A 60,948-nucleotide genomic window follows, 5' to 3' on the forward strand; every position below is an offset into this window, starting at 1 on the left:
CCTCGCACATGTGAGGCACTGGGTTCAATCCTCAGCACCACATAAAAATAAAGATATTGTGTCCATGTATAACTAAAAAATATTTAAAAAGAAATGAGTAAAAGATTTCATTAAGGATGTTCATGACCATCCTGCTGTTAACGATAAAAATTGAATCAAATTAAGCTAAAACTGTCATTTTCCATTAGACAATCTAAAGATCAATTAGATCCAGATTAAACTGGATATGATATGGCACTGGTAGTGATCAGTTTGGTAGCTAGTATGGTAACTGCAGTTACTCTAGAACACACTGTCCAGTGGAAGTGTTGTGAGATGCGTATGTTCTATACCTATGTTCTCCAATGCTGTAGCTATTAGTCACACCTTGCTACTGAACACTTGAAATATGACTCATGCAAATGGTTTAATTTCAACCCATTTAAATGTAATAGCACATGTGCTACTGGACAAAGTCGCACTCCTCTAGAGGCAACTTTCATTTTTCAGGTTAAATTCCTGCCATATCACAATCCATATTGATTTCCTCAGGGGCCCAACAATTATGGACTAGAAGAGTCAAGTGTAATCTTTGCAGTCCTCATGAACTAATAATCTTATTTTCCCCTAAAGTAAGAAATAGCTTTGTAGTGCCCCCAAGTGGATATATAGTTTTATACTTTTATTGACCTTTTCTAATCTTTTCTTAGTCTTTCTATTGGTGTTTCAGCAAAAGCTGCTGAAATTGCTATTAAATCTTCCTAATTGCATTTGGTTTTACAAATATCTGTTTATTGAATTCCAAAGATTTTTTACATGTGCTTTTGAGTGTCAAATTATCAAATTCTGTTTTTAGAAAAATAAGATTTTTTTCTTTTATATCAAATTTGAATTTGATTTCTTCCTTTGAATAAGTCTATGAATTAAAGGCTGAACTATTCTTAGAGCCAAATATGTCCCATATCCCTGTCTGTCCTCCTCTGGCTTATTTCCTATAAGACCAGGAATCCACAGGACCAAAGCATGTACCCATTGGGAAGCAGTGCTCTGGTTGCCCCCTTTCCACATTGCATTCCAGATGCCTGAGACCCCAGAATTCCCTGCCAGCTCATTTTCAAGACCTACATAGGATTTTCCCCCAGATAGTCCTTCCCAAGTCAAAATACACCCTGAAGATGCTCACCCATTATCCAAGGGATGGCCAAGAGAGGGGGCTGTTTTCTTTTTAATTGACTTGAACCTGAACTGGCATAAGTAGTTTTAAAAAGCTCCCAGGTGTCTCTACTATGAAGTCAAATGTCCAGTTAGCTTTTTCAAGGCGGGGAAGGGGTTGCAGGGTGGGGAAGGTGGAAGTTCTAAGCTGGCAAACCTAGCACTTAGAATGTCCTGGATCTAACACTTAAGACAAGCCAGTGCAAAGGTGAAGATGCTTAGTGGTTGATTAAACATCAACATGAATTCTGGGCCTCTGAGAAATCTTAATTTCTGGTTGATCTTATCCACACTTCCCTTTATTCAAAGCTTATAAATCTGTAGACATCCAGTGATCACCATTTCATCACAGAAATTATTTCCTCTGGGCTCAGGAGCAGCCACCTGCAATTCCAGTGACTTGGAGGCTGAGGCAGAAGGATCTCAAGTTTGAGGCCAGCCTCAGCAAATTAATGAGAATCTGTCTCAAGGAAAAAAATAAAAAGGGCTGAGGATGTAGCTCAGTAGTAAAGTGCCCCCTGGATTTAATTCCCACTACCATAAAAAAAAGAAGAAATGCTTTTTCTACTTTATGTATGCTCTCACTCAGAAAATTTCTCCCATACATAAGTCATTGAAGGCTGTTTAAGAAATGCCAAGGCCTGTAGAAGACTCATAACTATAGAAGACCTTACGCCTGGCTATCAACTGGGAATGAACACATTTCCTAGGTGTGGAATATACATTACCTTAAGTGAAAACCTATGTTATGTAAAATGGGAATATGGTTGATTATTTTGGCAATAAAAATTACTTCAGATTTTAAAAACAAATTTGGCAATAATGAAGTGAGACTCATGAAATAGCAAGACAAATCATTACTTTATTCTAGATTATTGTATAGATTTATCTAAGAAATGAAGATCTCTTGTCAATAAAAAATAAATAAGTGATAATGCATGGAACCAATGTGAGGTTGAAAAATTAGTTGCTTGCAGTATTTATTAGATTTGGAGAGTTTCATATTAGTTTACTAGGTGTATGCATATATCCAATAGTATTTGATCATTAGAAAAGGCAGTAAAAGGTTAAAAACAGCTCTTATATAAATAAAGAAATTTTCCTCCCCTAACTTCCAATTATAGCACAGTGCACTGACTTGCCACTAGGATGGTCCTGGTGGGAAAATTTAGTTCTGACTATAGTCGTTAACAGTCAGCTGAAGAAGCAAAAGTGGATCTTTGGTGGTTCTCATTCATGTACCATGCAGACTCTTACCCTGGACCCATCAGACTAACACTGCATTGCCAGAGGACCTATGCTGCCCACAGGTGATAAGGTCAGATCTGAGGGTGTTAATTTGTAGTCAGTAAAATTGAAAGCCATTGTAGGGTTTTGGAATAAGGAACGACATGATCTGACTGCATGTTTTAAAATGATTACTCTGGCGATTAAAATAAACTATAAGCGCTAAAAAGTTGATTCAGGGAGACCAATTGAGGAGGCTGTTACAGAAACAGTGAGAACAAGGCAGCAAGAAGCGGTAGGATGTAGCTATATTTACAAAATAAAGCAAATGTCTCCTGATGGACTGGATGAGGGCTGAAGACAATGAGGCATTAGGGATGAGTCCAAAGTTTTAGACCATTGTAACTGAAAGGATGGAACTGCCATCAGTTTAAATGGGAATTTAAAGGGAACAGGTTTCGACAGGTCAATTTTATTTTGTATATGTGGAGTTAGGGATGTGTATGACATCCAACTTAACATTGAACAATCAACTGAATGTATGTATGGAGGAGAGTCTGGGTTGAAGATACAAATAGGGTCATTATATCCATAAGCATATTGTCTTTAAAATCATGAGTTAGGGAGAGCCCTAGGGAATGCATATCATGGAATCTATTAGTCAGAAAGATCCTAGAAAACACACACTGAGTTTATTGTTCAGTGTTCTAAGTACTTGGCCCAAGTTTTAGTAGGCACTCAGTGTCAGGATATCTCACCCACAATCTCATCCTACTAAATAGGGATGGAAAATAGAAAACCAAAAATTTAAGACAAAATTAAATAGTCAACCTAGCCCAGAGCAGCACGTTCTCACTAAGTCCTGCATTACCCTTTCTCCCTTTCTGGCCACAGTCCCATTCAATCAGCAGACAGAATGGAAGAGGAAGAGGCCAGAGCTCCTGAGTTTTCCTGTAGCCTTTCTTCTAAGAGGTAGAGAACAACAGTCCATACAGGAGTGGTGGGGACTGAGCTGGGCACAAGGAAGATTTCAAAAGCTAAGAGGAAAAAGGCCTCTTTCTGTGCACTCAGGATTTCCCAAACAAGGGCACTTAAGAATCCCTAATCTAGCTTCTAGTTTTGGATTCCTGTAGGAAAATTGTGATTTCATAGATAGGATTTTTTTTTACCTCTTTCTACATTTTGTAACTACTCCTCATCCCAATTTATTTTTATGTAAGATTTCATACTTAGTCTGACTGAGAGGAGAACCTAGGAGACATATTGTTCATTCTTCTAATTTTACTAATAAGAACACCAAGTTTCAAGGATATTCAGTGACTTGCCCAGACCCACAAAGCTTGTCAGAGAATGCTCAAAGCAGAGTCCTTTCCAGGACTCCTTCCACCTGGCCACACTGTAGGACCACTAAATAAAAAAGTACATTTATTAAACACCAACCAGATTCAGAGGAAAAAGATTAACATTCAGAAAACCCTATCAAAGAACATTCCTTTATTTAGTCCAGGCAAATAAAAGGGGACATAAAATTAATTTTTCTAACCAAATACCAGCATATCCCAACTCCTGAAATTTAGTGTGTGAAAGATTATTTACTAGGAAAGATTATCAAACTAGTAAAGTACTAATTGCACATTTAACTTTGATAACTAAGTTGGCTTTTAGGACTAATACAATGCTAAGATAGAGATAATTCAGTCCAGTTAAGATGTAAAGCATGTTTGAGAAATGTGTGAAACCAAGTAAGAATTATCTGTTGCTTAATTTCAAAGGGAACAGTTGCCTTTCAATAGTAAGGTTCACAGATTGAGTTTGTTTATTTATCTATTTATTTATTGAGATGTTTATTCTAGATCTTCAGGTACTATTAAGAAGTGACAAATAATACCTTTTCCCAAATGGGACTTTTTGTTATAACTCTTAACATCACAAGTGTTAATTTAAAACATTGGTTACATATACAGTAATTTCAAGATAATTTTAAAAAGAAAATATTGGCATATTTTCTAGGGGCAGATGTAGAATACATTCCTGCTTCCGTGTGAATTATTACCATTCCAGGGTGATTTGTAGAACTCAGGTTTAAGCTTACAAATTATCTATTACGTTATCTTAGAAACTAGTAACCCTGAAAACTAATAACCATGATTAAAAATGTGAGAATCAAGAGAATGAGAAGATAGGCCACATAATGGGAGAAAATATTTGCAAAAGACACATATAATAAAGAATCGCTGGAGATGGGAAAGACAGTAGGATGAATTGGATATAACTTTCCTATATGAATATACAACCAGTATAACTGCACATCACGTACAGCCATAAAAGCAGGAAGTTACACTCCATGTATGTATGTCAAAATACATTCTACTGTCATATATAAATAAAAAGAACAAATAAAAAATTTAAAAAATTGTTATTCAAAATATACAGAACTCTTAAGCCTCAATCATAAGAAAATGAGCAACCCCAATTTAAAAATGGGCAAAAGACCCCTGAACAGACACTACCCAAAAAGATACACAAATAGCAAATAAGGCATACAAAAAATGAAGATGCTCAGCATCACATGTCATTAATGCAATACAAATTTAGACAAGATACCAGTTCACATTTCTTAAAAAGGCCAAAATCCAAAATATAGACAACCTCAAATCCTTGTGAGGCTGTGGAGTAATACAAATTCTCATTGCCGGTGTAAGGTAAAATAGAACTGTCACTTAACTTACCAACAATCCATCAATCAAGCTCCTTAGTATTTACCAGAGTTGAAACTTTATGTCCATACAAAACCTACACACAGATCTTTAGAGAGTCTTATTTGCAATTGCCCAAAGTTGGAAACAAGCCAAGATGCCTTTCAGTAGGTGAATGGGTAGGTAAACTGTGGCCACCCATACAATGGAGTACTACTCCTTGCTAAAAAAATAAAAAAGGGAGGGGGCTACCAAGCCATAAAAGACATTAAGAAAACTTAAATGCATACATATTGTATGATTTACATAGATAAATTTCTGGAAAAGGAAAAAAAAAATATGGAGAAGTAAAAAGACCAGTGATTACCAGGGGATGGTGGGTAAAGAAGGGAAACAGACAAAGCACAGAAGATTTTCAGGACAGTGAGATTATTCTATGTGATATAATGATAAAAACATGTCATTAAACACGTAAAAGTCAGGCATGGTGGTGCATGCCTATAATTAGAGCAACTTGGGAAGCTGAGGCAAGAGGATCACAAGTTCAAGGTCAGCCTCAGAAACTTAGCAAGACCTAATCTCAAAATAAAAAAGGCTGAAGCTGAGTGCAGTGGCACACACCTGTAATCCCAGCAGCTTCGGAAACTAAGGCAGGAGGATTTTGAGTTCAAAGCCAGCCAGTTTCAGCAAAAGCGAAGCTGGTAAAGCAACTCAGTAAGACCCTGTTTCTTTACTTTTGATACAAAATAGAGCTGGGGATGTGGCTCAGTGGTTGAGTGCCCCCGAGTTCAATCCCTGGTACAAAAAAAAAACCAAAAAACCATAAATTGAAAAAATAAAAAAGCCTGCTCTACAAAACAAAATCCATTAAAATGTTTCTTAAAAATTAATTTAAAAAAGACTATGTGATAATACAGGTTGAGTATCCCTTATGAGAAATGCTTGAAACTAAAAGTGTTTCAAATTTTTTCTGATTTTGAAATATTTACACGTACACAATGATATTCTTGGGGATGAAACTCTAGGCTAAAAACAAACTTCATTTGTGTTTTATATACCTTATACACTTACTTAGCTTAAAGATAATTTTATACAATAATTTTTATAGCATGCCTGCATTTTGACTGTACCTGTCATATGGGCCATTTGTAAAAATTTTATTTCTTGATACTCAATACGAACCTTTAACTATTAGCTATTAGATTCAGTTGAGAGAGTGCTTGAATAGCATGCATAAGGTACTGAGTCCAATCAACAACAATACAAAAAAAGCATGTAAGAGACTCTGGGGCTACTTGGCCATCACTAAGCATTGGGGACATTCATACAATTTACAATACAAAATCTAGCAAGACACTCTAAACACCAGAAGCAATATATGCTAGGAAGAATCTAAGGGAGAAATGAAAGAGCCATGTGCAGCCCTTAACTATGAACTAATCAGTGGCATAAATAATTTGGAAATTTATTTAGGAATTCAAATCCTTTTGGAATTTCTCTTTGAAATTTCATTTACTATGATCTACTCCTACCCAAGTGTTCCATTAACTCAATTTTTATTAAGAGTTTCACAACCATGAAGATGATATATTTGCTTTAAGAAAATAATTTTACTGTTGGGCACAGTGGCACATGCCTATAATCCCAGTGACTCGGGAGGCTGAGGCAGGATGATCAAAAGTTCAAGGTCAGACCCAGCAATTTAGTAAGACTCTCAGCAACTTAGCAAGACTCTGTTTCAAAATAAAAATTTAAAAAAAAAAAAAAAAAAAACCCTGCAGCTATAGCTCAGTGGTAAAATACCCCCAGGTTCAATCCCCAGTACAAAAAAAAAAAAATGAAAAAAAATAGAAGAAAATAATTTTACAATTTTGAAATCTTATGTTACTTAATGCTATAAAGCTTTATTTACAAAGTTCTTCAAAATATATTTCAGTTGTCTACCCAGTATTCCAAGTATGAAATGCTATCAAATAGATTTGATTTATAGAAAAACATAAAACAGAGAAAACAATTTTACAATTTAATATATACAGTGCCATTAGTTGTTATTTTTACAGTTTCTTTTTAAAAATAATTTACTGAATGTTTTTGCTGATAGCATTTCAGAGTGAAGTGGTTTTCAAGAGTAGATTTCCAACAGTCCAATGTACTTTATAGTGTTGACAGTTTATATCATTTTTTTTCCCATTTTTTTTCAGAAGTCTTGGATGATGAAAAATCATGACTTTCTCCACTACTATAGCGCTCATATAAAGTCTGAAATTAAAACACAAATCTGTTCTGTAATTTTTAAAATTCAATGTATTATCAAATTATTAAAGATAACATATTCTAAGTGTAATAAATTGACATATCCTAAATGTAATAAATTATTTCTCTTATTCTTATAATTGGGAAGTTATCTTATAAAACTTTGGAAATAAAAAATTTATTTATTTTTATTTTTTTTTAGAAATTAAGGGGTTTTTTTTGTTTTGTTTTTTAAAAAGAGAGAGAGAGATAGAGAATTTTTTTTAATTTTTTTTTTTTTTTTTAGTTTTTGGCGGACACAACATCTTTGTATGTGGTGCTGAGGATCGAACCCGGGCCGCATGCATGCCAGGCGAGCATGCTACCGCTTGAGCCACATCCCAGCCTAAGAAATAAAAATTTTAAACAGCTAATTTGACCTTAAAAATTAGCTATCATGAAATGCATTTCCATCTTCCCATAAGAGAAATATAACATAGCTATTAAGCATATATGTAATATATATGACACTAAGCAACTCAGATCAAGACTTTCTTGATCTCCCTTATTTTTTCATAAAGTCACTTAAATAAATGTGAAACTTAATAGGAAGTATTTTCAGATCTATTTAAATTAATCAGAGGACATTAAAAATTATTATGTAAGAAATTATAATTAGATAAATTGTTCCCTGGCATTCGTAGGGACTGAGTCCAGGATCCTACACCAGAGACCGAAAACTACAGATGTTCCAGTCCCTTATATTAAGTGCCATAGTATTTGCATATACACACATAGCTTCCTATCTATTTAAAACCATCTCCAGATCACTTACAATACTGAAAACATTGTAAATGTGATGTGAATTGCTGTTATACTTTATTTTGTAGGGAATAATAAGAAAAATTTCACTGCAGAGACAATGTTCAGTATAGATGTATTTTTTTTTTTCTTCTTTTTGTGGTGCTGGGAATTGAACCCAGGGCTTTGTGCATGCAAGGCAAGCACTCTACCAACTGAGCTCTATCCCCAGCCCTAGATGCATTTCTTTTCTGGTTGTTGTTTTGTTGATTCAGGGTTTCTCTAAATTGCTCACACTGGATCTTGTGATCCTCTAATCTCAGCTTCCTGAGTATCAAGCTTGGATTACAAGTATGTACTACAAAATTTTAAATCTGAGATAGTTTTAATCTGCAGTTGACCAAATCCACAGATGTGGAACCCACAGATAGAGTGCTGACAGTATATTAGATAGATATTGAAAAAAAAAAAAAAAAAAAACTGATTGAAAAAGCTTAGTGAACATCTAATTTATGAAGATTGCAGATACCTTTGCCTTCAAGGAATATAACATCAGTGTTAAAGGTGACTAATACACCTTATTTATAAAATTTTGAGCAATACATTGGTAAAAACTAAAAGCATGGAGAGATGAAATAAAGAGGAATTACAAAACAGATTGTCTGATTTTGACTCCTAAAGCCACTGATTTAGCCATCAGCATTTGAGAAAATTAACCTTATTTGAATGCTAATATAATAGTGAACATATAATAAATTTCTTAAGAAATAAGACTAAGATCTTAACAACTTAGATTGATTTACCCCTATACAGAGAGCTAGAGTGCTATTTAGTTCACCCTTTCATCTGATAATGCTATAATGAAATAGACAATTAGTAATTGTTAAATAGCTAAACCAATTAGTCTGTAAACATTCACAGGCACTAAACATGACTGATGACACTGAAATCCAAAAATCATGAAATAGATATAAACAGGTATCAGGAGGCTAAAAAGTCTGATATAGGCTTCAGTAAATATATTGATTGCTATGTATATTTTATAGGAGCCATTTCATCTGACAAAAAGTGTAATTTCTCTAAGGCTTAGTAAGATTTGGCCAGAAGGAATTAATTCAAAAGCTGTGTTAAAAACAGTGTTGAGCTGGATGAGCTGGAACATGCCTATAATCCCAGCTACTCAGGAGGCTGAGGCAGGAGGATCACGAGTTCAAAGACAGCTTCAGTAAAAGTGAGACACTAAGCAATTCAGCAAGACCCTGTCTCTAAATCAAAATGCAAAATAGAGATGGGGATGAGGCTCAATGATCGAGTGCCCCTGAGTTCAATCCCCGGTACCATACACATACACACACACACACACACACACACAAAGGTGTTGAAATAGAATGATTTAAAAGAATTTCTCTATTAAATTTATTCTAGTTAAGACTTGACAGAGAACTCTTTTAAATGTACTTTATATACATAATAAGACTATAAATTATATAAATCTGTATTTATCAAAAATCACGTTAAGAGTCTAACTATAGATGTATACTTCATAAATGACATGATGATTAGACCAACTTTTATTTGTGTTACCTGTTTTTTGAGTGCCTAACTCACTAAACTATATACAAAACAGTTCAAACCAATGTAGAAAATACACATACTTACTTTAGCAGCTTTCAAAATGGAGTTAGGAGAATTCAGACCAACAAGTTGGCCCAGAACATATTTCATTTCATCAGTGGCTCCTTTAGCCATTTGGTTACCTATAAAATAAATATAATTAACACACTGGTAACCAATAAGAAAAACTTAAGTCCATTAAAAATACACATTCTATTTCACACAACAATAACTGACATTCTTTTTCATCACTACCACTCTTCCCTCAGTATGGGGATTAAACCTAGGGCCTCATGCATGCTAGGCAAGCCCTTACCACTGAGTTATATCCCCAGTCCTTTTTATGTTGAAACAGGGTCTCACTAAGTTGCTGAGGCTGGCTTTGAATTTGTGAGCCTCCTGCCTCAGCCTCCTAAGTAGCAGAGATTACAGGCATGCACCACTTGTAGCTGGAATTGTCATAATTTACCTCTGATCACAGTCCCTTATTTAGGATAGGTAAAAAACTAAATGCCATCAAGTAAAGAAAGGCAATTTTATTTACTTTATTATTTGGCAAAATAGCAATTTCCTTAGGGAAGGAGGTAGGCTGCAAAAGAGTAGCCAATGTAGATTCTCGTTTTTATCATAGTTAATTGGTTGCCTGTATTAAAAATCTGGTGATAAACAATAAAGAAATAGTACCTGGATGAGTTTGAATTTGAACATATGGATGTGCCAGGAGCTCAGGAATGGATATCCTCTGTTTAGGGTCCCTTATTAAACAACACTACATAAATAAAGATGGGGGAGGGGGACAGTTTTTAAAAAGTGAATTGATAAAATATTTCCAGACTGCATCACATTACACATTACAGAAGCTGCTTTCCAAATATCCCACTCAAATAATATTCTTTACCCCAAGTCACTTTTGCAAAATTCTCAAGTATTCATTAAGCTTTCAAACACCTTTGAAGAAAACTAATCATGCTTTAAGAGCTACTTCAGTTAGTCATTTTTTTAGTAGACCAGTTATTTAAGCCATAATTCTGATCATTTCAGCTATTCTTTCAAACAAATCATATGAAATATCTGTCTATATCCATATACTAGTAATATTACCTTTAACACATCTTGAAGATCTTTCTCTGGAATATCAGGAAATTCAATGTCATGATTAGGGTCAATTATGGCATGTAACTTAGAAATCTGATTAATTATATGCTGAAATGGTGTTTTCCCATAAGTCATATTGTACAAAATGCATCCTAAGGACCAAACATCACTTTTGGGGCTTATCTAAGGAGGACAGAGGGGGGGAAAAAAGGGAAAAGCAAGTTGCTTTATTTTAATACAAAGTTATATGTTTAAAATCATAATTATCATAAAATCATAATAAAATATTAATAAATGTGAAAGTACCAGATTATATTTACATGACAGAGTATCTTTTTCTGATTTTCATGACTTTTGATTATTTCATCAAGAGATGAGCTTTTCACTTTAAACCTTTCAACAAACTCATAATCACTTCAATTGAGACACAATATTAAATAATTGTCAGCTTATGAAAATAAGAAAATAAAAAATATAACTATCAATTTTATTTGTTTTCCCCAGAATTACTGGATTACAATACATTTTTGTAAAAATGCAAAGTATGTATACATTAAATGGTTGCTTATATTGAGCAACCCTAAATTTAAGAATATAAATTGCACAAATTAGGCTGGGCAGGGCCTGTGTACTGGTCTTATCATTAGCTGATAATTCTATGTCTCTGTCTCCTTACCTCTAAAACACAAATAAAATTACACTGTTGTAGGACTGGGGTATGGCTCAGTGCTAGAGAGCTTGCCTAGCATGTGTAAGGCTCAACATGCAGCATTGCCAGGTGCGGAGGAACACAATGTAATGGAAATTAAATAACATAACCATGAATATGGTTGACCAGAGAATACTTTCTGGTTATAGTAAGTACTCAATAACTTCTCCTAATCCCCATATAAGACACATAGAGCAGTATGACAGCAAAGCCAACACTTGGAAAATATTTAGAACAAAGCGAGGTGAAAAGGTACACCCATGAACTCTGGATAGCAAGTGGGTAGGTGCAAACCATCAAAAGTCATGAGCCCTACACAATAGAAACATTTTTAAACAGAAAGCAGAGGAAGCAATGAAGGCACCTAAGGACCAGAGAAGAAACTCAAAGGAGCCAAGAGGTATTCACTGGTAAGTGTGGCAGACCAAGCTGACAACGCAGCTGAACGGGGAGGGTTTTTGTGCCCTTCACCAGTTGAGATTCATGTTGAAATAAAACTTCTGTCTTCTAGAATCCCTGAGGCCACTGTAAAAAGGAGGTTATTCAATCCATCTGAGATTTACCATTACATATTAAATCACAGAGTTGACAATTGAAAAACATCTGAACTCTAGGTGGAATTTAAAATATCTTAAAGTAAAAATGAAACAATTTTAAAACTGAAATTACAAACCTTAGAAATTAATGAAAATAAGAAATACCACAGTAAAACAGTAAATGTAGCAGCCAAAGTAAAACTCAGAGTAAAATGCATAGTTTTAATTATGAGGATGAGCTCTATAATCAAACGTTATTATTTATATCCAGAAGTTAGGGGGGAAAATAAAACTAAAGAGAAAACAAAAAAAGCAACTGAAACAAAGGCACAAACTGGAAAGCAAATGAAAATAGAATCCACAAATGAAGTTAAAGCCCAGTTAAGAGCAATAAAACCATGGTAAATCCAATCAAGAGACAAAAATCTAAGTTTTAGAAGAAGAGTAGAAGTTAAACAGACATAAAAACAAATTTATAAAATAGCATATTTGTTAGCTGGGAGTGGTGATACACTATTGTAATCCCAGCAACTTGGGACACTGAAGCAGGGGGATTACCATGTTAGAGGCCAATGTGGGCAACTCAGCCAATTAAAAAATAAAAAGAGTTGGGAATCTAGCTAAGAGGTAGAGTGCCCCTGGGTTCAATCCCCAGCACTGCAGAAAGGGAGGAAAGAAGGGAGAAAGGAAAGAAGGAAGGAAAAAGCCAGTGGCAGTTCAGGAAAAATTACATACTGCAGGTATACTTTGAAATGTAAAATTCAGAAAAGATTAAATGGTGAAAACAAAATGTAAGAATCAGAGAAGAAACAAAGAGACTGTGAATGATATCAACTCAGTGCTATTTTCGGTGTCCAAATTAGGGCTAATTTTTTTTTTCATTTAATTTTAAAACTTAAGAAAAATATATACCCATGGTGCATTTCTTATAGGAACACATAGGAAGGGTCACTATATTAAAAAGATCAGGTCAAGTCATTAGAAGGGTAAAATTAAATCTATGACAATCTGCTTAAGAAGGTTAAGGTCTCTATAATACCCATTAAGTTTTAGAACTTAGAGTTTTCTGACAAGTTGACAGATGTCAGGTGAATGGGATATATTACAGTACCTTTGACTTGGATTTCCCTTTCTCTCTTGAGGATGACATATCTTTGATTGCTTCTGGTGGCATGTAATTAATGGTGCCAACCTATTTGCCAAGTCACAGAAGATATAAATCAATGAACATAGTTCATTCTGCTTTACATTTTTAAAAAACACAAATATCAATTTTTATTCCAACATTCCTCCCTTTTCCCATATCTCTTCCCTTGCTCTCAATCTCCTGCCTCTCCTCCACTGACCTCCCTACTATGTTCATGGGATCCTGCTGCTCTTACTCCGCACCCCACCTTATTTTATTCTAGCTTTTGCATATGAGAGAAAGCATTTGACTTTTGACTTTGAGTATGACTTATTTCACTTAGCATAAAGTTCTCCAGTTCTATCCATTAACTAGTAAATGTCATAATTTCATTTTTAAGGCTGAATAAAATTCCATTGTGTACATATATGACTATACCACAGTGAATTTCATATATATATATATGCACAAATTAAAAGAATTGCAGTAGAGCAGAGGAAGGAGACAGGGAGAGGGAGGAGGAAAGGGAAAGGGGAAGTACTAGGGAAAGGGAAGGGAAAGTAAATTGTATTCCAATATTTTTGGAAACTTGGATAATTATTGATTTCATGATATGCTTGAAAAATTCAAATAACCACCAACAAAATATCAAGTTATTTCTCAAAAGATTAGGGTCAGAATCAGAAACTGATTCATTTTCAGAATGTTGTGGGTTTTTTATGTAATTACAGTGGCTAACTAGTAATATCTGCCTTTAAAAAATTGTTCAGGTTTGAAATTTTACTCGTCGCCATAAACTTTGAGGGACTTGATCATCAGTCATTTCTGTGCTAGAACAGACTAAACATTTTTCCTCCTTTATTAAACCAACCAACAAACCAACAAACAAAAGAAGCCTTCCAGCTTTGTCTCCTAGGACTCCTTGGCCCCTTGTGCTGAGATGGGATTGGCATCCAATCTAAGTCACATAAGAGTTTCTACAGTAGGATAATGCCAAACTCACAATGTGTTCCTCTTATTCTAAAATAAATGGTTCTGCTTGTAACACAGAATCCTGTATTTTACGGCCTTGGTACAGAAGACATCTTCAAACTCATCTTATAATTCAGTGTTTGGTCATACTTTTGATATAAAGAATGTTACAAATAAATTGTTTTAAGGCCATCTATTCTTCTACAAAGTCTGACTTTGCTGATTAGGAACCATTTGAAATCTACATACATGGAATTTCATTTTAGCTCCAAGCCAAATTATCATTTAATTATAAACTTTGTTGGTTTTGCTTTAGTCATTATGGGACAACTCCATTACATTTGCTATGCATATCCTATTACAAAAGTGTTGTTAAATACAATACTGATTTTAACATTTTCAATATGAAGTCCCTCTTAAATATTTTTTCCAATATAAGTCATAGAAAAAGTTTGCTTCTCTGAAAGTACAGAAATAATCTTGTCCCATGGACAATAAAAACCATATAACTGCCATTCCCTCTTTGGTTGCTGTGAGGAAACTATGAACCAGACTTTCAAATCAATTTTGAATCAGGATCAAGATGATTTCTGGCTATAGAAAAATCCTTCAAAATTGTAGGTGTATTTCTATATGATCTTGACTTTCTATTCTAAATTATTTTGACCATTACTTCAAATCTCTCAATAGTTATATTCTTATAAAATAGTTATATTCTTGTAAAAAAAAGATGCAAATCCTTTGAAGAATGAGGTAGATAAAAATATTTCACAGGAGCAAGGGAACTACACTCAAATGCATGGTAACCAACCATTAAAAGTCCTACCTGAGAATCTTTAACAATACTTGTTGTATCTGGTTGCATTTGGTTTGCAATTCCAAAATCAATTAGCTTTAGCATTCCATCAACTATCAGGAAGTTGGCAGGCTTCAGATCACTATGAACAATGCCTTCAAAAGAAAAATCCATCTTATTAGACAAAATAAAACATTCTGCAGATTTTTAAGGCAGATATCACTGTTACTTATTGTTACTGTAAGTCACAACCTACAATAAACTTGGTTCATTCGACAGTCAGCCCAATTGATTTTTCACATTTTTAAAATATTCTGTATTTTCAAAATACGTGTTATGTGCCAGACACTCTTCCAAGTTTTTTGCTTATAATGAATCACTTAATCCTTATAATGATGCTGAGGTAAGTATCATTATCCTCATTTTAAGATGAGGAAATTAAAGCAATGAGCGTTTGAGCAACTTGCTCAAGGTCACAAGGACTAAGTGACAATGCCATGGGTTTAAGCCAGCCAGTTTGGCTTCAAAGTCTCTCTTGACCACTATGGTTAGCTGCCCAGCTGAATGTATCATATCTGGTACTGCCAGAAGGTAAGAACCGAATCCTACTGACATCTCCATGCCCACAGCCATGTTCTTCATCACTGGTTAGTTACCCTTTAACTTACAGGAATAGGAGAAGACAAATCAGTTATTTAACTGTTTGTTTTTAAAGATAGGGCAAAGGAAGAGAAAAAGAAACATGAACAAGTTTAAGTAGAAACCATGGGGTAACAGTAAAAAAACAAAAGCTAGCTCTCATAGACAGTACACAATACAAAATCATTAGGAGAATGAGAGCGCAATCATATCATATTTTTAGGAGGTCTGAATACTAAAGTATAAGATGCACAATTTAAATTTTTAGCGATAAGGATCACAGATTACATCAGTACTCAGAAACACACAATTTGCATCATGGATGTAGAAATTTGAATCTATGCCCAAATCCTTTGAGAAGACAGTGTTTTAAGAAATAAGTTTGTTCCTGGTTCATCTAGTTAAAGGTACCAGTAAAATTATAGGTGTATTTCTCTAAGATAACACCACTAAGAAATAAACTTTACATGTATGAAGAGATTTTAAATACCATGTTGATGGATAGTGTGTACTGCTTCCAACATATTTTTCCAGTAACTCTTGCGTTCCCATGGATTGATAGATTTTTTCTTTTTAAGCCAACTATTAAGATCAATATTTCCACATTCCATTACCATGTAGATATACTGGTCTGTGATTTCACTGCAATTAAAAACAAATGAATAAAAGCAACAACACAATAAATAAATGGCTAGGTTATATTAATGAAGATTTAATAAGTATCTACCTTAAGTATTATAGCAAAATAAGTTTTTAAATTAAAAAAGAATTCTTACTAATCATAAAGTCGGATGATCTTATCACTGTGTTGTTGTAGTTTATTCAAATAAGCTATTTCATTCCGATAACTATCAATAGTTTGATTATCTGCTTCTTCTACATTCACATATTTAATAGCATATATCTGCTTCTTTTCATTCAACACCTGATATACCTATGTAATACAATAAAATAATAAAAGTTTAGAATATGCCATTTATATACTATCACAAAGCTTTTAAATTTATTTAGACAGAATTTTGAGAAAATTCTGAAGGAAATACTGACATAAACAATTAAAAGTTTCTCAGTTTTTTCTTTTAATATAGAAGGAAAAAATTAATCATGAGAGTAAGAAACCATTTCCAACCACCTCTGACAATGGACATTCAATAGTTCAAAGTCATAAGCTTAAAAGTTTCTATATCTAATCACATATATGATTAAAACAACTTCTTGTGGATACTTTAATCAGGGAAATATCATTTCTTAGATGTGTTTTTGTCTACTGTGTGTGGCATAGCTAATTCCTTATGTGCTGGAGGAAAAATATACTGTGCATGTGTGAGTGTGTGCATGCACACGATAATGGGGATCAAATCCAGGAGAACTTTACCCCACAGCTTGATGAGAAAAGTTGATGAGGCTGGTCTCAAACTTGTGATCTTCCAGTCTCAGCCTCCTTAGGAACTGGGATTATAGGTATGTGCCACCACACCCTGTGTGATGGAAAATATTAAAAACATACGTAGAAATTGCAAACTATCAGAATATTCTGTTGTGAAAGTAGAGTAGATCCAATTTTCAGAGTTAGGTTAACATAAAAGAGGTATTCTCACAAGTATATTTTTAGGATCTTTATAGTCAAGGTGAAATTGCTGTGGCTATAAAGGACAATTTCCAAGTAGTATTGATAGAACATGCTACTGTATCTAACTTTCAAAAATTAAAAAAATGCCAATGTATAATGCCATTATATTAAGCATGAGGGCCAGGGATATATACCTCAGTGATAGAGCATTTACCCAACATGTACAAGGGCCTAGGTTCAATCCCAAGCATTGCAAAAATAAACAACAACAACAAAAAAATTATATTCGTCTATTCTTTCTGACACATTGAAGTAAAACAGTCATTTAACCTTGACTACCCAGGAGATACCAGGAAGGAATAAGAAGAGTCCAAGTACTACGTATGAGGTCAATGTACAAAAACTGCACTAATAAAAAAGATCTATCAAACCTTCAAGCACAACTTATTTTTAATCTTTAGGTACAAAACTCTGAAAAAGTATTATTGGCTTTACTTAGATACATAGCAAATTAAAGAGATGGGACATAAAACTGTGATAAAGTAAAAGGTAGCAGAAAACAATGAAATAGAGTAAACAAATTTAAAAACAGTACCATAAAGCCATTTTGTAGAAGGCAATGAGCCTTGCAAATCTCAATGAGTTGAGAGAGCATTCTGTTGTGTCCTGCATGCAACACTGATGCCCTGACCGTGAATCTAATAGGCACATCTTATTTGTATACTCTACTTAATAAGGCACACAGTGATATATTCATACAATGAAATAGTTTTGTACCATAATAAAAGTTAAAGATCATAGAAAATATTATATATATACACACACACATCCCTATATAAATACAGAAATTAAGCAAGACTAGAAGGAAATACCTTCATTTGAATTCTAGTTTCACTGGATCAGCAATCTAACCTTGGGCCAGGTTCTCAATCTCACAAATTAATGCTGTTAGAACTTACTATGCAGGGCTGGAAAGATGACTGAGATGCACAATATTGTGTAGTGTGTCTGAATTGAGCAAATTACCACTCTTAAAGACATTCAGGACAGAATAAAGCGAATATTTTGAAATATGTTACAGTTGTCAGATCAGAAAAAAGACCTGCAGGATATTATGACTATCTTAAGATCCAAAACTTTTGGAGCAAATGAAAAATTAAAAAAAAAAAAAAATGTGTGTGTGTGTGTGCGCGCGCGCGCGTGTGTGTATGCGTGCGTGCGCAAGTACGCCCCCTATTACTCCCCCAATGTCCCTGGTTTGGGCAAAACTCTTAAAATAACCTACTGGACTAGGTGTGCCCTATTTTCACTTCACAGAGATAGTCTCAGATCTAGGATTCTGGGTTTGTTTGGGGGATAGTCTCACTATATTGCCCAGGCAGGCCTTGAAGTTATGGGCTCAGCTCAAGTGAGCCTCTGCCTCAGTTTCCCCAGCAGCTTGGACTACAGGTGCTCCAGATACAGGGGCTAACATCACTGAGCAAATCAAACATCCCAATCTTCTCAGAGCTCACATCTTATTGCAGGGGGACACAAAACAATAAATCAAATAAATAAACAGAGCATCTAGCAGTGTCTGAGTTATGGTTTATCAGTTTCATGGGAAGATAATGAATGTAGAACTACATTAGGTAGACCAGTGTCTTGACCATTCTTAATAGCTCCATGACCATTCTAGATGTTCTTAATACAGTATGGCTGGTAATTTTCCTAAAACTCACCTTCTTTGAGGCATGTTGATTGTTTTCACTCCATCTTAATAATTAAATTGAATAATATAGTTGAATTCAGAAAATATGCACCATAGTTTCATCACATGACCATTAACTTAAATAAGCTAATAGCTTCATTATACTCCAAGGGAAAAAATGTTTAAAATACCATTAAGACTACTACTCCTCATCCTCTGATAGCATGCTGTGAAATAAACACTCAAGTGTCAATAGCTTAACACTATTATAGTAAAATGACAATGTAATAAATACTAGCCAAAGAATTTTAACTAAAGCAATTAAATCAAAAAATATAAACTGATAAAAACAAATGTGATTATTCCTTTATTCTCATGACTGAAATTTTATGTAAGTATGGAGAAAGGAAATGTATAAAGTAATCTAATATTTACTGAAGACTTGCTATACATGGTAACACACATACCTTATTATTTTTGTTTTTTTTTTTTTTTTTCATTTTGTTTGGGGCACTGGGGATTAAACCCAGGGCCTCACACATGCTGAGCATGCTTTCTACCACTGAACCACACCTCTAGTCTATATGCCTTAATAATCAGATAGCCTTAAGAAGTCTAGTTATTGTTAGCACTCTTAGAAAATCACAGTAAAACAAGTCCAACAGCCTTTGTTTCATTTGTCACATAGCAACAGTAAAATAGCTAAGGAGAAATAGTTCACTTGACAAATTAATTTAGTCCCCATTCTGTTCTAGGTACTGTTGTAGAAATCAGGGATAATGTCACTGTGCAAATCAAACATTCCTTTCTTCTTAGAGCTCACATTCAGTTGCAGGGGAACACAAAACAACAAATCAAATAAACAAGCATGTTAGAAGATGAGTTAGAAGAGAAAAAGCAGAAAGGGGAATGGAGAACACCAGTGACTGCAACACAAGAGTTACAGTTTTAGAGTGTGTGGTGAGTGAAGCCCTGACTGAGAAGACACCTGGCGAGGACACGAGGATGTCTGGAGGAAAATCGACTGTTGTTAAATTAGATCAGCGGCAAGAACTGAATCAATGAGACTCATTCAGAGGTCACTATAATAAATAAACCAAGCAAAAAGGCTTCAACCAAAGTGATAATATAGGTGAAACTAGATTCTGGAGACACCTTCAGGTAGAACAAATAAAATTTGCAGATTGGCTGAATGTGTATATGAGAATAAAAGAAGTCAACTTGTTTTCAGCCAAGCAGTTAAAAGATGGAGTTTCCATTTGCTGAAATGGAAGACTATGGAACAATAGTTGTGTTTGGACATGTTGCCTGGTAATTAAGAAAACATTGGTGAGCAGTCAAATGAGATACAGAAGTCTAGAATTCAAAGGAAAGGTCTGACCTAAGACATCAATTTGGAAATTTTGAGCATATACATGGCATTTAAAACCAGGAGACTAAAAGAAACCAACAAGGGAGTCTCGAGAGAGGAGAAAAAAGGTCAAGGAACTGAGACTTGGGGCACTGCAACTATTGGGATCAGGGAAGTTGAGGAAGATTGAAAGGGAATGATCAGTTTGAAAAATGAAAACAGAGGAGCCAAGTAAGTGGGTGGTAAGACATTTCAGTTTTCAGAAGAGAAAACAAAAACAAAAACAAAAAATACCTCAGAACTACAAAGTAACCTAAAAATAAAAGGTAAGAATAAGATTTGGCAAAAATATTGAGGTCACTGGTGACCTTGATTATAGATATTCTGGTGCAAGATAAAGAGAAAAATTATTACAGTAGATTTAATAGAATGAAAATTAAATATGGTATATATAGAGCTTAAAATAACTTTCATCCATAAAGAATAAAAATCATAAACTTAGAACTTGGGTAAATTAGTTTTTTTTTAAACATTTATTTTGTTGTTGTTGTTGTGAGTAGACATAATACCTTTGTTTTATTTTTATACGGTGCTGAGGATCAAACCCAGTGCCTCACACATGCTAGTCAAGCACTCTACCTCTGAGCCCCAGCCCCAGCCGGGATGGATGAATTTTTAAGTTCTTTGTAAATCCTGGAAATTAACAGTCTCTCTGAGGTGCAGGTGACAAAGATTTTCTCCCTCTTCTTGTTCTTAATTGTTTTCTTTGCTGTGAAGAAGCTTTTTAGTTTGAAGCCATCCCATTTATTGATTATTGATTTTACTTCTTGCACTTTATGAGTATTGTTAAGGAAGTTAGTTTCTGAGCTGATATGTTAGACCTACATTTTCTTCTAATAATTATGTGCAGAGTTTTTGGCCTAATTTCTAGGTATTTGATCCATTTTGAAATGAGTTTTGTGCAGTGAGAGACACGGGTTAAATTTCATTTGATTTTTCTGTTCCATTGGTCTTCTTGCCTATTCTGGTGCCAATACCATGCTGTTTTGTTACTATAGCTCTGTTGTGTAATTTAAGGTCTAGTATTATGATGCCTCCTAATTTGCTTTTCTTACTAAGGATTGCTTTGGCTATTCTGGGGCTCTAATTTTTTCCAGACAAATTTCATGAGTACTTTTTCTATTTCTTTGAAGAACATCATTGGAATTTTGATAGGAATTGCATTGAATCTGTATATCACATTTGGCAGTAAGGCCATTTTAACAATATTAATTCTGCCTATCTAAGGAGGTCTTTCCATCTTCCAAGGTCTTCCTCAATTTCATTCTTTAGTGTTTTAAAGTTTACACTGCAGAAGTCCTAATCTAATCAATAAATGGGCAAAGGAACTGAACAGACATTTTTCAAAGAAATACGAATGGTCAACATATACATAAAAAAATGTTCAACATCTCTAACAATTAGAAAAATGTAATTTAAAACTACACTGAAATTCCACCTCACTCTAGTCAGAAAGGCAGTTATCAAGACTACAAGTAACAATAAATGTTGGCAAGGATGTGGGGAAAAAGATACACTCATACATTGCTGGTGAGACTACAAATTATTGCAACCACTATGGAGATTCCTCAGAAAACTTGGAATGGAACCACCATTTGACCCAGTTATACCACTCCTCAATATATACCCAAAGGACTTAAAATCAGCATACTACAGTGATGCAGCCACATCAATGTTTATAGCAGCTCAATTCACAATAGCTAAGCTATAGAACCAAACTAGGTACCTTTGAACAAACAAATGGATATAGAAATTGTTGCTTGTAAACACAATGGAGTATTACTAAGCCACAAAGAAGAATGAAAGTATGACATTTGCAAATAAATGGATGGATGTGGAGACTCTAATGCTAAGTGAAATAAGCCAGTTCCAAAAAGCCAAAGGTCCAATGTTTTCACCAATGTGTAGAAGCTAACCCACAATGAGCGGGGAGAAGAATACAAGTTCAGTGGATTAGACAAAGGGGAATGAAGGAAAGTGACGGGAGAAAGAAAAAGGGAAAACAATGGAATGAATCCAAAATAATTTTCCTGTGTACTGATATGAATATACCAGTGAATCCCACCATCATGTACATCCATAAGAAAGGGGTACTAACTAGAATAAGATACATTCCATGCTTGTATAACTATACCAAAATGAATTCTACTGTCATGTATAATGAAAAAGAACCAATAAAAATAAACAAAAAAAAAAAAAAAAAAAGAACCCAGATGAATTTAGGAAATAATCTAATTCCAGAAACTCATTATTAAAATGTTTTTGAGAGCTGGGGTTGTAGCTTAGTGGTAGAGCACTTGCCTAGCATGTGTGAGGCACTGGATTTGATACTCAGCACCACATAAAAATAAATAAATAAAATAAAGGTATCTCCAACAACAAAAACAACAATTTTTTTTTTAAAGTTTTTGAAATGAAAAAATCCATTAGTAAAAATCCTTGCTGAATAATCCTAAAGTACTAGTAATTCACATCATGTTCTGAGCTACATTTAGCAAGATACTTCTGAGGTAATACATAGCGGTCCCTTGCCACTTTAAGTCATTGTTTGTGCTATAAGACATTTGGGAGCACAAGATATTGGTTGGAAAGGCTTGCAATTGGAACTAAGGTGCAAGTCTAAAGAGGATATATAGTTTTTAGGGGAAGGAGAAAGGCAGAAAATGAGGCTTTTTGGCTCAAGGGCAACATGGGCTCTCAGAAGTTTAGAAAAAAAAAAGAGTCTCTATGGCTAAAAAGACAAAGTTTAAAATATTTTTATTCATTTCTTAAATATTTAAGATACTTACCTTACTTGAACCTCCACTGCCTATCTGTTTTAATATGGAATAAATTCTTCCTCTGACTGAAATGCATTCGTTTGCTGAAGAGGATCCCGAAATCTAAATAATTAAAAATACCAATAATGGTTCAAAGTGTATGCTTAAGAAACTAGTTTGCATTTGGTACAGTGAAATACTCCCAATTTTGAAATTATCTGAAGTAATGAGACATATTAGAATATTTTATAAAGGGAACTTGCTCTGCATACTTTAATCAAAGCAATATACTTCTTAATACATAAACTTCTAAGGTCTTCCCTTTAACTGGTTTTTACTTAACATAAATAGAAAATTTAAGAGGAAAATATCAGTTAATATTCAACAAACTCATACACTATCATTTTTTACCTTTCTTCTTCCTCATACCTCTTTATTTCCGTATGTACAAATACAATTACACCTATATTCTTTCTCATTTAACATTATTTACAAAGGAAAGAATGCGCTAAGGTACTGAGAGCCCTAGTCCATCAGACAAATGCAAATTTCAATAAGGCCTGCTTCCCAGCTATGCCTTGAGTGATGTTCAACAAGTTACTTGATTTCTCTGGACTTCAACATCTTACCCAGCAAACTTTCAAACCATGTCCTATCATCCCTTTCATCCTTCCCTCATGTGAAAGGACCTCTCTGTGTACCTATATATGCTTTTAACAGATGGTGTGGTGAGAGGACTAACTGAAAGAAGCTGAAACAAAAAGCTTTCAATTAGCTGATCAACAAACTGGAGCAGGGGCTGCATAATACTCAGCTGAGTTCAGTTTTTTATTCCAAATGACACAATCTTTCTCATGTAATCTCCTATATAAATAACAAGAATTCTAATTTTTCTAACCTCTAGGATTAAAAAAGAAATTGAGGGCTGGGGCTGTGGCTCAGCGGTAGCGCACTTGCCTGGCATGTATGAAGCACTGGGTTCAATTCTCAGCACCACATATAAATAAATTAAATAAAGGCCTATCAACAACTAAAAAAAAATTAAAAAAAAAAAAAGAAATAGAAATGTTTCCTGTAAGAAAATATTAGACTTTGAAATATGTATGTGCTGTAATTTCATAAAGGACACTCCCTCTTCCCTTTTATGTCCTCTATACATTTCTTAGGAAAGAAAACTATTCCCTATCCTTGCCTCCTAACTGCTGCCAGCTTTTAGAATAATGAACTCTAAATTTTCCTAATTCAATACCATTGTAAGGTTCAGTTTCTAGCCCAGGACATCCTCCTCCCACATAGTCTACCCTCTTCACTAAGGTCCGAATTTTCAAAATGCAAATCAGAACACTTTACTCCCCTGCTTCCTTTTCTTGTACAATTTCTTATCCTCATTAGGATAAAACCTAAAAGTCCCAGCAGAACTATGGAGCTCACCCCTTGCCCTTCCTGAGCTCTCACCACACTCTTGCCTCCCTGCAGTTCTCTCCTGACACTGAGCCTCCTCTAATAGGCTCCACAATCACCTCTCTCGTCATCTCTCACTCACTTTCTAAATAGATTTATCTTAAACAGGGTCTGATAGTAGTAATCACTCAATAAATATATTCTGAATCAATATACAGTAAACCTGATCATTTTTCTTTTTCATTATTTATTTTGGTACTGGGGATTGAACCCAGGGGCACTTAATCACTAAGCTACATCTCTCGCCGCTTCTTATATTTTTATTTTGAGACAGAATCTCACTAAGTTGCTAAGGCTGGCTTTGAACTCACAATCCTCCTGCCTCTAACTCCCAAGCTGCTGAAATTACAGGAGAGCACCGCCATGCCCAGATAAAATTTATTTTATTTTTGAATCCTCAAAATACTATCATCTCTTTCCACAGTTTATATACTTTTTTTGGTAAACATCATTTTATTTATGTATTTATTTTTGCAACACTGGCAATTGGCCCAGGGGATGACCTACCACTGAGCTACATCCCCAACCCTTTATTTGTTTTTAAATTTTAAGGCAGGATCTCATTAAGATGGTGAGGCTGGGGATGTGGCTCAAGTGGTAACACGCTCACCTAGGATGCGTGAGGCACTGGGTTTGATTCTCAGCATCACATAAAAATAAAATAAAGATATTGTGTTCACCTAAAACTAAAAAATAAATATTAAAAAAAAAAAGATGGTGAGGCCAGCCTCAAATTCAGTATCCCCTACCTCAGCCTTCTGAGTCACTGGGATTAGAGATGTGTATCGCCATGTTCAGCTAGTTTATATAATCTCTTGCCAGTAGATTTTTTTGTTCACAACTTTTTTAAATGGTGTCAAAATATACATAACCTAAACTTTACCTTTCTAATCATTTTTAAATACAATTCAGTGGCATTGAGTACATTCACATTATTATGTAAACATCTCCATGATCTCCAGAATTTTTTCATCATTGCACACTGAAACTCTATACTCATAGGTAATAACTGCCCATTCCTACCACCCCATACTGATAACCTCTGTCAATTTTTTTCAAGTGGCGTTTATAGGTATTAATCTCTTTTTTGTGTTTTGCTTAAATAACAATTATGGCTAAGTGTAGACTATAATCCCAGCAACTCAGGAGGCTGAAGCAGGAAAACAGCAAATTCAAAGCCTGCCGTAGAAATTTAACAAGACTATCAGCAACTCAGCAATACCCCATCTCAAAATAAAAAGTAAAAAGGACTGCGAATACAGCTCAGTGATAAAGCATCCCTGGGTTCAATCCCCAGTACCAAAAAAACAGTTACAAATATATTAACAAATATAATCTTCACAACCATATTATGAGGTAGTAGCTTAATTTTCCCATTTTATAGATGAAAAAATGAACACAGAAAATTTACATAACTTGCAAAAAATCACACAGCTAGCAAGCAGGGAAGCCAAGACTCATGCCCAGTCAGTGTACAAGGCCCATGTTTTCTACCAGTATTAGAATCACTAATAAACAAATTAGAGTCACTAATAAACAAATTTTAGTTACTGGTGTCAAGGGTGTCTAATTATTTTTTCAAATGACAATGCAATTGACTCACCAGCAAAATTTTTTGTTAGCTTAACCTCAATTATCAGAGAAATTTTATTCAGCTAGTCAAACTGGAGCTGAATTAATGATAAAAGCTTCATTAGCTTCTTTAATAACTAACCTCTCAATAACACGGGGCCCATACTTATTGGAATATCAAAAAGGTTTGGCTTATTGGGAATAAAAATGGACAAAATCTTGAAGACTTTTTGTGAAAACTATTTCAATACTGTAAAAAAATAAACTCTATGAAAGTGATTAACATATACTATCATAAACAAAGTTTAACGAACCTGTAAGTTTTGAAGAGGAGTAGCGAGCACTTGCTGCTGCTGCTGCTGTTGGAAACAGGCAAGCCGGCTGTATGGTGTTGATGATGGACACACAGGTGGAAAATCATTCTTTACAACTGGAGTTCTAAAACTAGGAAAGCATTTTTTTTCTTACTTTAAAATACAAGACTCTGATTAAGCTTTCGTGTATTTTGAAAGGTTGATTTATACTTAAAACTGCTACAAACAGAACCCAAGTTAGTTTTCAAAATATAATTGATTTTTATTTTAAGTTACACTACCACCACCAGATATATTATTTTGGGAATTCTTCCTGAAATAAATTTTTTGTTCCAATAAGAAATCCTTGTCAGTAAAATAAATAAGATGGCAGCTAACAGATGTGGTTAGGACTATTTTGTAAGAATTTAGTCAAAGCACAAGATCATTTATGACTCATGATAAATTTTATGAGTGTTTTTAAATAGTACAATGTTATATAATGGTTCTCTAGAAATATCTGAGAGCCAATTATATCATCAGAGGAGTTTGGTCCTTGACTTTGTATCTGTTCAGTATACCTTGGCATTTTCTCCTGTTTGCTATTATATTTTCAATATCTAGAACAGTATCAGGCACCAAGGAGGTCTACAAATATCTATTAACAATAAATGATCTAGTATCATAGGAAATACCTACCTAATTATTTTAGCTAGCAATCAAAGATAAGATATTCTACATATAGTAAAATTAAGCAATATAGCAAATTTATATTAAATAGTAAGATTCTGGTTTATAAAAGGCCAGTTCTAATTATGATCAAAGATAACATGATGGAAATGAAAAGCCAAAGGCACCAAGGATATAAATTGTCCCCTAAAACATTATAAATACTTTAAAAGTACATCTACTGGCTGAAGGTTATGATATATATTTTTTCTTTGAAATGTCAATCACTTGTTTTTGCAATATCCCTCATGCTTCCTGTTAATCAGCACTGACCACACTATTTCTTCACTCATCCCTCATTCCTATCCACTCAAGGCTTACACTTTTGAATAGCTGAACTATGTGAATGATTCCATCGATCTCTTCCAGAAATTATCACATTCCAATTAACACTTACTGTGCTAAAACATTTATCCACCTTTATCTACTCTAATCTCCCTTTAAAATATCTCTCAGTTAGAGAGGCAGCCATGTTGAAACACACGGTTATCAAGAAGGTTTACGTCCTTCGACGCTTTACAGTTTGTAAATACAGGTTATAATATTGCAAAGATTACGTGCATAGCAATAGTTAAAAATATATATTATTATAATGATCTTCCTCTTCACATTTTACAGATGAAGGAACAGAAAAATTAACAGAGCAGGAATCAACCTTTTGGCCCCAAAGCTTCTTATTTCTATCTTTCACCCTGAATTCTGAGTGAAGTATTAAAAGTAATTACCAGCTCATGTAATCATCCAAGGTATTGCTACTGGGCGTCTGACAAATAGATTTTGGATCAATCCATTTAGGTGCTGACATTGGAGGTGACTGCTTTGAAAATGAAACGACAGGCTGCTCAACAGTGGCATGTTTCTGCTAAAAGAAAATTTCAAAGACAATGATTCAGAGTTTTTAGTCTTCTGTTCAATAGTTTTAGAAACATTATAACTTTTTAAAGAAAATAAGAATATAAAAAACAAAAGCATACTAAAACAGGTAGGCACATATATTTTAGACTTTCGATAACTTAATAGTATAGCTTTTACTCCAAACTCTTAAACCTAACATATTCTGCCCAAATTCATTATAAGTATGGTATACAAAATTGTTTAACAAATAAGGACCTAAGATCCTTCCCTGATCAGACCTATTATACCAGGTATTAAACTTTTGTACTCTAGAACAGCAGGAACTGGTAATATAGCTCAATAGTAGAGCAGGTGCTTAGCATACATGGGGCTTTTGGTTCAATCCCAAGTATTAAAAAAAAAAAAAAGTTCTTTAATCAATAAGAATACATCACACCCCCAAATGTAGCCAAATATTAATGATTTAGTAAAAATTGGGAAAATGCTTGTGTTCCTATCTCTCATAAGAGACAAAGCCTGCAGAATTCATCTCATACAAATCTCAAAGAAGATGAACAGGAGGGATCATCAAGTTACAGCTTACAGACTAAATCTGGCCTGCCAACTAATTTTGCAAAAAAGTTTTATTGGAATATGTCTATGCCCATTTGTTTACATATGATCTATAGCCATTTTCATGTTCTAATGTCGGAGTTGAAAAGCTGCAATAAAGACCATGTAGCCTGCAAAGACTACTAACCCTCTATAGAAAGTTTACGAACCCCTGTGCTAATGCATCTTAGCCAAATGGGGAACCCTATTTTGCTCGAAAACTCTTAGTAACTAAACTCTCTACGAAGGTTCACTTCATGATGTGGACAGTTTTAGTTTTATAAAATATTTATAGTTACTTCGATTAAAGTGAATTTCAACCCATGATTCCACTTTAAGCTCTTGAGAACCACAACAGATAAATCTATTCTACTGTCAACTCCACACTATAGTCCATTTATGTTTTGAAGAAGGCTTAAAAAACAACAAAAAAAATGCCACATAACTATTTAACAAAAGAAAATACTTCACATATCATCAAAGTTCAGAAATACATTATGAGTAATAGCAACATTGTACTTTAAGGCAAAAGAAAGTTACCTCTATATCAGTCTTTGGGGTTACATTCGGAATATGCCACTGATTTGAAAAGGTAACAGGATTCGGGTTCACACATTCTGATTTCCTCTTAGATTGCCATTGTTTCTGATTACTTTCTGGAACCTTTGGTTCTTGGTGGTCTGTCATTTCTGAAATTGTATTTGTTGTTGTCATTAAAAATCAAGAATATATGATGATAACAATACTAAATCAAGGTATGGTGGCACCCGGCTGTAGTCCCAGGTACTTAGAAGGCTAAGGTGGAGGCTCATATGAACCCCTGAGTGTGTGATCAACCTGGGCACCATAGCAAGACCCCCTGTTTCAAATAAACTAGAGAATAAAAACTAGGCCTAAGAAAATAGAACATGTTACAAAACTATTTGATTTTAGTTTTTAAAAACAGAAAAAAGATAAATTAAAAGCTTTAAGCTAGCCACTGACAATATGCTTTTAGCAAGTCAATTTTACAAAGCTGCAACACTGCCACCTAACTAAACTGTTTTTTCAGACCATTCCAGACTTAAATGCTTCTGTTGTTTACCAGTAAACATAAATAAAAAATTTAAAACACACACATTATAAAAATCTTATTAGTAAAGAGAAAAGAATTCATCACTTTTCATGGTTTAACATAAAAATTTTACTTTATACTAGCCAAGAATTTACTCTCTTAAATGCCTGTATACAAAAATACCTCAATAATATATTTAATATAAATAATAAAATTTTATTTCTTTCATGATCATAGATGCAAAAATCCTAAACAAAATACTAGCAATTTATATCCAAAAAAGAAAATAAGTTGTATACAAATTGGCTTTATCCCTAAATGAAAGTTCAGTAAAGTTAGCAATGTCAAAGTGTCTAAATAAAATCAATAAGTAAAAATCAATTGTATTTTTAAACATTAGCAAAAGGGTAGAAGAGGTTTTTTTTTTTTTTTAAGTTCTCATTCATTATCAAAGCATTGAAAAATATCAGATATCCTAAAATAAATCCAGCAAAAGGTATGCAAGATCTCTACACAGAAAAGGATTCTCAGTATTTTAAATGAAAGGATGTGTTAGGTTAGTGGGCTGGAAAGGAGGACACTTAAGATGTCAATTTCTCCCAGATTTCCTTATAGGTTCAATTAGATTTCAGTTAAATTTCCAGTTTTAAAAAAATAGAAACTGACACAGAGATTCTGGTATTTATATAAAACTCCAAAAGGCTTTAAGCCAAAATATCCTTGAATAACAAAGCTGGAAGATTTATACTGACAGACATGAAGATCAGTAATGAAGAAAGTATTTACATAAAGACAAAAGAAAACTACGGAATGGAACAGACTTCAAACCAGACACCTAGAACTACCTAATTTACAACAATTCAGAAAGTTCTAAGAGGATCTTCTCAAGAAATGCTGTGATGTCCGTATGAGAAAAAAATAAAACTTGGCACTTGATCTTACAGTTATATAAATATTTCCAAGTTAAATATAATGCTAAATATGAAGGGTAAAAAAACACTGTCTAAAAAATATGAAATTATCTTTATGACCTTGACATAGAGAAAGATTTGATTAAAACACAGAAAGAACTCACCACAAAGTCAAAGGTTAATAAATTAAGTGCAGCAAAATTAAGAAATTTGGGCTGGGGTTGTGACTAAGTGGTAGAGCGCTTGCCTCGCACGTGAGAGGCACTGGGTTCGATCCTTAGCACCACATAAAATAAATAAAAGTATTGCATTTATCTACAACTAAAAAATATATAAAAAGAAAAAAAATTAAGAATTTCATTTTATCAGGTCTTCACCACAGATGGGAGAAGTTACTTGCAATATATATCCAACAAAGTATATTTATATCATATAATACTTCTTTAAAAATCAATGAGGGCTGGAGACATAGCTTACTAGTGGAATGCCTGCTCAGCATGCACAAAGCCCTGGGTTCCATCTCCAGCACCGACAAAAAAACCCCAAATAAATAAAAACAAAAGTAAATGAGAAAAAGAAACAAAAATCAATAGAAAAATTATCAAAACTCAAGTATTTCACAAGAGAATATTAAAGTAGACAATTAACATAAAGATGTTCAATAGCAGACAGTAAAGAAATACTAATTACCAGTCAAGGGTCAGTACAACCATTTTGGAAATTTTGGCACCATTTACAAAACCTGAGCATATCATCTCTGTGTCCCAACAATCCCACTCTTAGAATACACTCAATAGAAATATGTGCATATGGGAATCAAAGACAAACCAAAAATATCTAAATCATCATTACTTATTAGATAAAAAGTTGTTTTCCATAAATCTTTGGATAAATTATAGTATATTATGGTTTGGCTATGATGTGTCCCCTGAAAGCACCTGTGTTAAATTATGAGAGCTGTAACCTCATCAGTCCCTCCAACTTTGATAGAACAAACAGGATGGTAACTATAAGCAGGTGGGGCATGGCTAGAGGAGGTAAGTAAAGCAGGGCATGCCTGAAAGGGTCCATCTTCGCTGCAGCTCCCCCCCTTGCTTTCTGTTTCCTGGCCAACACCATTAAAGCAGCATTCCTCCTTCAGGCCCTTCTGCCATGATGCTCTACCTTACCTTGGGCCAGAGCAAATGAGTCAGTGGCCCATGACTGATCCTCTGAAACCACAAGCCAAAATGAATTTTTCCTCCTATAAGTTGTTCTTGACAGGTATTTTGGTCACATCAGTAAGAAGCTAACACAAAGTATATTCAATATAATGAAGCTGGGCATGGTGGCCCACACCTGTAATTCTAGCAACTCAGGAGGCTAAGGCAGGAGGATCTCAAGTTTAAAGCCAGCCTCAGCAACTTAGCAAGAACCGGTCTAAAGAAAAGAAAAGAATAAGAGGAAAAAAAAAGGACTAGAGATACATCTAGCTCAATGATAAAAAACAATAAAAATATCAGATGCCATAAAAATATGGATGAGTTCCATAAACAATGGGTGATGAATGAAGCAGACACAAGAGAACAGACTATCTTTCATTCTATGCAACCTGCTTGGGACCTTGTCTTACTCATTTACATACCCATAGAACATTTATCACAGTATCCATGGAGTGAAAAATCAACTGTCAAATCTAAAATGAGAGGGAGGGCTATCAGACAGAAACAGCTTCTATGTCCTTTCCAGAAATCATCTGTCAAGCCAACTGAAAACATAACTTAGTTCCATTTTATTTTCCTTCTTCTTTTCCTTTTAAATAAACTTCCTTTGCTACAAGATGCAATACTTTCCATGCACTTTATATACATGAATTGAAATACAAGGTAAAGGAAGACAGACGCTATTTCATATTGCAATTCTCACATTCAATTATAATCTGCTTTTTCCAGGTACAAAGTGGCCTTCTTAAAGAAATAAAATGTTTGGATTCTGTCACTCTTACCTTCTAATTTATTTAGAAGACTTGATTCAGTTTTATTCTTCAGGGTTATTGAATCAGTAATAAGTTCAGAACTCTTTTCATCTGACTCCACAGGTTCCTTGGAAAGGGTATTTTTAACAGACTACATGGGAAAAAAATTTTCGAATAAAGTCCCATGAGTAGTAGTAGTAATTTGACTTATTGTTAAATATACTAGAATCTTCTTTATGTGAAAAGATTCACAAACTCCCACTACATAAACTTCTATTAATAAACTATTGATTGCCTGAATTATTTATTAGAGCAATAGGAAGGATCATAACCATAAATTAGGCCAATTTTCTTCCAAGGGACATATTGATCAATTGCTAAAATATATTTCACATAAAAAGAAAGGGGTTAGAAAGTTTCGATCCAAATACAATAAGCCTCACCAAAAATAACACCATTCATAAAAATTAACATGTGCATAACTCTTAAGACAGAAGTTCTAAATCCAGAGAGTAAATTTTGGGACACAATTACACACTATGCTCTGAGATTGTTGGGATTCGAAACATAATAATATTTTAAAGCATAGGTCATGAAAGAGTGGCATTATAAAAATTATAATACTGAAAAGACTCACATTACAATGCCAGGGACTTACAGTATAATAAAAAATCATACTGTACCAGGAAAATAAATTTATTTCCTGCCTTTGAAGTTCATACAGAGTTGCTCTGCCATATTAGAAGTTTTGACCATTTTTGCCCTCACCTTGGCCCTCACATACTTTGGTTTTTGTTTAAGATGCTTTACGAGAATCACATAATTAAAGGAAAACCGGAAATAATAGTTTCCCCAATATCCCCAAATACAGGCCCATTAACCTGATTAAATACATGCCTAATAAATGTTACTTGATGGTTTTCCTAAGAGATAGCTGATCCTCACTCTATCACCTTAATCTTCAAGAAACAGAGTCTAGGACTTCTGTACCACTTCCCATGAGTGGTCCCACATCTCTTGTTTGAGGAGAAACTATTGGAGACATATAAACTTTGTATCCTTTCCCCAGAAAAATCTCCCTGCTAGATCAGGAACTCTTACTTCATAAAAAGATTTAAAAAGTAAAATACCTTTAAACTTCTCCTTTCATGGGAATCCTTTCCACTTAGTTTAGATACAGCCACATTCAAATCTCGGCATTCTGATCCAGGCACATTCAAATCTCGGCATTCTGATCCAGAGATCTGTCTATTTCCCATGAAACAAAATAATTTCCATATTTAATTTGAAATTAATTTTAATGTATTTATTCACTTTAAAGTTGGTTTTTTTAAACAAATTATATATTTTTTTAATTGGAAAAATTCCCTCTTAAAAAGTCATTAGATAACTGATTCTAACATAAAGGTAACTATGCTAAAAATTATATATTCAGCAATGACAAATGTGATAAAGAGATAGGTGATTGCCAACATCTTCATTACATATAAGCAACAGCTGGAGTTAAGGTAAGCATGTGGGAAAGGAGAAGTATGTAGGTAAAACTAGATTTCAAATGGCAAAAAGCTTTAAAGATAAGAGCCAGGGATGAATACTTTTGTGGGCACCTCCACAGTATCTAACATGCAGGCTATCACAATAGGAAGAATATGGCTGGAGTTTGGGGAGACTTTTGTTTTTATTTTGTTTTGTTTTTGAATAGGAGTGAGAGAAAGTGTCCTTCATATTTCAATGATATATTTGAAATGGAGCAATAAGATGAAATAAAGATTATGAAGCTTAACCTTGACAAACAAAATGCCTTTTTAATATTAGTATTGAGTCAAGTCCTAAATTAATTATTGAAAACATTGGTTAAAGACAATCAATTGTGTTTCCCAAGTTTATTTGCAAAATGATTCTCTGGAATCCAAGGAGCCTTTTCCATCTAATAATATTACAAATGGTGGCTGCAGTTAAGAATAAATCAGAAACACTACTTTAGTTGAGACAAAACATTATGTTCCTATTTCTTCTAAGGAAATAAGCACTCAAATTGAGGAAAGAGGAACATATTGGATGTGATGAATAATATTTCACTATCTAACTTGTCCCATATTTTTGTTATTGTTGTTCTTAATTAAAGAGACAGGGGTATTACCCTGCTGCTCAGGCTGGCCTGAACATCTGGGTTCAAGGGATCCTCTTGGCTAAGCCTTCCCTGTAGCTAGGACTATGGGTGTGTGCCAAGGCACCCTTCTGGCAGCTCATTAACCTGTTCTGTCTCTTTTGTCCATGCTGGGCTTGAACCCAGGACCTTGTGCATTTTAAGTACATGTTCTACCAGAGCTATCATCAGCCCCAATTCTTGAAGCTCTCATTAATTAACTCCCATTGATTCATCCCCTTGAAATAGCTGGAAAAGACATTTGTTCGCACCTTCTACCACGCTAACGACTTCAAATGCTCTAGAAAGAATCTTATCAGAGAAGCTACCCATAAACAAGAAATGCTCAAATATAGAAATTTTAATTCCACCAGTATATGTAGCCATTTAAGCTTCATGTTAATACTTTTTTTATAACATGTTTCCTAATAAAACATGTTTTTAAATAATTCTTTGAGTGAATATTTTTAATGAGTGAAAAGGCAAAAGAAAAAAGAAAGAAAGAAATCAGTTTTACTACTCATTGTTTTGTTCCTGACAGAACAAAAAGGTTACAATAAAAAATTCAGTAACTCCTAATACTGAAGAAAATTTACACTCAATTACTATTGCTAACAAAAAAAACTTGAAGACCATTCTACCATCAATATTTTAAATATAAACAAATTTAAAAAGTTAAAACTCAAACATACCTTTTTGTAAAACTTGGCACAGCTGAATTATCTGTCTTCATGTGATAATCTGGGCTATTTAGAAGGTTAACTGGAACTCTTCCAAATGGGCACGACTAAAAATGTTTTGAAAAATTAAGTAACCACTGGGAAATAGAGGCTTCAGTACCACCTTGATCAAAGCAAATCAAAAATAACTTACCCGTTTAGTTTTGTTAGATTGTTTCAAGGGATTTCGATGACCTACTTCTGCATCTTGTGGGGGTATGTTCTCTCTAGATGAAAAGAAAATATCCCCAATTTCTCAAATATGGATATGTATTTCCACTTACTGCTAAACAGTGTTATCATACTTACGTGAAACATGTATGTAGGCATATTTATATAAAATGAGCATGTAAATCTGATTCAGTTTTCTTACCCATACAAAAACCTGGCTTTAGGAGCCTGTCCTCTGGAATCACAACTAATGTTCCTATTCTGTAAATGTCCAAGCGAACTGGCGAATGATTCTCGAGCGGTTAGTACTATAGATGCTGTAAAAATTTCAAAACTATAAGTAAATTATAACATGTAGAATACATAAAAAAGTAATTTCACAAATAAGAATATTTTAAAAGTCAATTTATAATACATACTATCCTACATGTAAGATATGTAGACATGAAGATATTATCAAGATAATTATAAGTACCTCTTGAAATTCTCCTTAAGTATATAACTGTCTTTCAAGTTAAAAAAAAAAATTATCTATTTCTAAAACAAAAATACAGTCTCTTGCTTAGATCAAGTTATTTTTAATGTGTTACCAATGAAATTTTGATTAGGATAAAAAGATAAATTTCAACAAGTACTAAACATTGTTTTACTTCTAAGAGTTTTACCTCCTTTACAGTTGCAATTTAATCTTATATTTTAATCCTTTTATAGAAATATTTTTCTATAAAATATCATCTGGAACCCTTAATTTGAACTGCTACCTACTCAGAAATGTATTAGCATACTATAGTTACCTGATAAACTCTTCTTTTCCTCCTCTGAAAGTAGCTGTACTTTTTGGAGGTTTAAATTACGGATGGCAATTTCCAGCATTTCTAGTGGTACTGCTCCACTTTCTACAGCTTTATGAAGAAGTTGTTTACTTTTTTTTAAATTGCCTAACAAATAAAAAATAATTATCATTTTATGTAATGGTCTTCACCCCTACCCCTAGGTATTCATTTATTCATCAGGACCTAGGATAAAAATTTAAGACATCCAAAACTATTTCTTCCAAGGTTCATGTACTTTATTTCATAGGCAAATAAGCAATCTCTCATTTCTCATGAATAAAATTAACTTTTCTGATAAGAATTCATGTTAAAATGATTTTATTGTGAAATGTACAATTGATGTAACTGTATTAATTTATCATCATTGTTATTTTCAGAATTAACTTAAGTTTAATGTAGTAGAAAAAAAAGATAACCCATAGGCCAATTACAGCAGTTAGAAATGTGAGGAAATGATAAGATGCTCAAGTAGTCCTAAGAGCACACCATAAGTATCATTCATAATAACAGTTAGTCAATAAGGAAGGTTGATATCTTTTGCTAAAAGGACTCTTCCATCAAAACAATTTGTGTATAAACAATGTAAAGGTTAACCTGTAGCTGCCAGACTTAGCTATCAAACTTATCCCTAGAATATGATTTATAAATATTAAATGTGTACATAATGTATATTTTAATATGTTATCAATGTTTATTGGAGCCATTAAGCTATGATGCTATGCACTTGACAAGATGATTAAGATACCCTCTACTTTCTAGATATTACCCTGCAGATCATAATAAATGAAATTAGAAATCAATGATAAAATGAAAAATCAAAGCTACTCCAACACTTGGAGACTAAATAATATGCTACTAAAAGAACAATGGGATACAAAAGACATCAAGGACATTAAAAAATTATTAGAGTTGAATGAGAACACAGACACAATGTATCAAAATCTGTGGGACACTATGAAGGCAGTACCCAGAGGAAAGTTCATTGCATGGGGAGTTCATTCCTTCAAAGAAAAAAAAATCAACAAATAAATGACTTAACATTACATCTCAAAGCCCTAGAAAAAGAACAAATCAATAAATACCAAAAGCAGTAGAAGACAGGAAATAATTAAAATCAGAGCTGAAATCAATGAAATTGAAACAAAAGAAACAACTGAAAAATTTGACAAAACAAAAAGTTGATTCTTTGAGAAAATAAAATTGACAAACTCTCAGCCATGCTAACAAAGAGAAGGAGAGAGAAAACTCAAATTACAAACATACATGATGAAAAAGAAAATATTATGACGGACATTACAGAAATACAGAAGATAATTAGAAATCATTTTGAAAACTTCAATAAAATAGAAAATATCAAAGGCATCGACAAATTTCTAGAGTCATATGATATGCCAAAATTGAATCAGAATGATATATAGAATTTAAACAGATAATTTCAAGCAATGAAATAAAGACTCCATCAGAAGCCTACCAACCAAGAAAAGTCCAAAACTGGATGGACACACAGACCTTTAAAAAATAACTAATACCAATACTCTTCAATTTATTTCAGGAAACAGAAAAAGAGGGAACACTTCCAAACTCATTCTATGAGGTCAATATCATTCTGATTCCAAAACCAGGCAAAGACACATCAAAGAAAGAAAACTTCGGCCCAATATCTCTAATGAATATAGATGCAAAAATTCTCAATAAAATTCTGGCAAATCAAATACAAAAACATAGTTCACCATGATCAAGTAGGGTTCATCCTAGGGATGCAAGGTTGGTTCAACATATGGAAATCAATAAATGTAATTCATCACATCAATAGACTTAAGAACCATATGATCATCTCAATAGATACCGAAAAAGCATTCGACAAAATATAGCACCCCTTCATGTTCAAAACGCTAGAAAAACTAGGGATACCAGGAATATATCTCAACATTGTAAAAGCTATCTATGCTAAACCCCAGGCCAACATCATTCTAAATGGAGAAAAATTAAAGCATTCCCGGAACACAAAAGGGATACCCTATTTCACCACTTCTATTTAACATAGTTTTGGAAACACTGGACAGAGCAAATAGACCAAAGAAATTAAAGAGATACAGATAGGGAAAGAAGAACTCAAATTAGCACTATTTGCCGATGATATGATTTTATACCTAGAAGACCCAAACAATTCCACCAGAAAACTTCTAGAACTAGGAAAATGAGTTCAGGAAAGTAGCAGGATACAAAATCAACATCCATAAATCAAAGACATTTCTGTATATCAGTGGCAAATCCTCTGAAAGAGAAATAAGGCAAACTACCCCATTTACAATAGCCTCAAAAAAATAAATAAATAAAATACTTGGGAATCAACCTAATAGAAGAGGTGAAAGATGAATGCTAAAGAAAGAAAATAATAAGACCTGAGAAGATGGAAAGATCTCCTTTGTTCTTGGATAGGCAGAATTAATATTGTCAATGACCATACTACTACCAAAAGCATTATACAGATTTAATGCAATCCCAATCAAAATCCCAATGACATTCCCCATAGAAATAGAAAAAGCAGTCATGAAATTCATCTGGAAAACATAAGAGACCCAGAATAGCTAAAGCAATCTTTAGCAAGAAAAGTGAAGCAGGAGGTATCACGATACCAGACCTTAAACTGTACTACAGAGCAAAAGTAACAAAAACAGCATGGTATTGGCACCAAAACAGACTGGTAGACCAATGGTACAGAATAGAGAACACGGAGACTAACCCACATAATTATAGTTAGATTAGACAAAGGCACCAAAAATGTACTTTGGAGAAAGACAGCCTCTATAACAAATGGTGCTGGGAAAACTGGAAATCCGTATGCAACAAAATGAAATGAAATCCCTCTCACCATGCATAAAACTCAACTAAAAGTGGATCAAGGACCTAGGAATTAAACCAGAGACTTCTGCACCTATAGAAGAAAAAGCAAGCCCAAATCTCCCATCATGTTGGATTAGGCCCCAACTTCTTTAATAAAACTCTTATAGCATAAGAATTAAAATCAATAATCAATAAATGGGATGGATTCAAACTAAAAAGCAATCAGTAAGGTGAATAGAGAGCCTATAGCTTGGGAGCAAATTTTTACCACGTGCACAGATAGAGCACTAATCTCTAGAGTATATAAAGAACTCAAAAAGCTAAACACCAAAAAAAAAAAAAAAACAACAACAACAAAAAAACCCCAAATAACCCAATCAATAAATGGGCCAAGGAACTGAACAGACACTTCTCAGAAGGTGACATACAATCAATCAAAAAATATATGAAAAAATGTTCAACATCTCTAGTAATTAGAGAAATGCAAATCAAAACTACTCTAAGATTTCATCTCACTCCAATCATAATGGCAGCTATTAAGAATACAAACAACAATAAGCGTTGGCGAGGATGTGGGGAAAAAGGCACACTCATACATTGCTGGTAGGACTGCAAACTGGTGCAGCCAATATGGAAAGCAGTATGGAGATTCCTTGGAAAACTAGGAATGGAACCACCTTTTGACCCAGCTATCCCACTCCTCGGTTTATACCCAAAGGACTTCAAAACAGCATACTACAGGGTCACAGCCACATCAATGTTTATAGCAGCACAATTCACAATAGCTAAACTGTGGAACCAACCTAGGTGCCCTTCAGTAGATGAATGGGTAAAGAAAATTTGGTATATACACACAATGTAATATTACTCACCAATAAGAGAGACTAAAATCATGGCATTTACAGGTAAATGAATGGAGTTGGAGAATATAATGCTAATGAAGTTAGCCAATCCCCAAAAAACAAATGTCAAATGTTTTCTCTGATATAAGGAGGCTGATTCAGAGTGGGATTGGGAAGGGGAGCATGGGTGGGAGGAGAAGGGAGAGGGCATGGCATAGGAAAGACTGTGGAATAAGATGAATATCATTACCCTAAGAACATGTATGAAGACACAAATGGTGTGAATATACTTTGTATACAACCAGAAAAAAAAAATTTAAAAACAATTGGACTTTGTGGGGAAAAAAAAGATACCCTCTACTTTTTGACAGTCTACGAATTTTAAAGAATATGAACATAATTGGTATTGGCTAAATGTACACATTTATTGAGAGTAGTGGAAGAATTTTATGTAACTGGGTATGTTAGGACAGCAAAAGGAAAGATAAGGTTCATTAAAAACAAGTAATTTGAGAACTTCAACACTGCTCAAAACAAATCACCATTTTTATCTTGAGGCTACTATCATTTTCAGTGGTGTAGTCTTTTTTTAATATAATAATTAAGAGATCAGGCTGGGGATATAGCTCAGTTGGTAGAGTGCTTGCCTCACATGCACAAGGCCCTCGTTCAGTCCCCAGCACCACAAAAAAATAAAAAATAAAAATAAAAATAAAAAATAAATAATTAAGAGATCAACAAAAATGTGTTCTAAAGACACAAAATTTATAGTTGCTGTTGAGAAGTCATATAACCTCAAAAAATTTTGAACTAGAATGGAGAGACAGAAAATCCTAAAGACCAGACCAAACTTATTCTAACATACAGGGAGGAGGAATCTATTTTTCTTTGTAGGAAAACGATAATTTAAAAAATATTAACACAACAGTATACACAATAGACCAAACATTCAGATTACTAGGATTCAGAAGTTATCTGTATAGGTGAAAGTTCAGGATTCACAAACCATCTCTGTGTTGTATAGAACTTCTCTGTAACTTCAATCCTGGAAAACTATGCAGTCCTAATTTAAGTACCATGGGGATTCTGCTCATGTTTATATTTATCACAGGCTGGTAAATGGGATCAGAGCTGTAGCTTAAACAAGGCAGAAGGAAAACAGGAAGACTTGACCAGAGGATATATCCAAAGACCCCAGAAAGATGAAAAAAGGGAGAAAAGACTAAGGAATGGCCAAGCTAAAAATATTTGAAGAAAACATAAGTCCTGGTCCTATCTAAAAGGTCTAGACTATAAAGAACCATGCAAGCAAAACTGATATTTTTATAGCAGTTTATTTTTTAAAGAACTACCATTAAATGTTACAGCTGTTTTAACATATACTCTGATGCTATGAAATCATAGTTTAAGAAAATCTTAGATCTAAGTTCTTGGTTAAATGTTTTATGTCCTTCATTCTATAAATACACAGTGAAGAAGCTAATTTCCTTTAAATGTTTTCTAAATTCAACAGCACAAATACAATGTTCATACCTGCTTCTCTGGACTAATCCTTATTAATAGAAGAACCAGTATAATGAATACTCTGTATTTATGCTTAATTAGCACATTGACTTATTCTCATCTGATCAACTTTATATATATATAATTCAGCAAATCTCACTTGAATTCGAGCAAAATCTTAAGAAATCTTAAGATTTCTTACAACGGGATATTATATTTTACTTAGAATTTGGATTTGACATTCTCAGATTACCTTGAGACAGTTCAAATTGTGCAAACGATATATGCACAAAAGCAAATTTCTTGCAGTTTTCTCTGGCCATTTGAAAGTAGTCACGTGCATCATCTGGCTCTTGAATACTATAATAAAAGACCAGAGTCAAATTAAAACAAAAACAAAAGGACACAGCTACTTAAACATGATAATTTTTCATTGTGTTTTCCATGGGATATTGCTTTTTTCTATATGTAAAATTAAATACTAAGTTTTTAAAAATCTTTTTAGGTAGAGCCTAAAATATGAGTTCATTATCCCTCTTTACAATGTAGTTTCAAATTTTGTAATGTAGTCGCTTAAATGTAGTTAAAGGCTGGGTGTTGTGGCCCACCCACCCGTGATTCTAGCTACTTGTGAAGTTGAGGCAGGAGGATTATAACTTGAAGGCCAGCATGGGCAGCTAAATGAGATCTTGGTTCAAAATAAAACAAAAAGAGGTCTGCAGATATAGCTCAGTGATAGAATGCTTACCTAGCCTATGTGAAGCCCTGGGTGCTGCACACACATAAAAATAACTAAAATGTGTATACTTACGCTTTTAATTCAGCAAATCTCACTTGAATTCGGGCAAAACTTTCATTTTGGCCATATTTATCTGGAGGAAGTGCTTCAATGGCTTGACTATACCGACCAATCAATTTATTTAAAAGAGCATCATTTAGGGGGACACTGTTTTTCTCTAATTTGAGCAAGAAATTCAACCAGTCCTCTGGGTTGTTTGCCATCATCATAATTTGGTTAACAGTTCCAGAGTTATCTGAATAAGGAGAACAAAATGTATCACATAAAATTCTTGTAATATTTTAAGATTTTAACAGTTCATAATGGGAAGTCCTCTATCAATGATATAATTTATTAAAAATTCAGAAGCTTATTGTTCTGTTCCTGACACATGTTTCTTTACCACCTTACTCATTTAATAATTTTTCCACATACCTTAAACTTACTTGTAAAACAATCAAAGAAACCACCTTTACAAAAGATATGAAACTGATATGGTCATTTTCTTCTTCCTCCAAGTTACTTACATTTCTTCTAGGGGTTCTATTAATTTTCTGTTCTCACCAACTACCCTGGTCTAGACCTTAAGAACTTAATAGGACTTCTTTGATTGTCATATTCTGTGGAACCCAAACCTACAGAATCAGCAAATACAATCTTCAGATATAATTTTCACACTGTAATGTATTTTTTACTTAATTTATTGATTGGTTAAGGTAACCTGAATTACAGTCTCCAGTTTATGATATTTTAGTCATTACTAAGCATTATTAAATTTAGATTTCCCAGAGAAATCACTATTCCTTAACAGCATAAAATCCTCACTTTTGTAAACAAAATTACTGTGTCTGCTTTTTACTAAAATATAGTATTCCAGACTTAGTGCTGCATGCCTGTAATGCCAGCAACTTTGGAGGCTGAGGCAGGAGGATCACACCTTCAAGGCCAGCCTGGGCAACTTAGGGAGCCCATCTCAAAATAAAAAATAAGGACTGGGGATACTCTTCAGTGTTAGAGCACTTGCCTATCATACCTGAGTCCCTGGGTTATATCCACAGCACTGCAAAAAATAATAAAATAAAAAACAAAAAAGGCTAGGGGTGTAACTCAGTTGGTAGAGCAACTCTGTGTTCAATCCTGAGTGTCACAAATAAGTAAATAAATAAGAACATAGGACATTCATAACTTTGCTTTTTTCGCTTTAAATTTAACTTGGTCTGATCTAATGAGTGAGCACTAATTACTGAGAAAAATACATTGTTAAAATTACTGAGAAAAGTACATTGTGGGTGGTTAACATCTCATTTCTTTACCTTAAAGAACACTCAATAAGTGGTTATTCAAAAAGAAAAAAAATTCACCTGTAGTATCAGCAGAGACTTTACTCAAACTTAGCTCATCAGTAAGATCTTCATTTTTAAATTTATTTTTAATATCTCTCATTATGGAATCAATTGTCAATTCTCTGCCACTTAAATCTTCAGCCTCCATTTCTAAGTTGCAACTAGCCTTTTAGAATGCAGAAGAAAAAAGCATTAGTTTTGAGGACACATTTAATGCTGCTATTATTCAAACAATGGACCCGACTTTGTAATTTATACAGAAAGGTTACCACTTTTCTTCCTAATATTACTTAGTGAAGTTACACTCTTAAGTCACAGCACAACACAAAATCATATGCCTCCTTTTAAACTTTCTATTTTTCTTCTATGCACGGAATGCCTTCCTTTTTTTAGAATGACTTTCTCTGGGCCACCTGAAAATTCCATCCTTTTTCAAAAAAATACGACCAAGTGTTTTCTTGGATTGTGGCAGTAACAAAAAGAACGTTTTGGGTAATGTGAATAATGGTTCTTTTATTTAATTTGCTTTATTTGAATTAATCTTCATACTTAATGTGCTTTCACAGCAGAATCTGAACTTCACGACCCTTTATTAATAACTGGGATTTAGCAGATTTGTTCTTGTGTATACCAGTACGACTTGCTACATTAATCATTCTATACAAGAATCAATCGAAGTTACTACTATAGTATTGAGCATTTGCTAATCTGCATGATGGTGTTGGAACAACACAGTGAAGTCTTTCTTCCTGTCAATCTCATCTTTGTGAATCTTAAATATTAATCCAGTCATCCAGGTCACTAACAGTACTGCCACCCTGCCCTCGATAAAAAGGGGCGACAAAGTAGGCAGCAAGATATCACCCACCTCTGAAGTCAGGTTTGAAACTGTCAGAATACTGTCACAATCTCCTAACGAGAACGGACGAGAGGGACTGTATTTTGAGGAAAGTCTCCCGTGTAGGTGCCCCGCCTCGGCCTCTTTCCAGCGAGGTCTACACCCACTTTTCACTTCCTCAATAAACCCTTCTGTATCACCCCCACCCTCTTGATCGTCTGACGCAGGGAAACCTCTGTTTTTCTCCTGCTCTTTTAGCCGCGCCGCCCGTCGTCTACTCAGTTCTGAGCCTCCCCGGTCTCGCCCCCACTTCTCATCGACCTGCGCAGCTAACGAGCTCCCACCCAGGACGCCACCTTTTTTTGGTGCGTCCGCGAGGCAGAACTTACCGCTCCTGGAAGCAAAGCTGTAGAGAAGAAAAGATGGAACCCAAGTCGCTCCCCGCAAACACATTTGAATCTCCCCGCCGCTACCGCCGTAACCTCGTATTGGTCACGGCTACTCACGTGGCAGCGTCTGACATGATTGGTTCCTGAGCGTCCGCCCCGCCTCTACCCTGTGTCCTTTAGCCGCGCCAGGGAGGGATTTGGACCTTGGCCCGGACCCAACTGCTGATACGCTGACCCGCTTGAGCAGCGTTTGTAGTGGCGGAATGCTTTACCCAGGCAGGTGTGCCCTGGAGCCCTGTCGGCTGCCTTTTCTGTACTTTCTGGCTTAAACGGGTCGGATTTCTGGCAAGGAGTAGCCACTCCTGGGCGGAGCTGGCCGGGGGCGGGGACGACTGGTCCCCGCTCCTGTACCTAAATGGTGCGAGGTGGGTCTGCCTTTCACCCCAACATCCCTCCGTTTTCTTCGGATAGACAGCATGTAAGGACAAAGGATTTTTCACCGCGCTACCTACGGTTTTGTAGAATCTCTTTCGTTTTTATCCTTGAGCTTCCGTTTGTGCCCTCCCACTATCCTTAAATTATTGCTTGCCTGTCTTCAAGACAAGACCCTTCCCTCTGTAAAAATTCTGCATGGAACTTACATGCCAGACATAATTACCCTACTTAAATTCACTTTATCAGTTCCCCTGCCTTCTAGACTGTTCCACTTAAGGTCTCACTGCTCTGCTGCTAAATGGCTTTGAGGTTCAGGGCAACGGTTATCTCTTTTATCTTTGAAAGGAGAGATGCCTCTTTTGTGCAAGAATCATGACAAGTGCTCTGTGGTAGGATTGGTTCGTTGATTTGGGGTAGGTGTAGGAAACTTAACTGCAGCTGTTATTTATTAACTGCCATCCCAGCCAGCTTGAATTTTCTTCATCACTCCCCAGCCCCTGTACTGGGAGTTGAACCCAAGGGCACTCTACCACTGAGCTACATCCCCGGGCCTTTTTATTTTTAAATACAAAAACATTTTTATTTTAAAATAAACATTTTTATTTTTTTATTTACTTTTTTTTAATGCTACGTCTTTAAAATCCATTTGTTAAATTGTTCAGGCAATTTAACTGAAATTGGCGTCCTCCTGCTTCAGCCTCCCAAATTACTGGCCACTGCATCTAGCTGTCTTCATCCCTCAACCATATTTTTCCATATCTGTTGGGTATACATTTTTGCTTCAGCAAAACAAAATGTTTTACTATAGCATGGTTCATTAACCATTAATCACTGCCTTTACTTTTTTGCATCTAACACTTGCTGTATTTGAAAGGAATTTATTATACCACCAGTTCTTAATTTCTTTCTTTGGGACCTAATCTCAAAGTGTGCATTTTTTTTTTCTGAAAATACTGCTCTGCTGGTGAATAACTTCATTCTAACACTTATGTTTAGTCACTAATTTGGTGATCTCCAGTCTTATATCTTTAAAATGCCATCTTGATATTGCCTCCAAAATTTTTATCTCCAGCTGAGTTCTGTCTCCTGAACTACATCTTCAAATATTCATTGCCTACTTAACATCCTCTCTTAAATATCTCATAAGCATCCTAAACTCAAAATGTCCAAAACTGAGGCCCTATTCTTCTTACTCAAATCTGCTTCTGACAAAACCTCTGTAAAAAATAACTTAATTATTCCAATTTTTAAGACCCAGAACCTTTGTGTCATCCCTTAGCCCACATCCAGTTCATAAGCAGACTAGTCACAGTCTTATCACAAGATTTTCTGGAATGCTACCATTCTTCCTACCTCCACTGCTATCACTCTAGTAAAAAGTACCTTCTTCATTTACCAATATTACTCCAGTGGCCTCATGGCCAAGCTCCCAGCCTCTGCCCTTGCCTTGCCTCAGTTTATTATCCTTCACAGAACACTCTTAAATCAGATCATGTCCTCTGTGCTCAAAACCAGTACTCCCCCGTCTAGCTCAGAATAAAGAACTAAAGTCCCTATAATGGTCTAGAGTTGCTTGTTCAATATGCTATTATAAGGTACCCATGGTTATTGAGTGTTTGAATCTATTGCCATTGAGAAAATCAATTTTTAAATTAATCTTAATTAAAAACTGATATTTATTATAGTTATTGGAAAACTTTTCAAAAATCTTTTGTAGTTATAGGTAGACAGCATGTCTCTATTTTATTTACTTTTATATGGTGCTAAGGGTGAAACCCAGTTCCTCACATATGCTAGGCAAGCTACGGCCCCAGACCCTAGTTATTGAAAAACTTTTAAGCATACTTTCAAATTTACTTTTTGGTTTGTAACTTTTGTGAGATCTTAATGCAAATTAATATGGCTTTTGATTTTTTGATATGGCTAATGGAAAAATTGAAAAGTACTTGTGTGGTTTATGTTATACTTCCATTGAACTGTGATGATCTAGAAATCCTGTGGTTTGGGCTGGGGATGTGGCTCAAGCGGTAGCATGCTCGCCTGGCATACATGCGGCCTGGGTTCGATCCTCAGCACCACATACAAAAAAAAAACAACGATGTTGTGTCCGCCAAAAACTAAAAAATAAATATTAAAATTCTCTCTCTCCTCTCTCTCTCTCTTTAAAAAAAAATAAATCCTATGGTTTTATCTATCTGATCTGTTTATCTAATTCTCCACACCACTAGAATGTAAACTCTATGGGTATAGGAATTTTTATCTACTTTGTTCATCACAGCATCTGTGGTGCTTAGATTGGTGATGCTACATTGTTGACACTTGAGAAATGTTAGTTAAATCTAACATTTACAACTTCTGGAGTATTTGAAAATTCTGTTTCCTTTAATATGCTTTTGTAGTTGTACAAAAATTTGTTATTTGAATTAAAGCCACCTTCATCTGAAAGTGAATAAACTAGTTTATTTCCAGAGTCAAGTCTTCACAAAACAATTCACCAACAGATTTTATGCTTCTATTTTAAGATGGAAATTTTCATATTTTTGTCACATGAATATAAATTTGGACTCTATAACTTTGCCATTGTCAATGTATCACTTTTTTTGCTAATCTTTATCTTCTGTAAGCACAGCTGCCTTTTTAATTCAGTTCTTGAAGTCATTGTTACATGAGTTCACTAAGCCTCAAGCTCTGATCTTAAAATTTGTTTCCTATGCTTGAATTTACTTTGTGCATCTACAGGGGTGAAATTTGATAAATAATAGATTCATTTACTACAAATATGATCAGTTGTATACCACGTTTTGATGGTTTAATCTGGCATAAAATGTTATGAGTGTGTATGATTCTGGTGCATGAAGAACGGTGAGAGCATATATGAATATGTATTATCAGGAAAGCCAGATATCACAGAATGGACTGAGCCAGACCTAAAAAGAGGGAAAAAAAAGTGCCAAGGAGGTTAACAAATTACTTCACAGATTATGAAAAAGCGCAATGATGGGGCTGGGGCTGTAGCTCAGTGGTAGAGGCTTGCCTACCCAGTGGGGTTCCATTCTCAGCAGGGCACATAAATAAAAGTCCATTGACAACTAAAAAAAAATATATTAAACAAAACAAAACACAATGACAGCTTGGATTATGGTCTGGCCAAGAAAATCAGCACTGACAAGTTGGGACCCCTACCTGCACTTAGTTACTATTATTCAAGGCAACAGATTATATTAAAAAACAGCAGAAAAAAAAGTAGGATTCTTAGCTTCTGTTTTTCTTTTTTCTTCATCATGGAGACTAGCATTGAACCTGACAATCTTAAAGACAAATATGTTTCAAACTCTTCTTAGGACAGATTGTATAAGAAAGGCACTTAAGGTCGGATGTGGTGGTGCACATCTGTAATCCCCGTGGCTCAGGAGTCCGAGGCAGGAGGATCATGAGTTCAAAGCCAGGCTCATAGACTTAGCCAGGCCTTAAGCAACTCAGTGAGACCTCGTCTTAAGTAAAATACGAAAAAGGGTTGAGAATGAGGCTCAATGGTTAAGTGACCCTGGGTTCCATCTCCAATAAAAGAGAGAGAGAGAGGAACAGAAGAGAACCTTACTTTGTTGACTACTGTATTTTGGAGAAACTAAACAGAATAAAAAAATTACTGATATAATCCCAGAAACATTGATGGTAATCTCTGAAAAGTTATGATAAATTCTAGCACTGAAAGAAACCCAGAAATGAACAAACACTACTTTTTAAAAAGAAAATTTGGAAGCTTCAGGTCTATATGATGTTGAGATAGATTTTTTTTTCACCCAATTTTGGAATGAATTAAAGAATTGTTTGGAAGCAAAGATCTCTAGATACCAATATGGATTTGTTAAGAACAGGTCATATAGGATATATTAAATTTTTATTTTAATTGTTGCTAAATTTATAAATGGAAAGATCATAAGAATAGAATACCTTAACTTTGACCAAAAAAAAAAAAAAAAAAAAAACAACTTTCTTACATTTTTGTCTGGAACAGAGAGGAGCATGTCGTTCAATACCACTAATATGATTCTGCAGCTCATCATTATTCTCAAAGATCTCTTCTAAAAGTTTAAGGAGAACATAGGTAGAAATTTTCAGACTAGATAAAAAGCAAGCCTGCCACTACCTATGAGAAACCCAGTTTATGGTTTCTGCTTTGTTCTGTTTTACTTTGTGTGGAGATGGCGTCCCTCTATGTTGCCTAAACTGGTCTCAAACTCCTAGGCTTGAATGAGCCTTCTGCCTTGCCCTCCTGTGCCAAAAACTTCAGAATGGAAAAATCAGAATTAATTAGAATAATATGCCCCAGTATCAAAACAGGTACTAGTCACACAGTACCACCATTGTACTCTACTACATTCAACATGACTCCAGGTCATTGATCTGGAGAGAACTGAATTTAAAAAAGGAAGAGAAGGGTTAAGGATATGGCTCAGTGGTAGAACATTTGCCTAGAATGCAGGAGGCCCTGGGTTTGATCCCCAGCAACACACACACCACCTAACAGCAAAAGGAAGAGAAAGAGAAAATAATATATAGCATGCTCTTCATGATATACTGTGAAGAGGTAAGATGATATCCCTTCTTTGTTACCTTAAGAGATCAAAATTTCACATGAACCAAATAGAGAGGAAAAGAAAGTCTTCAGTGTAGAGATAATACCATTAACTATATGGCTTCAACAGCACACATTTCTTTTCTCCTGATTCCGACGGCTGGAAATCCAAGTTCAAGGCTCTGCAACAGTTGTTACTGGTGAGATCTCTTTCCTCATCTTGCATATGGTGCTTCCTGTCTTCCCACTTTTTAAAATTAATTAATCTATTTATTTATTTATTTTGGTCTATTTATTTATTTCTGCAAAGGCAGAAAGAGAAATCTCTGGTGCTTCTTTCTCTTCTTATAAGGAAAGGACGCCATCCCCACATCCTTATGACTTCATTTAATCACTTTCTTAAAGTCTTATTTCCAAATATGCTCACATTGTAAATTGCCTAGTTTTAGGAGTGCATGATTTGGCCTATAACAAAATGTCTAAGGAGAGAAATGGAAATCAGCCTAGTGTTTGTGAGCTGACAGTTTTCAAGTAATATTTTTTTTTATTTAAAAAACTTTTTGTGATGCTGGGGCTTGGTGCATGCTTAGAAAGTGCTCTACCACTGAACTGCATCTTAGCCCTAAGTACTTTTTATTAGCTAGAGGATATATGCTGTGCAGATATAGTGCTGTTGTAGGGACAGACGAGGCAAGGCACCGAAGATAGCAGGAAACAATTGTATATGGCTGCAGCCAGGTTCAGAGGGCACAGCTTTTGCTGTTATCATTCAATCTCCTGAACTCTGAGTTCAGGTAGTTTCAGAATTTTATACTCAGCATCATGGGGAGGGGCTCAGAAGTTCACAGTCTGCAGAAGTTCACATAAAATCAACTTTTTCTTTCACTGTTCTGGGTAAGTTAACCCTTCAAGGACAACACCTGAGAAGGGGAGAGCTTCTTCTCCCCTTTCTTCCTCCCCCTGCCAGCTGTTACCATGGAGCCCAATTGGTAACTTCTCTTATCTTAGAAATGTAGACATCTCTGTGAATCTCCAGCTCAAGGCCAGAGGTCTTATTTACATATTTCTACAAACCACTACACGGATACATATTTGTGAAAAACTAGTAAGGGGGTGTCCAGCACCTGGAGTGTTGATTTCTTCCTGGCCCTTGGCCAAGCAAAACAGGGCAACAGGAAAATAGGAAGTTTATCTACATTGAACTCTTTTGTAGAGACTCTTGCTCACAGTCCTAAAATCAGCCATGGTGAAGATTTCTGGAGAAGCCCAGTGTAGACTTTTCTATGGAGAAAGGAGGTGCCACTATAGTGCAGGGTGTAAGAATATATCAGAAAGCTATGAAGCCATGCAAATTACAGAAAAAAACAATGCAAAATACCCTCTCGTCCTGATTTTGATGTCGTCCTCAAAACTTTTCTCTCTATATGTCTCTTTCTCTTTTTCTTTTTGTGCTAGGGATCAAACCAGAGCCTCAAGTATGCTAGGCAAGTGTTCTACCACTGAGCTACAATCCTACCTCTCTCCCCATTTTGTTCCTAAGTTTATGCTCAGTTCATTTACTTTTCTTACATTTCTTAATTTCATATACATTTCTCCTTTTCTTCTGTCACACTTTCTTGAAGCAACAGTAATCTCTTCCTTACAAGGAATATAACAGTGCTTTCTCAATTTATCTTTTTACATTTAATCTTACTGTCCTTCAAATAATCCTTTAAAAATTTAACTCACATTCTTACAATCTTTGATGGCTTCCTTATTGTTTTTCAAATACGGCCTGCCATCCTTAATTCAGTCTATGAGATTCTATAAAAGTCTGGTTCCTGTCTCTCTCTTGAGCCATATCGTACACCCACTTCCCATCACGATCACCAGCAGTTAGCCTTTCTGGATTTCTGTTTCCCCCAACAGGCATCCTTTCCAAATGCTGTGCCGTCCACCCGGGATAATCCTTCTCATTCTCCAGCACCCACCGATTATTCATTTATTCAACATGTCTTTGCTTTATTGTCTTTTCCTTAGCAAAGCTTCACCAGGCTAGGTCCCCTTGTTACACAATCTTTGCACACTTGACTCCATCTTGAAAAAAGATCTCTGGCCCAAAGGTCAGATACTTAGTTTCTAGCCTTAATTTTTAGCCGTGTCACTACTTTCCTGGACTGTGTATCATCAACTGTATGAAGAAATTGAACTAGACCAGAAACGCATTTTGTAGATTAACTCCCTCAGACTTTCAGAGGTGACACCAACAAAATCTACAGCTGAAAATGCAAGGGGCAGGGATTGAGTCACCCCCAGAAACCATCAGAGTTTTAGATTTTTCCAGCATTTTCAGCTGAAAGTGCAGAGTTTTGTGAGGTGCACATGTACCATGGTGGGGAGAGTAGAAGGGCAGAGTATAAAGGACTGACTGAGCTAAACCATAGGTTTTTGCTTAAATGCTTCTCGCTCCTTAAGAATGTATATAAATTCAGTAATAGCTTCTTGGAGGAAAAAAGAGAATATAAAAATATACATGATTTTAAAAAGTTTTATTCAGGCACTAAATACAATAAACTTTACATACATAAATCACATAATTTGATGTTTTGACATAAATATAAAGGCATGAAACTAAAACACAATAAAATAGTGAACATATCTGCTGCTCCCAAAAAAGTTTCCTTATGCCCTTGTGTTTTCCCACCCTGCTGCACATCTCTCCTCTCTGTTCCTCCAGGGAGGCACCTGTCTGCTTTTAGTATACATTAGCTTGCATTTCCTCTAGTTTGATATAAAGTAATCATACACTATGTATTCATTTTTTCTGTGACCTTTTAACTTAGAACATTTATTTTTAGATTTATTCATAGTATTGCATGTATCAATAGTCTTTTATTGTATTTCATTCCTCTTTATAGTTATATCATAATCTGTTCATTCATTTCTGTGATGAGGCATACTTGGACTGTTATCAGTTTGGGGCTAGTACAAATAAAGCTACTAAGAATATTCATGTACAAGTCTTTGTATGTAATGTACTTAGTTTTCTCTTGAGTAAAATGCCTGGGCTACATCATATGGTAGGTGTACATGTTGACACAGTGTTTTCCAAAGTGGTTGTGACCATTCAACATCTACCCACCAGCACTGAATAAGAGTTACAGTCCTCTACATCTTCTCAGATACTCAGTGTGCCAAAATCTTTTTAATTTTAGCCATCCTAATATGTGTATAGTAAATCATTTTGGCTTTAATTAATCCTAATTTACTCAGTTTTAATTAATTTTAATGATTAATGATACTAAGTATCTTTCAAGTACTTATTTTTCATCTGCATTTTTGTGTGTGGTGAAGTATCTTTTAAAACTTCTGCACTTTGAAAATACTGAGTTGTTTGCTTTTTTACTGTGAAGTTTTGATAGTTCATATGTCCTGGATACAAAGCACTTATTAGATATGTGATTTGACAATATTTTCTCCATTCTGTGGTTGTCTTTCATTCTCTATTTATTTATTTTTTTGTTTGTTTTTTGGTGCTGGGGGTTGAACCAAGGACCTCACAATTCTAGGCAAGGTCTCTGTCACTGAGCTACATTCCCACTCCCCTCTTTTAATTTATTATTTTGAGACAGGGACTCACTAAGTTCCCCAGTTTGGCCCTGAACTCCTGTCTGAGGCTGCCCAATAACTGGAACCACTGGCATGTGCCTGGCTTTTATTCTCTTATCAGGATCATTTGAAGAGTAGCAGTTTTTTTGTTTGTTTTGTTTTGTCTTTATTAAGTCTGAATGGTTCTTTCATGGATCTTAGAAGTGTTTGCTTAATCCAACTTTACAAAAATTTCCTCCTATTTTTCTTCTATAAGGTTGAGAGTTTCAATATTTACAATTAAGTTGATTATACATTTTAACTGATTTTTATAGTGTATAATGTAAGGATTCAAATTTATTTTTTGCATTTGAAAATACAGTTCTCTAATGCTGTTTGTTGAAAATTCTTTCCCAGTGGCATTGCTTTTGCATCTTTGCTAAATATGTTTTCCAGGTTCATATGGATTTATTTATGTACTTTTTCTTTTTTTTCCATCTTTATACTAAGACCATCATCTTTTGATGACTGTAGCTTTATAAAAATCAAGTAATGTTCTCAAACTTTGTTCTATTAAAAAGAGCCTCAAATAGTTATATTGATGTTAAAGTAGATTTCAGAATAAGGGAAATATTTAAGGAGGATTTATATACATATATTATAATTATATATCATATATATGTATATATATATGTATATATATAGTTATTTTAGTCCATTCAGGCTGATATAACAAAATACCATAAAATGGGTGATTTATAAATAACAGAAGTTTATTTCTCACCATTCTGGAGACTGAGAAATCCAAGATTAAGATACCAGCAGATTCAATGTCTGGTGAGGACTCCTTTCCTGCTTCATAGATGGTTCCTTCTCTCTGTCCTTACTTGGTGGAAGGGGCAAGGCAGATCTCTGGGGACACCTTCATGGGTAATAATCTCATTTGTGAGGGCGGTACCCTTATGACAATCACTTCCTAAAGCCTCCCCTCCTAAAACCACCCTAACACCATCACATTGGCGATTAATTTCAACATACGAATTTTAGGGAGACACAAATATTCAGACTATAACATACATACACCATAATATATATATATATATATATATATATATATATATATATATATATATATAATATATACAAAGCTATTATACATATGTATGTATGTGTGCATGTATGTATATATATATACACATATATGTGTATATGTGTGTACATATATATACATATATATATACACATATATGTGTATATGTGTGTACATATATATACATATATATATAAAATGCTATTTGTTGAAAATTCTTTCCCTATGGCGTTGCTTTTGCATCTTTGCTAAATATGTCTTCCAGATTCATATGGATTTATTTATGTACTTTTTCTTTTGTTCTGTCTTTATATTAAGACCATCATCTTTTGATTACTGTAGCTTTATAAAAATCAGGTAATGTTAGTTCTCAAACTTTGTTCTATTAAAAAATCTCGAGTGGTTATATTGATATTAAAGTATATACGTGTGTGTGTGTGTGTGTGTGTGTGTGTGACTGACATAGTCCTGAACAGATATACATACATATGTGTGTGGATACATAAATATTCTGTATATAACTACACATGTAACTAACTACATCAATATATATATATATATATTATATGCACACATATATATTTCTTCAGTGGTTGGTGAATGAACAAAAGTGAAATATGCACAAATGGGCAAGCCCATTGTGAAGCCATAAATATTTCAAACATATTCAGAAAACATTTTTGAAGATGAAATGGTATTTGTACTTTAGCCTGTTTGTGACTCTTTCTATCTTACCTGCTAATGCAGTTTTCCATTTCTTTGAAAAATTCACATTCCCCCAATATTTCTGGGAGTTCTTACAGTTTTTCAGATGTATTTTGTACAGGAACGTGCAGCTGCTAAATAGTATGATAATTCTTTTCATAGCTTAAACTGTTCTTTTCTGGGTTCTGTTAGGTTTGCAGGACATCTCTGTCATTTTTCCTATTGCATAACTATTTTTAAGACTATGAAATCACACATTGTAGGTATGTAAAGTTATAAACATAGGGTTGGCTCTAGTGTGAAAGAAAGTGCAACATAAGTTTGACCTCCAAGAACCTCATGGGAGAGGCAATAGCTGGATTGCTAGTCTTAGTAAGGAAATCCTCCAGAGAAAGGAGGACTCAAAAGCCCCAATGTAACTAGAAGTGTCCCATCTTATGTTACTTTACTAGGCAGGAATTGAGATATTTAATTGTGTATATAACTACACAATGCAGTCAATGCAGAGATGTCATTCATCTGTGTGTAAAGTGAACTTTGTGGTAGATCACTGAGTAGTGCTACTTGACCTTTCCCAAGACCAGATCTAAGACAACTATTTTGAGTTCTTTTGAGAATGGGGAGGAAAGAGTGGTTGGAAAACAAGAAGGAACAATCTGATCATGATGTAATTTCTCAGACCATCATGGACCCCTGCTTAAAGCATATGTTGCCTTCCTAGTAACTTAGATGGGAAGCCATGTGCCCTACCAAAGTCTCTAAGGCCCTGATAACTCAGGCACTTTTAAATTCTCTAGGCCCATCTCATTCCACTTTCTCTTTATTCACTAAGCTCTAGCTCACTGGCTTCCACTCAGTTCCTTGAACACAATGAAATTTTTCCTGCCTAAGGGCCCTTCATTTTGTCATCTCTGCCTGGAACACTCAATGCCAAGTCTTTAGCGGTTGTCCTTTTTCCACTTTTAATAACCTGTTCGAATGTCACCTCTTCAAGGAGGCCTTGCATAACTACCTTACCTAGGTAATCTCCAATTTCCTTCTATTGTTCTTCATCATATTGCCATGCTTTATTCCCTTCATAGTATCTATCAGTAGTTATTTTGTTCACTTATTTATTTATGTATTTTTTATTTGTCTCCCCTTACCATGAGATCCTTGCTTACTTGTTCATTGTTATGCCTAAGACATGGAATGGCACCTAGCATATTGTAGGTAGTTAATACAAATTGTTGAACAAATGAATTAGTTTGTATGTCTGTACACCAGGCTCTGAGTTCTTTAAGAACTGGCTGAAGTTCTATTTGCTCATTACTACATGGAGGATGTACTTAATGAACATGTGAGTAAAAATTAAGGAAAAAATAAGTCAAGTTACAAAGCAAGAGACACTGTAAAAAACTAAAAAGATCAGACCCTTTTGACCAGATAGTAATTAATTATGGCAACATTGTTCATGTGTGGATTCAATAAGCCTGCATCTAACTTTTTTTTAATGAACATTTTTTTAATATCTTTATTTTATGTTATTTATTTATTTATTTTTAATGTGGTGCTGAGGATCTAACCCAGGGCCTCGAACGTGCTAGGTGAGCGCTCTACCGCTGAGAGAGAATCCCAGCCCCGCCTGCATCTAACTTTGAGGGACCTAGGAAACACTAGTAAAATGCAAGTTGTCTGAGATCTCACCAACCTGTAGGTGTGTTCAAGGTCATGTGAAGTCTATCCAGGTTTCAGGACTTATTTTTCCTCTCTTCCCTGAGCCCCGGAGATGTTCCCATTTGGCATATGTGAGAGTCCCTAGGGAGTTACCCTTACTAATGCCTCCACTGCCTTGTAGACATCCCATTCTCCTCAAGGGTCACCACCTCTCCTTAGGTCTGGTTCTTCCAAACATCTCATTCTTTAGCAAAACCTGTTGCCACTCCACTGTCTATGAAGAACTTTGCCACATTTCATGTGTGTCTTAAAGGTTCACAGTAACAAAGTTTGGTGATCTGTGGTAAATTGGAGGTTACCTCTGTTAAACTAAATTTGATTTAAACATGTCTCCATATTTGGGTGATAAAATTTGCCCCATAGCAGCTTCCACATGCAAGGAACTGAAATGTTGATTAATGTGCACACAAATGAAATAACTGAATCTCAGTCAACTGAGCACCAACTGATCACAGGCCAACAGATCATACTGTGTCCAGAGGAGGAAAATATTATATACAGCCAATTATGTTGCTTCTCCACATCATATCCTTTTCTCTGAGTGTAAATATGACCTATACATGTGGTAGGGTGGGGCATTCTGAACCATATTTGGTCCAGAATGTTGTACTGTTCTAGAACATTTTCCTTGCTTAATTATACTTTGTTAAGTTGAACTGGTCTGAGTTCTTCTTTTAACACCTCTCTCCCCTTTGCAATCTTAGATCTGAGGGCTTGAAAACAATGCAGGATGCATGTACATGTGTCTTAATGTTTTCTAGAGTGCTCAGTGAATGCTGTTTCCATTTTTACTTGCAGCCCTCACTTTTCCTGGTACCCAGACATGAATATATGGGCTAGGCTGGGAACAGATGGAGTGGCCATCACAAAGTTATACTCAGAAGCTGTTTTTTTCCTCTGATGGCTAGAGGGTATTACTGAGGAGCCTATGCCTCCCTCCTTTTGTCTTTGATGAGCTCTCTCCCATCACACTCTTTAATCAACTTGGGTCAGATTATCTCACAATTTATGCAAAATGCCTAGTAGCCCAAGCAGGAGACAAAGCTCAAGCTCTTTCCCATGGGCTCTTCAAGCCTCAGAAAAACATGCTGGTTTCACAAATTCCCCAGACATGCTGAGACAGGCCTCTACCTGCAGGAGCTTTAGTCTAGACTCAAACTGAAACTGTGCTATCCTGATGCACAAGAAAATCTTCAAATAAACTCAGCAGTGACAAGCTTCAAATCACATAAAGCCTCCCCACATCCTTAGCAATAAAGACACCGGCAGCAACAGAGGCCATGAGGTGGCAGTAAGTGCAACTTAAAGGCCACAGAAGCCAATCACCCCACAGGATATTCTACTAAGATCAGGAAGAAATTTGGACTTCCATCAATTCTGCTGAATTTAAGATACTCCTTGAATTGGGAACACAGGTTAATTATTAATGTAAAAGATAATAGATCAGAAGAATATATACATCATTAAAATAGTTGCTAAGTTTTGATGATAGGATTGTTACTTTTTCTAAATAAAAATTTATTTATATATTTAATTCACAGTTAAAGGACAAGGGAAAGCAATGAAAATGGCTGTTAAGTATTTGTGATATAATTGTCCTAGGATCATCAGCATAGCAATATTCTCTGCTTCAAACCACAAATTAATAATTAATTCTAATACCTCACTCAGTGAATTGTGTGTTAAAAGTCATTACATAGAAATAGCAGGCTTGTTTGTGTGCTATAGCATGCATCTGTAGTTGTGGCTATGAGGGAGGCAGAAGTAGGAGGATCACTTGAGGCCAGGAGTTCAGAGCCAGCCTGGTCAACGTAGCAAGACTCTGTTCAAAAAAACAAAGAAATAGCAGATTAACAGTTCACAAATTCAAAAGTACAAGAATTATATTTGTTTATAACCTATAAATCACTTGAAATCCAGCTCCCCATTCTAATAAGTTGCTGGGAAATTCAGTAACTCCACCCATGCAAGCTATTCCTTCACTTTGTGATCACTAAGATTTGGGAGGGCCCCAGCCACCAGTTCTTTGCTCACAGTGGTTTAAGTTGAAGTGCCAGAACATCTCCAGGGGCTCTTCTACTGCTGTCTACATTCAGTGCACTGAAATCATCAGTACCTGGAGTGAGGGTATGGCCTTCTAAAAGCCCCCAGAAAGAAAATTATCTTTCATTGTGTCTTCTATGAGCATCCTGAACTAACTTGATATTTGAAAACATAAGGCCCCAAAAGCCTTTCCTCACTTAGCTATTAAAAAACTACATTCTTTTATTCTAACATATTGGAGTCTGAAGTTTCCTTTTTATATATTGAAATGTGCAGATTTTAATCATAGGAGAACTGTCCTAATGCTTTCATATTTTTTTTTAATTTTAAAGTTGCATATGGATTTACTTCACTATGAGTACACAGCTACAGGAAGTCATTCCTCTAGGGTGGAGGACAGAAGTTATCCACACACAGCCTCTTGCACAACAAGGGTCTGATTAGAGCTCCACTTGCACCACAGAGACCCAGGATAGTGAGTGAGGCACCTGTCAGAGGCTCACTCCCTGCTTTATCTGATAGGGCAAGGTTGTGCAGGGAGTGTCCAGCAGCCTGACTAGTCCTGTCAGAATCCACAGATGCTTCTAAAAACCAAGAGGCTCCTTCCCCACCAACATAATAGATGAGTGCAGGATGGGGGTGTACAGAAGAAAAGCAGGCACCAGTAAAATGCTAACATTTATTTTGACATCATAGTTCTCTTACAGAAATAAACCATTATTTTTGAAAAGCAAAAGAGAAGGGCCAGGTCAGTAGTGCATGCATCAAATCCCAGTGTCTTGGGGGCTGAGGCAGGAGGATCACCAGTTCAAATCCAGCCTCAGCAACTTAGTGAGGCCTTAAGTAATTCAGTTTATGTCTCTAAATGAAACATAAAAAAGGGTTAGAGATATGTGGCAGTGGGTAAGCACTCTTGGGTTCAATTCCTGATGCAAAAAAAAAAAAAAACAAAAAAAAAAAACAAAAAAAAACAAACCCACAGAGAAGGTTAAGAGGATTTCAAAAGAAAAACACAGCATCCCTATGAATGAGTTAAACTAATGAGATTTCTTTAAAAAGTAAGTTCTCTGGAATAGTACTTTAATTGTTTTGATATTTGATTTTGGTGATTCTGAATTCTGAATTGTAGTCATTTGAAAAAGAAATTTAACATTATATAATCACATCAAATAAACCCATGTCAATGCAAAATGATAATAGTAATTTCTGAAAGAAATACTACAGATTGAAACAAAAATGACAATATTTTATATTTCCAAACCACTTGACAGTGTTCAGAGTGTTTTCACGTAAATGGTTTCATTCTATCCTCATACAGGTTTATGAGATAGGCAGTACAGTTCTCCCCGCACCCCCATCGTTTTTCAGGTAGGAGACTGAAACCTAGACCAGTTTAATGACTTGCTTTGGATTGTATAGTGAGGAATAGAGTTCTGGACTTTTGCTTCTCAGTCCATTTTTATTTCTGACAAAAAGATCATCCATAGCTCTTCAGATGCTATCACTGAAAATAGCTGTTAATTTCCAGAGATGAATAAAGCTTGTCCATAGACAGATGTCATTCACAGAACTATCCATGCTGGATTGATGTATTTTATGGCAGTCCTTTTTTTATGTACTGTTAAAATAATATGTGAATCAATCTAATAAATGACTCAGCTCACAATTTTCTTTTGGATTCTCCAAAATACTTACTCCCTAATCATAGTTTAGTTGCCAGATGTACCTTTTGAGAAGCATCATTTCTGCCTACTCCACCCTTTGACCCAGTTTCTACCAACAGTTGGCATCACTGCTGTTATATTGCACATATTGCAGAAGCTTTGTGCTTGCTTTAAATCTGCCCCAGCAATTTCCCAACAGATTATGTAGTTCATCCTAGAAAGGGCAGAAGGAGGGAAACATGCAAAGACATTGTCAGGCTTA

General features: G+C 34.9%; 1 protein-coding gene across 2 annotated transcripts; it reads right to left on the bottom strand.

The window, feature by feature from the left end:
• Nucleotides 1-6,991: 6,991 nt before the first annotated feature.
• Ttk (TTK protein kinase) lies at nt 6,992-44,962 on the bottom strand. Of its 2 annotated transcripts, none has more exons than XM_046432513.2 (22): nt 44,891-44,962; nt 43,682-43,829; nt 42,354-42,576; nt 41,796-41,902; nt 36,315-36,458; nt 35,723-35,837; nt 35,504-35,576; nt 35,323-35,417; nt 33,615-33,732; nt 32,515-32,635; nt 29,106-29,254; nt 27,845-27,978; nt 26,412-26,541; nt 23,095-23,187; nt 16,411-16,568; nt 16,125-16,276; nt 15,026-15,150; nt 13,213-13,293; nt 10,863-11,039; nt 10,446-10,530; nt 9,807-9,904; nt 6,992-7,373 (listed from the first exon to the last, which is right to left on the bottom strand). In XM_046432513.2, exons 2-22 carry the CDS (start codon nt 43,809-43,811, stop codon nt 7,290-7,292), a joined length of 2,592 nt encoding a protein of 863 aa, XP_046288469.1. In that variant the 5' UTR covers nt 43,812-43,829; nt 44,891-44,962; the 3' UTR covers nt 6,992-7,289. The 2 variants fall into 2 exon arrangements, with proteins under 2 accessions (XP_046288469.1, XP_046288461.1); XM_046432505.2 differs by having other exon boundaries at nt 27,845-27,981.
• Nucleotides 44,963-60,948: the final 15,986 nt, after the last annotated feature.

Source organism: Marmota monax, unplaced genomic scaffold (genome assembly GCF_021218885.2).
Source record: "Marmota monax isolate L192 unplaced genomic scaffold, Marmota_monax_Labrador192_F-V1.1 WCK01_AAM20220418_F8-fsc00013, whole genome shotgun sequence".
In the NCBI taxonomy this organism is placed as follows: domain Eukaryota; kingdom Metazoa; phylum Chordata; class Mammalia; order Rodentia; family Sciuridae; genus Marmota; species Marmota monax.

Bases quoted from the DNA above. Each gene is read 5' to 3' on its own strand.
- Ttk (XM_046432505.2), bottom strand. From the start codon at position 43,811: ATGGAGGCTGAAGATTTAAGTGGCAGAGAATTGACAATTGATTCCATA. The intron at 42,577-43,681 runs GTGAATTTTTTT...CTCCTTATTCAG, and splicing joins AGTCTCTGCTGATACTACAG to ATAACTCTGGAACTGTTAAC. The intron at 23,188-26,411 runs GTTCGTTAAACT...TTAATTATTTAG, and splicing joins CTCCTCTTCAAAACTTACAG to ATTTCGGGATCCTCTTCAGC.